This window comes from Haliaeetus leucocephalus, unplaced genomic scaffold (assembly GCF_000737465.1).
Source record: "Haliaeetus leucocephalus isolate CR32 unplaced genomic scaffold, Haliaeetus_leucocephalus-4.0 Scaffold174, whole genome shotgun sequence".
Classification (NCBI taxonomy): Eukaryota; Metazoa; Chordata; class Aves; order Accipitriformes; family Accipitridae; genus Haliaeetus; species Haliaeetus leucocephalus.
This window is the reverse complement of record NW_010972610.1, coordinates 1,246,194-1,317,679: the sequence shown is the minus strand read 5'-3', so window position 1 is coordinate 1,317,679 and position 71,486 is coordinate 1,246,194. Positions and strand designations below refer to the sequence as shown.

The window sequence follows — 71,486 nt, the reverse complement described above, 5'->3', positions numbered from 1 at the left end:
AGAGGTAATGCCAAATAGTATTTGGTTATGACCAGCACTAGTATCTATTTTATGATAACATAGCAGGTTAGCTAATAATGTCGTTCAGGATTTCAGTGCATTGGGTAAAAAAACATGTGGTCTAGTTTGCTGGATTCATGCCTTCTCTTACCTACAATCCAGAGTTCTAAGTTTTTGCACATAACTAGGCTGATATGACTTCTTTTCTCTTGGCAGGTGTGTATATAGTTTGCCTTCTTATTTAACATGAATATGAACCACTATCAAGAAAGAGCTGGAGATTTGAATCTCAGTGCAACACTCAACATGAGCATTTCAGGTGGTGCAAAATGCTCGTGCAATTCCAGTCCTCTTGTACTTGTCTCTGCTTCAGGGACTGAAAATGAGCTGAAAGCAGGGCTACTTCTTCTCTCATATTAGGAAAGCTTTAAAGAGTGTGTCTGGTGATTGTAATTTATGTTCTTCCTAACAACTGGGAGAGACAAAACAGCACGAAAGATACAGACAGGTTCTCCAGGAACAGACAGTCCAACAGGCAGAACTCATTTTTCTCATAAAGTATAGACCTTACCCAGAATTAAGGTGAAAAGCACAGTATTGACCAAAACCCCATAAATATGAAGCCTTTCTGCCCATTGGCAAGTCTTAACATTTCCATAACTCTTTGAATATGAAGCATATTTGCTGAGCTGTCAGGTCAGCCTGTGTTCCCATGGTAGCTCCAGCATCAGTGGTTCCAGCTGGAGAGGGCAAGTGTCTGTCCCATCAGAGGCACTGCAGTATTTTGGTGGCATGAAGGGGTTTTCTGTATCCATAAACATAAACTCCCAAGCCTCTTGAAATTGATGAATTTTAGGGATGTAGGTATTGGTAGATTGTAGACTTGGTATTGTTAAAACACAGGCAGAAATCTTTAGTGTTTCAGATGAAGCCAGCTGATGACCTTGGTGACAGGAATACAGCACACCTATATGTTCATTTGGCAGCTTCCATCCCAACCACAGCTAGTTTTCTGCTGTTAAACCAACAGGTCTGCATTAGGCAAGTAATTTGAGGATGATAAAGATGAGTGGAATGAAAGGAAAGGAAAACAAACAGTGGAATGATTAGAGAAAAGTAGTAGTTGGATTGGTGTAACTATCCCCCTCCAGAATTTAAGAACTGCAGGTTTGCACCTCAGGATAATAGCAAAGAATTGTAAGGGAAAAGAAATAAAGAGGGAGAAATAAGAAGGAGGTAGGGAAATAAAATCAAATCCTGGACCTCTACCTCAGCTGACCCATTGGAGGATTTGTGACCACAAGATCAACGCAAAAGCCTAGTTACAAAATCCGGCCAGGATTGAATGAGATGCCATTAGTATAATTACAATAATGTGTGAAAGAATAGCACTGAAGCAAAGATATTATCAAACTACTATTACAGTAGCTGAGCTGTGTATAATAAAGTCATTAGTTTATTTATGCTGCTATATTAGTTTCAGCATATAAACAGGTTTTCATAGTTACATACCCACAACTACAAATAATCAAATGCCCCTAACACCAGGTGGTTTGGTCAGTTCAAATTTTTGTCATGTATCTTGGCACTTTTTTAGGTTCTCCCAAATTTAGTGGCCTGTAAATATGCAAGTCTGGGGCCATGAAGAGGAATATGCTGCACAGACATTTTTTATGTCCAACACAGTTTTATTTATGTTTAGTAGAGGATAGTTAATGGCTGAATGTCAGATGAAGTCCCTTGCATCCTACCACTAGTTGTACATAGGCTTGTTTGTCAACAAAGGTCAGCTGAAATGTGGGATTAGTGCAAAGCAGGATAAGAAGCTAACCGAAATATTCATCTAACTTTCATTACTTGGTATTATTTTACTTTCAAAATCCTCATTATTTGACAGGACAAGTTGTTTTTTTAATATTCATATAGGTCTTAGAACACTCGAAGGGGTATTTCCTTAAATCTTCCAGAAATAACATCTTCAGGGACAACTAGGGGAGATTTCAGCCCAGATAAGAAGTGTTTTGAAAACCTACCAAATATATAAACAGAGAAAATATAATGAAGACCCTGTAACTGACATGCATATGATTGATGCCCTCCATGAATGAGCTATTTAAAGCTTACTTTTGTGCACTTAGCCCCCACAGACCGGACCACAGAATCCAGACTGTAGCTCCTGCTGCCGTGGTGACTTTGGAGTTCGACTCTACCAAGGGCCCCCAGGACCTCCTGGGCCCCCTGGGATGCCAGGTAAAGACAAAGTTTAATTCATTTTTTTATTATTGTAGTTACAGGCTATAAATCACAGGCTCTTCTATGAAACATCAGGGAATGGTCAAAACATCAGTATTTGGGGACAGATTCAGGAATAAGTTTCTCTATAATTTCTGAGACAGCATTTCAATTAGACTCTAAAGTCTTTTCCACTGAAAACGCTTTTGTTATTAAAATTTAGCTCTCACAAATTCATACTGAAAGTAATCTTATTACATTTCTAGAGCAAATTGGTCTCTCTTCTTGAAGCAGCATGAAGCTTCCATTAAAGTTGGAAGAACTTGCTCCCTGGAGTTGATTATTGGGATCACTTTTGAATATCCAGCTATGCTATTGTGTACTGTATTCAGGAGCTTTTTTTCATCTAGCACACTGCTAGCCAGTATTTTACAGACACACATATGCTTTTATTCTCTCATAGAAATGTCTTCTTTTCCTTCTTTCTTCTGTTCTTCTCTAATAAAAATTACTTTTTTTTTCCATTAAAAATGCATACAGAAGAACAGGATACACAGGAAAAGGGTATGCTTTGATCTGATAATTGGTATGGAGAAAGAGGAGCCTAGAGAAGAGAAAAAGATAGTTAGGTGCATGTTGGTATAAGTTTGCTACAGCAGGTACCTTCAAGGATTTGAAAATTACCATTCCTAAAGCAGACGTATAATGTAAATGAACATGTCACTTACCAACAGATTTATCTCATCTTCAAAAGCTTACATCTTCTGTTATCACAATAGAAATGCAACTTCATAATTCTTCTGCCTCACAAATGTATTGACAGTAACAGACCTGACATAACCATACACACAAAAAATTAATGTAGTGATTTTTGGTAGAAACGGTTTACAGTAACATTTAAATCTGACTGTTACGAAGTTAAATCTGAGTGAATGCAGTGTTTCAAGAACTAGCTTCAGTTGGCAAAATACTGAAATAAATTGTTACTTTGCCATATTTTGGGTATTAGGCAAAATAAGGTCACAGGCATATTTGGTATTAGGCTGCTGTGAGCCATTCATGCATCAACCCTTTATAGAAATATCATTGACCATTATACAAGTAAGAAAAATCTAATGGTGAGACCTCTTGGGCAGAAATATTGCATTACGTATTAATAAATTGTTGGCTTCTTAGAAGCAGGACACAACTTTGTATTAGACCCACTCTTTCAAGGCTGCAGTGTACATACTGGGGCACGGCCCAGTTCCAGCTTTGCCCCTTCCTCATGCGAGGATGTATCGCAGTCACACTTTCTTGTCACCACAGAATGCCACAAACGTATAGCTGACAGCAACCTTCTGCACCCTGGAATTTCTCTGTCTCCTTCATCTGCTGCGTTTCATATCGTGCCCATAGGGGGAATGACAACAACTGCTTTTCCCTTGATTGAATCAAATGTCGCTTGCAGACTTCTGTTCTGAACTGGTACAGAAGTAGCTCTGGCTTTACATGAAGGATCATTCTTGTTATTTTTAAGTTATTGATTTCTCTATCCAAACAATGCTTAATTTCTTCCACCATTTAGCTTCCTTTTTTGAAGTAAATTTTTTTCTCAATACAAAAACTCTGAAGAATCACTTAATCACTAGATTTGATCTCAAACACCACCATTCTTCCTGTAAATTCGTAACCAGAGTGACTAAACAGACAACAAGCAGAGTGGCAAAGAATCTAATTTCAATTCAGGTAGAATTAGAACAATGATGACACTAATTAATCCCCTGAGTAATTAGTTGAAAGGTCAGGCTTTTGTTTCAGTTAGGCATAATAATTGCTCAGTTATTCTAGCCAACTTTAAAATTTTGTCAGTCGCATAGACGTTTGCTCAGTAATTTCCTCAGCAAACATCAGGAAGTAAGTAACACTGCAGATGCAGGAACGTGTTTTTATAATGAGCCTTTTTACAAGAAGCCATCATTACAAAAATTTTGTCTTTCTTTAATCTAGGAACATGCAAACAATCAACCCCTTCAAGCTAACCAGCAGCCTGAGAATGCACACTTTCCAGGTTTTGGTACAGATAGGTCATTTAGCTAGTTTAAGGCTACAGCCATTCTTAATTTGTGTAGACATGCTTTAAAGATAGCAAAGCGTTAATAAAAATTGTCTTAGCCTATCCTAATTAGCTTAAATTATGACGAAATAAGTTTTTACACAAAAGGAAAAGCAAGAGTGCTTATGCAGGCTACCTGGTATGTGCCAATAGGCAGGGGCTTTCACTTTCCTCGAGCCTCACAATCTCTGGGGTCTTATCCCTTGCACATTTCCCCAACAATGCAATGACTTGAGACATCAGCAGTTTATATGGCAACACCAAAATAGCATAAGGGTTAACTCTTAAACATCAATCTACGTCCTTCTGGAAACTTGCTCCTCAAAACCTCCACCTTCAGCTTAACCACACAGCTGTTTCTTATCCATCACAGCTCAATCTGGGCTTTATGGTACTGAAAAGTCCATGTGTTGCAAACCGGTGGAAAAGGACCCTGTCACAGTCATCTGTTAAAATATATTACATGAAATTATTTAAGTTAAACATAAAGCTCTGTTTCCTTTAAGGAAATCATGGAAACAATGGAAATAATGGAGCAACTGGCCAGGAAGGAGCCAAAGGTGAGAAAGGAGACAAAGGAGATATGGGACCGAGGGGAGAGCGTGGCCATCATGGACCCAAAGGCGAGAAGGGTTACCCTGGGATTCCCCCAGAACTACAGGTACAAAATCTCTGGCTTGTGTTGGCTGCAGCATTTCTCAAGTTATGGTTTTCTTGTCCGAAAAACAGCACCTAACTACTGTAAGATATTTAAGAAGTAAATCCCCCTGTAAATTAATACAGTGAGAGACATATATAGCTCTTGTCATGACTAACAAATGTGCTCTGCCAAATCTTCCTGGAAAAGAAAGACATCAGGGCTTAGTCTTTCCTTAGAGTAAGAATCCAGCTGAGAAATGGACAGGAAGAAACATAAATGGTTCCCTTTTAGGGCAGAAAGCCAGTATCTGGGTCATTAAAGGAGAATTAGCAGGGACTATAATTTTTCTATCAAGCTGTATCACATACATAACTGTGCTTCATATGGCATATGAAAAGAGTAAAGGAGTCACTCAGGCCCATGCTTCTCAGGTTAGTCAGGCTTTGTGAGATTCTCAGAAGCATATGTATGCAACTTCCTAAAGTACTGGGTCAAAACCTCTGAGTGCAGCCAGAAGTCCTCTGGTTTTGAAAAATACCCCTCAGTAGCTATCTGTGTTTTTATATAAGTACCTTAAATATGTTGAGAAGCATGTAGGTTCTGCCTATGGATGAACTACCCAAAAGCCAGGTAAGCATTAAAACATGGGTTGAAGCCTGAGCTTACAAGTTCTGCTGAGGGATGGGATATATTTGTTTGGGCTCAACACTGTGTTGGCATAGACTTGTAGCTTTTGGATTAGAGCTTCTTCATGTCCCAGGAATCTGGCAGGTGGCGGAGAGCTTATGTATGTATATATATATATACCTGCAGTACAGCAGAGACGTGGTGTAGTCCTGTTCTTAAGGCAACTGAAAGTAAATGGGACTTGGGTAACTAAGAGCCTTGGTTGCTGTTGCAAAGGGGATTTAAGAATTTCCACACTGTATGCTGCAGTGTAGCAATATATGAGCAGTTCATCTGCAATAGCAGGAAGACTTGACTATATGATGTAGTGCAGCTAAGATGCTGAAGGCAAGATTTAGATGCATGGCAAGATGTATCCCTCCTGGTCTCCAGCTGCCACTGTGGAAGGGGCTTCTGTAGGTCATATCAGCCAGCCCCGTGCGGCAGAATCCTAAAGCATGTCAAATGGCACAAGGTGTGTTTGGGCCAGTGATTGCCGTCAGATTCAGCTTCAGAGAACCTACATGTGAGGGAAGCATCTGAGCTCCTATTACAATTACTGAGGATCTAGAAGAGCAACTCAGCTTAATCTGACAGTCACTGCTGCTTTTGGGCAAATGGGACTTCACATACCACAGAGTATATAGATCTCCAGAAGCTGTAAGTGAGTTTGCATCCTCACTCACACAGACACACTTCAATGGAAGTGTCTTAGTCTTCATCTGATTTGTACCCCCCAAACCAAGTTCGCCACTGAAGGGACAAAGTGGGATATAGCAAACATGCACAAAAAGAAATCCCACTTCCAAACACTCTGACTATGGGGAAAACTGAAGTTCTGGTCTATTTACGGATCTACACCTTAACTGAAGGATACTGTTTCCCAACAACAGTCATTCATATATGTTTTATATCCTTGTAAAAGGTATGCAAATTAACAGCAAAATCAACAGTACAACCAACGTGTGCACTGTGGGAAAATGGCTTTGTGGTTCTTGGCATTGTGTATGTTTGAATTCTCCACTCTTAAGTTGTATGAAGACAGGGTAATTGCACAGAATAAAATTCACAATGAAAATAGTTTCTAAAATTACTGGACTTTTGTAATAAAGTAGAATTATTTTAGTATTCTTAAATAATTAACTGGAATTGACACTATAGCTGAATATCTTGAAAATGAATTTGTTGTAATTACATTCAACATAAATCCTTTTGCAATTTTAAAATGAGCTATCAGCATTTTTTTCTTACATAAAGATAGTGGCAGTAATGTAATTAAAAACTGAATATTGAAAGAGGTTGAATAACAAAAGCTCACCTGTTTCTAAGTAAAATTCCATCACTGTTTTTAACACGTGTTTAAAAATTCTTTACACAGTATAGCGTATCATTTCTTGTTAACATCATGCTTAAGAATTTTAGAGCAGGGATAGGTAGAGGAGAAAAAACTTTTGAATCCAATAATGGTTTACGTACAGGATTATTTTGAAAGACTTGGTATGTCCATGTTGATCTGCTATTTCAAAATGAGACCTAGAGAGAAAGGACATCTTTTTCAACTCTTCTGATCAGCCCAAGAGAAGTAGCATGGGGTCAAAGAGAATGTGAAATGGAATCTAGACAAAAAGCAATAAATTCCATCAAGCTGCCATTGCAGCTGCTTTCCTTTAACACATGATGAACTTTGATGTGATCCTGGCTGAGAAGCAAGAAGTTAACAATTTGCCGTCATAGAAAATGCATTCATGCAGGGATAAGGAAAATCAGTCCAAGCTTTCAGCTCACATCTGGAGCTCCTCAAATTTCTAAGCAGATGGCTAATGATTTCCATTGTTGGATCCAGACTTGCATTTGATTTTGCCGGTTTTGGGTTTGTTCACTTTTGGATCTGACATCAAAAGAAGTTTGGGGTGGGTTTTTTTAATACCAGTATAGCTGGAATCTCACGAAAAATGTCATTTTTGTGAGGGGCAGTAACAACTGTAACTAAAGCCTTCTCATCTAAGAAGTTAAGAGAGAGAGATAAAATGTCAAGTCACTATGTGACCTTCTGGCATCCAGGTGCAGCAATTCTGCCTGTAGCCCTTTTACTGACAGTCAGATGGGGGATCGGGATCACAGACTCACGGAAGAGATAACCTCCCTCCCTGCCCATGCAAGCTGGCAGGGTTTTTCCCTGGTATCTTGATGAGGGTAATTTGAATTGTCCAGTGTGGGAGGTTTTGCACTTTTCTATGAAACTTTTTCCACAGCCAATACATCTCATCGCAAGAAGTATACCATGAAGTTGAAGCACAGTTTTCACTTTCTTAGTTTCCTGTTTTGGTCTCCACCACTCTCTGTTGTCATGATTGAGGGTACAGGGCAACTGGTAAGAGAGGAAAAGCACTGAATGTTGAGTCCCAGCAACTGCACTTATAGAGGATCTCTAATAAAAATGTTTAATTTATCTCTGAAGGTAGTTAGTAAGAAACACTAATGTGTATGGATTTTACCGATCATTATTTATTCCACACATTCAGTTAAAAGCAATATCCAGTCCAAATGCATTGGGGAATATATAAAAACTAATTAAATCACTTTTGTTGGAAACACCATCTATTTCAATGCCAGTTTTCTGTTGCATCATTCTAGAGAGACTTAGAAGCAAATAAAATCTCAAATGAAGGTCCTGACCTGCAAACACTTGCCCATACACTTACTTTTACAGTCATGAATAGTCCAATTGAATGTAAGAAACCTAGTCCTCTTCCAGTTTCATTCAATGGGAGTTTGTTACTGGAGTTTAATGGCCTTGGAGCAGGCCCTAGAAGAACATCTCTGGCAGGAAAATAAACAGACCGCAAATACATGAAAAAATTCTGTAGCTAATTCCTCTACACATGTGCATTTCATGAACGACTGCCTGAATAAGAACTGCATTTTTGCAGGTCGCATTCATGGCTTCCATGGCTACTCACTTCAGCAACCAGAACAGTGGGATCATCTTCAGCAGTGTTGAAACCAACGTTGGGAATTTTTTTGATGTCATGACTGGGAGATTTGGTGCTCCAGTTAATGGTGAGTGTTTGCAAAACCAAATAATGCAATTCTGGGAGCTACAGGGAGAAGTGTGGTCAATAATGATGAGAAACTAGTTAACTGGCTGTGCACAAGGCACTGATGAGGCTCAGTCTGCATAGCTCTTGCTACCTACTTTCAGGAAAAAAGAGACTGGAAACTAAGCAAGCCAAGAGAGGGCTTGCCAGCCAGTGAGACTAGTGCTGGGACAAAGGCAGGAGGAAGAGGCATGGCCAGAGCTGGGGAGGGAGCAAGACCATCTGCTTTGAGACCTTTAGCCCCTGTGATGAGATAACCATGGCCTTCATGTTGCAGCATCAGCAGCTTCACAGTTGCCTCGTCCACCTCCTGCCTCCAGTCACTCTCTTCATCCCCATCTTCCCTCATGCCTGTTCAGCCACGAGCTGGCCTGCAACAGATGTGTGGCTGGAAATGAGGCATTACATTTTTTCCTGAGTTATTTCTCCACTGCATCAATTCCCCATCTTACCAGCTGTGGCGCCAGAACAACAACGGGAGGTGGGGGAGGCAGGGCCATAACCAAAACCATGTCTAAGCAAAGCCTGAAACCACCTTCCTTCACTTGGCCTTTCTCACCCCGCCATTAATTTACTCACTGCTATGGGAAATGACATTAGATGAATAAAAGTCAGGCCCTCCAAGTTTGCTGTAGCACATCTTACTGACAGCGGTGTATGTCCTCACAGCTGTTTCCTTTTGAGGTTAATGTAGATGTGGATGTCAAAAAACTTTGACCCACAATGATTTAACAACTTTGATGCAAACGCCAAGCTCCCATTGCAGGGTCAATGCTACAGACATACTGTTCAGAAATGAGGAGCTTGTCTTCCCACCCAGGGGAGTGTTGTAGAGCTCATGACACATAACATGGTTGCACTGACAACATTGTTGGCACTTTTCAGACAGAGAAAGAGTTAGAAAGAAAAAGGGTGATGGTAAGGGTGTGTTGTGCAAGAAGAGAAACCAGTGGCTATGCCTGCATTGTTCAGTATGCGGTACTGTCAAGTGAGCAGCAGTGGGTGATGCAAAAACCACTCATGCCCTGCCTGGCCTGGGCAACATGTTGTCTGTCTGACAGCCTCTAAGGCTGAGCCCTGGCTGGCCTGAAGGCTGCCCTTTTGGGAGAGGGCAGGAGCAAGACGGTAAGGAAAAAGAGGTGAGAGAAGGGCCACTAGACTCAGCCTCTGGGAAATTTACCTTTCAGTAAGAAGGAAGAGATGAGTGGTCCTGCCATGTTCAAACACAGTCATTTCTCTGGAACAGGATGTGGCTGAACCCCTGCCATATGCAGAATAAAAATGAATTAGATTTTCACACACTATAAGCAGATGCAAAATACCCACTGACAACTGGAAGGTAATTTTGGCTTCAGCTGGTTTTTTTTTTCTAAGCAAGAAGCACAAGTTTGTAGCATGATTACCTCCCTCTATGAAGAAAACACACTGTATTTGGTAATCTTTTCAGGGGTGTATTTCTTCACCTTCAATATGATGAAACATGAAGATGTGGAGGAAGTGTACGTGTACCTGATGCATAATGGTAATACAGTTTTCAGCTTATATAGGTAAGTGAAGGGCCAGGAGGTTTTAATGCAAGAGACGTGTTTGCACAGATGCGGTACCTTGCTCACATTTCAAGAAACATGAAATTGTTCATTTTTTTAAGAAATTCTGTAGGGTAAAACAACCAACAAAGAAAAACTATTGTATTTTGCCCTCCTCAACTTGCAAATTTGGATCATACCTCCCACAGATCCTGGACCTAAAATTCATCCTTGATCACAAGTTCCTCAAAGCTCAGGGGAAATGAATTAGCACTGCAAGTCAAGGTTGGAGTCCAGTGGTAACATGCTGTCATTCTGCTAAAATATATCTTCATCCTCATTTTGCCTGTCAGAGAAAGGGCATAACGAAGTGTTCAGCAACTAGTTACAGTCTTGTTAAAGATTAGGGGAGAGCAATTTACTTTAAAGGTGGAAAGCATTTAAACTGCAGTACTAAGGATGAGTAAGAAGCAAAGGTGCTCCATTTACTGGCTTTGTTATCATTAGCACACTTTGAATAAAAAGTTTCTGAATTCTTTATGTTAGCTGGAGGATCATCAAGAATAGGGTCCACTTCCAGCTTATCAAATTCTATAAGGACCAGGTCAAGGAGCTTGTAGCCAAATGGATATCTGAAAAAAATATATATTTGAAAAAAATATTATTTCTTTAGTGCCAGCCAGGGGTGTGATGCCAAAACCAAGCTTGTCTCATGAGTGTGAATAAGCAGACACAAAAGCTTAGATTGATCACACTGGATTTTAGGCAGTTAAGGTGGCAGCAGGTTCATTTAAGCTGTCCAGGTTTCTTCAACAGCTGCACCTGAAGCACCACCAAAGGGTACTTCATCCCCAGTAGATCTTTCCTGCAAAAGAAAAAGTACTCAACTTTTTTTCCCCTGCAGCATTGATGTCAGAAAAGGCAACAGGTGGAAGAAAGGCAACCAACACTCATGCAAAGCCAGCAGGTTAGCCCACATCAAATGTATCTACGTTCCAATGAAAGGCCTCAGGATGGAGTGAGCTGCCTTTCTCTGCCCATCGCCTGTGCCAGGAGCACAGGGGCTCAGCTCACGTGAGACTCCTGACCTGGAGGCATTTAAAATTAGCTGGAATGAATCCAAGGGAAAAAGAGTATCGCAGGAAATCTTGTTGTGATGAACGAGCGGAGTTTTATTTTAAACAACGAATTTGTTCCTATGCCCTGGAAAAAAATATGTTAAGTTAAACTTCCAGAATTTCAAAAAGGAATGAAATGATGCAGTGAAGTAAGGTGCAAAATTTGACCAGGAGATCAAATGCAGAAAGATGCCAAAATTTCCTCGTAAAGCTGAAAAAATGTTGGCAAACCTTTCAAGGAAGTTTTGTGCAGGATAACAATGTTCTTTCTTGGATTCTTTTTTTTTTAAGTTGTTTGTTTAATCATTGTTGAGAAACAAAAAGCTGACTTGTTAAAATATTCATCCCTAGCTATGAATCAAAAGGGAAAGCAGACACTTCAGGAAACAGTGCAGTGCTAAAACTTGCCAAGGGAGATGAAGTTTGGCTGCGAATGGGAAACGGAGCCCTCCATGGGGACCATCAACGCTTCTCCACCTTTGCTGGGTTTCTTCTTTTTGAAACCAAGTAAAAAAAGAAGCAACCCAATAGATGTTTATCTGAGGAAACTTCTTTTTTGGAACTGGTATTTTTCTCTGGCCTGTGGAACAGCATTACAACATTGAAAGATCAAGAAGGCTTGTTCTGATGCAATGTGTTGCTATTTGTGTATGAGATGAGCTGAATACATTGGGTAGCTGACACAGATTCACAGAAGATGTACTATCATCTCAGCTGTATCTAGTGAATCATTAAATGTTGCTATTGGTCTCTTCTCCAAAGTGACAGAAAAACAAAGGAAAAGGAGTTTAAATAATTTAGAGAGCAGTTTGTGCAGTAAAGTCAATTTTGTCTGTAAATATACTTCAGCTAAGTATGTGTCAGGAATGGAACAACTGATTCAAGTTTTTGTGTTCATTTATTCAGTTCTTATTACATGTTCATTTAAGTTTGCATCATGGAAACAGGCCTGAATGAATTATAAGTAGGCTCAGCTGAGACCAGATTTAAAGGAAGAAGTTTTTACTGGACTAGAATGAACTTTACAAATAGAAGAAAAAAATGTGAAAATAAAGATGTCAAGGATTCAGGTTTATTGCATTCCCATCTCAAACCTCTGAAGATGTATCTGGTGTCATTTTTCATAAATTGTTAGTACATATTTATGCTCACTCTCTCTCTTAAAAGAAGAGTGGTAGTAATTCTTGCCTTAGTAGCAGCTTGAAGCTAAGGTAATTTAGCTGCAGTGTGCAGGGGATCAGACAGGGGAACTGTAATGTTTCTTCCTAGCCTTCAAATTGTTAAAACCTGATGTAACTGAATGTAAGGTGTCAAAGCAGAGGCATGTACTCTGGAGAAGTTGGGATATGCCAACAGCACAAACAGAGAAACACACACTTTGTGGAGTTTGGAGCTCTTTTAGAAGGATGTACCTTTTAATATTGCATATTTACTTAACAGTGAAGTTGTTGATACAGTTTTCCTAGCAGCCTTCCAAGTACCAGTATTTCAGGAAAAGACATTTAAGTCTGGCAAAGCAGCAGCTAAGCCAGTTCAGTATTTAACTGGTGAAAGCAAATGCTGGCTGGCTCATGAGTTCTGGTCACAGTAAACTGGGCCATCCTCAGCATTAATATTTGCCACTGGCTTTTCAAAATTTGGGAACCTGAAATCCTGGCTTGCTACTTTCTTTTCATCAGAATCAGCACCAAATATACTGAGACAATACTGAAGTTTGAATGTATCTTCTGCACATTCTGGCTTTCCACACACAAGCTAATATAAATTACATTTTAACCAGACATTACCTGTCATTAATGTGTAACAAGCAAGCAGGGTTAGGAAAACATTTATTTGAAATTCTTTTATACTGTATACAGATATCAGTAGCACAACAATAAAGCAAATTAATAAAAATCTGCCCTATAAATTTGTATGTTCTTGTACACGTTCCTAGTGTATGTAAACCACATCTTACAATGAAAAATGCATGTTGATACTTGATGATTATGACTTGTGATTTTTTAGTTTTAAGCATCAACCACTGAAAATATTAGCTTTAATGAACTGTCGTCCAATGGATTTTCCTGTTTGTTTATGAACTCCAGTCAGGTTTGCACCACATAGGTTTTCATGCTTATTTTAATAAGCATTTTAGTAAAATTCTGGCACACCTTCAAACTAAAACCCACCCACCAGTTAATCAGATAATGTTGTTCTTTTGGAATAAGTGCACAAGCTGTATGAGATATATGGCATCATAAGCTAATGTTCACAGTAGGAAAAATCTTGAAAAAAGTATTTCTTGTTGTGTTAGGAATGTTTGCTTACTTTGTAAAACATACATTTAGCCAATAAAGATTAATAGTCATAAAACTGTACTGGTTTGTTCATACCTGTATTTACTAAGGACCTTACCATTTGGAAGCTATGGAGATACACTCCTAATATGTATTTCCTAAGCATTCATTTTGCTACTGAATGGGAGAAAGCCAGCACTAGGGGTCAAAATTTATTTATTTTACATGTGTGTACATATATACACACATACATAAGATTTAAATCCCTACGGTTTCCTTTGGGTACTTAATTTTCCTTTATGGAATGGCCATTTTAATCCAGTTTGGTCAGAATAAAGCACTTAGAAACTTTGATACATACACTCATTTTAAGATCCTTTACGTTATCTCTTGTAATGGCCATGATATAAAAGAAAGCCAAGTTTTGCCATTCTCATCTTACGTTTTTTTCACAAGTTTTGTGCAATTTGGCCTGCTAAGAGTGGAAAGCAACTAAGAATCACAACAAAAGCTTCTGACAAACAAACAGCAGCATGGTCTCAGTTCCAAGGTTAAAGCTAAGATGTTTTTAACATCAGGGTTGAAACTTCCTAGTTTTTGTATGAACTCTCTACAGTCTTTTCTCTGCAAAGTTATTGCATGCAATCTCTGCTGACTGACTGTTGTAATACTTTACAAATAAATTGTTAACTTACATATTAAGTGTGTGTGCGTTCCTGTTCCTCAAAATAATCAAGTTTAATATTCAGTCACGTGGAATGTATGTTTTTTTTGGCCGGAAAGGTTTTTGAGATTCATCAATCTTTCCATCGCTGCTGATAATTGAAAGACTCTGGCTTAGCAGATGGTCGAGACAAAATGTCTTCTGTCAGAGACTTTTGTCCTCTGTTATAAAATAGGTGGTATCTTGTAATTTGTTTTATGAGTCAGAAACCTGGAAACTCAAAAGCTGCAATTTGGAGTATACTTAATGGTTTCTTGTCTTTGCTAAGCTGAGTCTATCTCTCTCTCCCCCACTCCATGAGCTCTCAGATTTAACCAAAACTTGGCAAGAGCTGCAAGCCCCTGCCTGCCATGAGAGCTGTGGTTTGGTAGGCGATATCCTGCCTCTGGGGTAGCAGGAGAAAACACTGCCCCGCACAGAGACAAGTTGAGCTCTGCTCTGTGAGAAACACCACCCACCACTCTTGGTCCTCTCTGCCCCCTGAGACCCAGGGACTGCTGTCCTTCCCCATGATATTCTTACAAGGTAGCAGCTCTAATCGCCAGCTGCGTTAGGAGCATTAAGAGCTGCATTTTGTAAAACAGGACTATGTGCCACTTGAGAGATGCTGGTTGGACCCCTTGGCAGAGGTAAAACACAACTTCTGTGCAAGAAAGACATGAATTAGAATGAAACCTAACTGAAGGCAAACATCTTAGGTCTGGGTCCCAATTTCACCAGTGATGTTTAAAGAAAGTGGAAAGCAGATCAGTTTAATTAGAATTCCTTGAGAAAAATGTGTCTGTGGGTTTAGTTTCAGAGGCTAGTCCATGGCCCAAGGGTGACTGAGTTGATTCCAAGGAAGCAATTTAGACTGACAACAATGTGCAGCCTCAGTCCCACTGAAAACCTTGTGAGCCAAAGGGAGGGCTTTAAATAAAGTAACAGTTTTCTAAAGGGAAAATAAGGAACTCATCCTTCACTCAGATCTTTCATCTTCCCCATGAAATTTTGCATTGAGTTTCCTACACTACACCCTACTGCTTTCTGAAGCAGTTTTTAATAAAAGTTTTTTTTATTAAAACTGTTTTTTCTCCTACTTAGCTCACATTATTAAAATGATGTTTTGTGCTCAGAATGAAAAAAAGCACAGTGAGGCGCTGAGCGGTGTGTGAAAAGGCCCACAGTTCTTCATTTTGGTGAATCAGCAGCAAAATTTCTCTATTTTGCAGTTAGTTCTGCTTCAGCAACCAAAGGAAATAAAAACTGACAGTGATCAGTTCAGATTTAAAAATCTGAGGCAACAAAACAAATTATGCAAAGCAGTGCTCAGGCTGGGTGTCATACTTGGGTATCAGTGAAGGAAGACACAAACTCTAGATACTATCTTCATAAATTAAAAGAACTCAATACAATGTCCACTTCTTAGTATGACCAGGTTCCCTCTTATACCAAAGGGCGACAGCTTTGGGTGAAGTCTTTGGGTGAAACCACACAGTCCTAGCATGAGTTAGAGCATCTGCAGTGCCCTGTAATTTTCATTATCAAATAGTTTTCTGAGGGAACTATGCAGCACAGGAGTAGCAGCAGAGAACAGCCATACTTCCCAAGCCTCATCCCCCTGCTCTCTGGTTAAATTGATACTGAAAAACAAAACAGTGCCAGAGTCTATTCTCTGGCCCAGAGTTATCATCTGACTATGTTAATGCTAATTAAACTCTCTGAGACCCCATAGCAGGGTGTCTGCTTGCAAAATTGTCTCTTGGGACTGATTCCCAGCTTGCTTTAACTTTCAAGTAGTACTCAAGAGATAGCTCCTTGTCATGGGCTAAAGGCATTCACAAATGGAGTTTTATCCTTCTGCTTTTCTGAAAGCAATCCAGCAGACGTGAGAAATTCCACAAAAATGAGTGTTTTAAAAGAATCACATTGTTACAACACCAAGAATGGAAATACTCATGTTAAAATCATCTTTGACATCTTAGCTCCTGTTCCCTGTGAATGTGTCTCACAGAATGTTCCTCCGATCATCTAGTCACATGCTACTTCTTGGCCTCATCCAGCAACAGTTATATGATGCTTACCGAACAAGGCATGGGCCATATACTGGAATGTGATAGCGAGAGATGAATATAGAAGAGCTTCATTCAGTACCTTATCCAAATATATAGTTAATGAATCACTGATACTATAGAAAATAGAGCATACTAATATGTCAGAAAGAACGGAGGAATTAAATTCACAGCAGCAGCCTTCATTTTAGCATTTTCTAAGTTTCTAAGAGCTTCATTTTTCAATCTTAGCAATTCTTTGAAAGAAAAACACTCCAGGCTGTCACAGCACACTGAAGCTGTTGAGAGTCAAGGAAGTCTGTAAGGACTGGAACTTCAGGCCAGGAGATGCAAATTCAGAGTTTGTGCCATTCTGTCATGTGAAAAGTCCTGGTCTGCAGCTGAAAGCACTGGATGGAATTTAATTTGTCTCTTTTAATTTGTTCATCTTTTAAACTAGAAAAAAGTAGATGTATGATTGTTTTGAAAAAAATCTTTCAGATATTACGTCACTTCAGATCAATGCTTTCTTCCCTCCAAGACTACCTGCTTCTCAGAATGGTCCGTGTTTGCTTTCTCAGATTATCAAAGGCACACAAAATAAAGAACGTGAATTCGGTATGCCATAGCTAAAGTGCAAATAAATGGCTCATGGGCAAGGTGTTGTAAACAGTTTGTAAAAACAAAGGCTTATCAATCCATTGCACTGGCAATGTAGGAGAAATTGTCTTTACTGAATGCAGTGGACAACACTATCCAGCAGGAATGGCTCGCTGGAAATAAGTTTAGGGCAGGATGGCCAAGTGGTAGTACATGTGGTACCCAGCACAGAGCTGAAGCTCAGTATCCAGGCAAACAAAATCTGGGAATAACCCTGGTCTAGAGTTTCCAGTCCCTGTAATAGTGGTTAATAAAAAACTCGTAGGAAAATATTTATTTTCTACTGATTAGCCAATATAAAGATTAGCTGTAAAAAGCTACTTGCAAGTCTCTTCATCTAAATCATTAAAGCACAGTAATACCATCAGCTGTGACTCAAAGGAAATAAAAGATGAGTATTTTGGTTCAGGTACAGGGGTAAATGTCCAAAGTACAGAAATCACCATTACAGGCATCAGCAATTTGTTCTACTTTAACAGAGTATCAGGGGACAAATTTCTGACACTGTGAAAGTTAACTGCAAAGCTTGTACTGCAGAAAGGCCAGATCATCACCCCAGTGGCTGACTGGACTAAACTCACAGACAGTAGTTTATCTAGGATATGTTGATTTTAATGAAGTAGCACAAGGCAACTTATACAACTACTTTCTGTGGTTGAGAGTGAGCTTTCATTACTAAATCTGTAATTCATATTCTCAGACAGACAGAGCCAGATTCTCAGGCAGCGTGAATTCACAGCTACTTTAGAGGGATGTATCGATCTCAGGATAGATTCACTTTGGGCCTTTTTGCTGGTGTGTGGTGGGACATACAGTTACGACAGTGAGCAATAATACGCGAATCCACACTCACACAGAAGCAGAGAAACACAGAAAGGCAAAGAGATGCTCCAAGCTGAAGAACCTATTGAAATTGCAGAGATTATGCAGCTGCATTTGACAAGCATTTTGTACAAGGGACAGTGTGTCACAACAGCCCACAATATGAGGTCAGAAATGTGGAGTATCACCTACACTGTTTGTGTGGTGATTCAGAGAAATTGACTCAATAGTTTGATTAACTATTAAGTAGGTATTCTTTATTGGCAGCGCTGGATGCACGGGGGATCGCTCCACCTATCGTGCACACCGTCAGGTCTAATTGTGCAGGTTAAATACATGTTCTATATACATATTCACTAGATTTCCGAGAAATGTTATGCATATTCATTAGTTTTCCGGGAAACTATTAGCATATGCAAATGTCCTTTACGCAGGCGCATTGAAGGTCTCTGGTGGTCTTCAGGAGTCCTCCGGTGGTCTTCCATAGTCTTCCTCACTTGTCCGCTATTTGACCCTCCTCAAGTGATTCTGCGCAGTGTGGTCTTTTACATGTTTTAATACATCAGCGCTCGTTAGTGCTCTTATTATCTAAGTTCTCATTAGTGATGTAAAAACCATATGGCTAGTTTAAGCTAAATTATCTACAAGGATGAGAACAAAGGCAGGAGTTCTTATCTTTTCTGGCCCTATCTATTCAAGCAAGGCCTCTACTTGAGCCTTCTCGACAAGATCGTAAATTTATCAAACATTTAATTAAGTTTTGTGATTGTTCATGGTTCCTTCTTGCTCATCACTCCCAAGTACCAGTCTCTGACAGGCTTAATCCTTGACGAGCACTAGTCTTTGGTATGTAAAGTTACAGAGAGACAATCATTAAGCAATTAGCAGTTCGTTCTCTATATCAGTGGATATCGAGAAGTGTTACGAATGGAGCACAGCTTCTATTCAGGCATGGCATAAATGCAGGCTTCGGGATAAAGCATCCATGATTGAAAGTTTCAATAAACTTGGGACACAAAAACACCACCATAAATTTCATGAGAATCTTTAAAGTTCTCAATTTCAGATTAATGTATATATGTTTGAATTGACTAGAGAAGTTTCACCCTAAGTAATGACCTATTAATTGCATTTTTAGGCAATTAAAATCATCAAGATTTGAAATATTATAACAGATGTGAGCAATTATTGCTTTTTCATTTAACTAAACCAATATAAACTGTACTGATACTAGTATCTCTTTAACCCTGTATTAAGATGGACTAAATTGTAAACAATATGCAGGTGAAAGGGGAGAATCAAGGTTTTGCGTACAGCTATAACTTCACATCCCTGCCTTGGTACTTTTCCAAAGGACTGAAAAGTGGGAGTAATCGTAAACAAACTGTACAAAGATACAAACTGTGAAAGTCTGGCATGCAGTGTAGCACGTAGCCTGTAGCACCAAAGTGCCTGTACCTCTGCAAGAAATGTTGATATAACACAGAGTATATATAATTTAATTTTTTAAACACTGACTATGGAATACACTAATTTCAGTATAGGAATGATATACATTTCACAGGATCACACAGTTGGCAACTCACTGACATAATTCAGTAAAATCACAAAAGCAGTCTGACAAGGTGTGAAACACAACCTAGCATCCCGCCACCCAGACTGGGGTTTTAACCTCAAAACAATCTCCTTTCCTATACTCGTTGCCTCTGCAGTGCTGAATTCATACAGCCACATACTTGCTGCTGCATATTAATGATGTGTATTAAATGGTAGCACTGCAATGTTTTTACCCCAAGCCCATGCTAGGGGATGGCTCCTTGTTTTTAACACGTTTTCTGCTGTCCAACTTGCTGCTTCCGGAGAGTCTACTGGATTCAGATAATTAGCCTCATCTTTTGGTTAATTAGAATATCTGTTTCTCTCTCATGCCTGTTTATTTCTTAGTTTGTTAAAATCCAATTTTTCAAAGTGGATTTAATGCTTATAAAATGCTGCCCTCAACTCCCTGAAACTGAAATAAAATAATAAGGTCCTGATTTGAACGTTTCAGCCACAGAGTACCCATTGTAATGGTGGATGACAACAAAAAAGCAGGTGCAAAGGGCTGCTCAGTTAAACCACAGCAAAATCCAGACATTATCCAGTGTGTGATTATGGTGTTACTTGGATGTGGTAAACAAAACAGCATCAGGTGAAATGAAAGAAGGCGACACAAGAGGAATTGCCTGTCCTATTCAACACAAACTCCAGGACCCAAAGGTAAGAAGGGACAAAGGAAACTGAAAATTCTCTACAGAAATGCAACGTCCCAGTAACATGATGATGTCTGTGGAAATAAACCTTTATGTGGAACAGTGTCTCTAAGGGAGGTAGGTAATAGACAAACCAAGCCAGCTTCACCTGAATGAAAAGGCCTGTTTTTCCCTCTGCCGTTTCTTGTGGGTGGCAGCACAGCAGTGGGTACAGTCAGGGGGATGGTGAAAGTGTCAGGAAGAGAGGGAACACTTCTGGCTGAAGCTCCACGACACCCCTGGCCGGCAGAAAGCTGCGGGGCCGATGGCCTCCATGGTGACTCGTCTTCCCTTTGTGGCACCGCTGAGCTAACGGCTCTGCACTGGTGAGCTGCGATCATCAAAATACTGGTTAAAATTGGTATTTACTTAAAATCCCGCCACCATCCTTCCCGCAAGCGGCCATGCCAGGCCTGTCCTGACCGGATTCAGCAGGGCCTGCTGAAGCTGCTGCTACCCCAGCTGCCGGCTCTGTCCCTCCCGGAGAGGCTACAGCCGCTGCAGCAGTAGCTGCAGTTTAAAGGCACATCTGGTTTAAAAAAACCCGTTTTTATCAGCTCTGCCGCCAATATCCCCGAGTGTGGCCCAGGGAGGCTGAGGCGCGCGTGGGTTCGGACCATCCACGGCAGCCCCGGGACGGGGCGGACGGCTGGCACGGCCGTTGGCCACCCTGCAACACACGACGGCTCTGGGAGCCCGTTTTCACGTTCTTCGCTGTCCGCCCGCCCGCCGAGCAGCAAGAAAAGGCCCATCTCCTGACTGAACACCCCACGCGGAGGGGTAAGGGGGCGACCCTGGCTGTAGGACGGGGCTCAGGGGGCGCAGCCGCGGTGGCCGGTGAGCACACACGGGCCGTTTCCACAGGGGAGGGGCCACGCGAGCCTCCTCGGGCCCCGGAGAGTGAAGCCACGTTAAAAGGGAGAGGCGTGCGTGGCGCCGCCCGCTCCTCCCAGGACACCCCCGGGAACCTGGGGCGCTAAGCCGGTCCCCGGACCCGACGCGGCTCGGGCGACCGTGAGGGCGGCGGCGGCGGCGAGGATCGATATCTCGGGGCTCGGCAGCCGGCGGCCGCCATGGCGCTGAGCGGGGTGCGGGTGCTGGAGCTGGCGGGCCTGGCGCCGGCGCCGCTCTGCGGCATGATCCTCGCCGACTTCGGGGCCCAGGTGGTGCGGGTGGACCGGACGCCCCGCTCTGCCGTGGCCACCGACGTGCAGGGCCGCGGCAAGCGCTCCTTGGCGCTCGACCTGAAGCGACCGCCGGGCGCGGCGGCGCTGAGGCGGCTGTGCTGCCAGGCGGACGTCCTCATCGAGCCTTTCCGGCACGGTGAGGCAGAGCCGGCCGCGGGAGACGCTGGGGGAGGGCTGAGGGGAGGCCGGGAGGGGGGCGCAGCCTGACGGAGGTGGTGCGGGGGGAGCGGGAGGTCGGGTGGGTGGCACTTGAGGGGCAATGGGATGGCGGTGCTGAGGGGATTCCTGTCAGGCTGTGACCTCTTGAAGTGCCCAGCGGGAAGGGAAGAGCTTCTGGGGGTTTATTTCGTGTGAACGGGTGAAAAATGCTGCGGGACGGACCGGGATTTGTGAAGTGCAAGAGCCGTGCGACACCGCAGGGAAGAAGCTGTGGGAGGTGATCAGTCAGGGCCTTCCCCCCGCTGACTGGGACGCTGAGCAAATAGTTCTGGACGGCACCACGGGCGACTGAGCCGAGGATGCCAATTGTGAGCTTGGGCAGCCGTCCTGCAGTGAGTTTCAGGCCTGCTGGTGTAATTCAACTCACATTTGCAAGGTTAGCCTGTGGGTAAGACGTAGCAGACGGTGGTCTAAGTCTCGGAGCTTATGATTCCTCTGAAGACAACAGGTACAACATGCTCTCCTCGTTCATAAACCATACACAGGCACTCATCTGATGCTCATGCATGGGTTATTTCAGTATCCCTGCTGTTCCTTGAGGATGCTGTTCTGTTACGAAGAGTATCGTTAAGGTCAGGTTGGACAGGGCTCTGAGCAACCTGATCTAGTTGAAGATGTCCCTGCTCATTGCAGGGGGCTTGGACTAGATGACCTTTAGGTCATCTTCCTTCCAACCCAAAGGTCCCTTCCAACCCAAACCATTCTGATTCTATGATTATGCTTCAGTGAGGAGCTAGCTGAAGTGTTTGGGGGTTTCTGCAGTCAGTTTGGAAATAGAGGCCTGTATCAGTTAAACATCACACATCATAAACAGGCTTAGCTATCCTGTGTCAGGGATAATGCTTGTCATTCTGAGAACAGGATTTTATGATTGTGATGTTTTTTACCTTACGAATTTTTTGTTTTGTTCCTCAGAAGCTGTGCAAACAAAATTAAGACATTAAATTCCATTTTTCATTGTAGTTAGTTTCCTATTTTCTAATGGGATTTTTTTTTTCTTACCATGGAAGTTTCTGTTTTCTTTGGTTTTATAGGCACTCGCGCCTTTTTTTTTTTTTTTTTTGACCTGGAAATGCAGGTAATTTTGTAACTAGACGTTAGGTTTTAGGGGCCTGTAACTGAACTAGGCAAGTCTGTGATGGAGCATGAAGCTGGTGTGAACCAATGAGAAGATGAGGGCCCAAGTGGCAGGAGAGTTTCTTTAAACACGCATGTACCATTGACCTTCCAACACTGACTTAGTGACACCAGGGGCTAGTTGGCACCCAGTTCTCACTTGTACTTTTGAAAATCTTGCTCTTTACCAAATTTCACTGCTTTCTCCCTGGCATTAATCACTTGCCACTGCCCAGCAAGTAATACAGTAGAAACAGGTCTTAAGGAATTTGAAGATTTAGTAATATTATGGACTAGTTTGTGAAACAAGTTGCAGTAATAGACTCTGGGGGGGAATAGGCACTGAAGTTATGTTATCCCTTCCCCTTCAAAATATGTCTCCCTGTGTCTCGCCAGTATAGGTTATACAGCGTAGTCTGACCAAACTGCACTAAGCCAATAAAAATCTATCATTTATTTGCTACTTGAATTTGCTTCTTTTAAAGCCACTATTTTAGAACTGCAAGGTCAAAATTTTAGCCTTGATTACTGTAAACCCATGCTGACAAAACCTACATTTCATTGATTTCTCAAAGTTCCTTATTCACTGCATTACAAAAGAACACATTTTCTTTTGTGCAGTTGTTGCAAATCACTATGGAATAGTGGCATGGTCCATTCGCATCAGTCAGTTAAAAGATACAAGAACACATGGGGAACTGAGAGGCTAATACGGTGAGGAAAGTATATTCCAGTGAAAGATGGAAGCATTTCCACGTCATTTTAATGTGGAAAACATAAAAGTTTGCTTTCTCTCTCTCTCTTTTTTTTTTTTACAAGCCTTTGGTAGCTTTCTCTCTCATTTAACACTACATGGATTACAGCAAGCTGTCTGGCAGTCTTTTGGGGAAGTAAAACAGGAAAAACAGCTGAAAAGAAAGAACACTAAAGCTTAATTTCCACTAATTGGCTTGTATTCAAAATGTATGCAGTATGTTGGTAATTTTTAACATTCTGGCTGTTCACATTGTAGTATAGATACTGAATTAGAATGTATTACTTCACAAATTGCAGTTCAGTTCTGTTGTTGTATAATTTAACTTTGAACCATGTATATTTTGAATCTTGTTAAAAAGAAATGTAAATTAGTATTCCATGCCTTTGTCTTTTTAAGGTGTCATGGAAAAACTTGGTCTCGGTCCAGAGGTCCTTCTGCAGGAGAATCCCAGACTCATCTATGCTAGACTTACAGGATTTGGCCAGTCAGGACAATATGCTAAGTCTGCTGGTCATGATATCAATTATTTGGCTTTATCAGGTAGGCTGTAAAATTTCCTGTCAAATAAGAGTTTTTTCCCCCTTAAATAAAGACTCAAGAATTTATTGAAAGCTTATTTGCAGATAGCTCGAATTACCTGAGGTGCAGTCTGGTGAAACAGCTGAGCAGATTGGAAGTGTCTCTGTCAGTGAAAGGAGGGTTTCCTTCTCTTTTTTTGTGTGCTTCTCCCTGCTTCTTTCTCTCCAGTTAGCTCTGGCGCTTGCTTAACCCCTCTCTAAGCTCCCTCACAAGTCAAAAACTGTCCAGGAGAAATAAGGATGTTTTTTCGCCAGGTTATTGAGGTGAAGCCGTTCATTAAGGGATCCAACAAACATAAAAATTCAGCACAAGAAAGGAGGAAACACGGACTGAATGGGCTGTTCATTTTGGCAGCAGCAGTAAGCTGTTAGGCTGGATCAGCATGTCTTCTCGGGCTGTACAGTGTTTTCCTTGCTTTGTGCTATTTTATCTGGATAAAGTTTTCTCTTTGAAAAGAGGACTGAAGTTTTTATGCATTTTTGTCTTTCTTCAGGGCCTCTCTCCTAGAACATCTGTATGCTTATAATTCTGAAAGGGCTGCAGATTATTTTGTGTGTGCTAGTACCTTTTTCTGAGTGAAGAAAAACTAGGCAGCCTAGGCCATTTGAGCTCTTGTGCTTTTCTGCTGTAAATATCTCTCCATTGATACCAACCGAAAGGAAAGTAGGCTTAAAATAAAGTAGCAATGCTATGTTTCCTTAAGGTGTTACAGACAGTATGCTGGTTTTAAGTGTCACGATTCTACAAATATGCAGTAGCAAACAATAACAAAATTACCCAGCTCTGGTGACAGCAGTGTGTCATGCATGGCCTCACCATGTTGTTCACACTGCTTCTGCCTGCTATTTCTCCGAGCTTATGAGGGAGGAGAGAAAGTGCCCCAAAACTTCTTGGCTTCCTACTGGATAAAGCATTTATTTTAGCCACAGCAAAGGGCCAGAGCAGAGGCACTTCAAATGTAGTGATCTGGTATCACCTGCTATGGAGAGTCGTCGTGTTGAGTAATTAAGTTTCTTCAGGGACAGGTTCAGTCTTCTTGCATTATGTAAGATTGTCAGGGAGTAAAAAAGAGTAAGGAAAAGATGCCTTATGTGAAACACTTTTGTCTTGTCCAGATGATTTCAAAGTATTACTGTATTTTTATTTGTTATTAGCGGAGGGAGAGTCAGTACAGAAACAGTGTAGTCCATCACTACCTTAGATTGTAGTGCTTTCTGTCTACAAAAAGAAGTGGTTTTTTCTCTGGAGCTGATTTAATCAGTAGTGCCTTGTTTAGTCCTATCTTCCTAAAATTAAATCACTTTGCTTGAAATTTCACAGGTCAAGTTTTTCTGCCTATTTAAAGGAAATAGGACAAGGTGTTTGGGAGGTATCATTCCTCAAAAATGAGATTTTTTTATTTTCCTGATGAGCTTTGGTTTTCTTTAACTAAAACATGGCTTGCATTAGAAACTCCAGATGTAAGTTAATGTTAATATGTTGGTGCCTGTGACGACCTTTAGGCTGTTTAAAAGTGAGGTTTTAGTCAGCGACAGGGCTTTATGCTTGCACCACAGGCTTTGGAAACGTCTTTATATTGGGCACTCAGTTGCTTGCACTTAGGAAGTGCATTAGACTATTAGCTAACTAAACAGTGTATCAGAATCATGCAGTTCTCAGGAAATTTTGACCATGTATGCTGCAAGGCTCAGACTTTAGGTTACAGGCATAGGAGAGAGAGGATCATACTGCAGAGTTTCTTGCTTGCCCAAAGGGAATCACCATAAGGGAACTAGAAAGAGTAAGGTGACAGTAAAGAGGTGGTTCAGGATGGCAGAGGAATGCTAACAGATTCAAAGCTCTGTCTGAAGTAAACTGGCTTAACCTGTGGTCTGTTCCCATTCATTTCTGCATAACTGCTGGCATAAAGATAGGTTTCCTGTGTCTATGTTGCATGCAATCAGAGGTAACCTTTCTGCATTATTCACCCGTTCCTCTTACGTGCAACCTTTTTTTTTCCAAAGGTAGTTGAAGAGGGAGGATAGGACTGAAGTGCAGTTGGCGGTGTGAGATCCTTTGTTATGATTATTAATTCGTGGGTTATGTGCACAGAAGACTGTACATCTGCATTTTTTCTTTAAAAGATTCAAAGAAGAACAATTTACCAAAGTTGCTTTGAGACATGTTCATAATGCCTATTGAATTCTTATGGGGGATGTTCTATGCGGGTACAAAGTACTTATATAGAATTATTGCACACAGGGTTTTTTGGATGAAATTTTGTCCCTATATAGCCAAATTATTGATGGTTTATCTGTGAGACTTATATTAATCTCTTTAATTAAATGCATCGTCACTAATATGATTTCATATGTTCTATTCTTTTGTGAACTAAAGAGTAACTATCTGCCAAGATGCTGCCGAGTAGAGACAGAAGACTGTTGGTAGAAGCTTGCTTTATCCCTTGTTTACTTGCATAGATTGAAAAGAATGAAACTTTAACTGTTGAAATGTAGAAATGGACATTTATAATTTATACTATGTTTGCTCTACTCTCAGGTGTGCTGTCAAAGCTGGGTAGAAAAGATGAAAATCCTTATGCACCTGCAAATCTTCTGGCTGATTTTGCTGGTGGAGGTGTCCTGTGTGCAATGGGCATTGTTACAGCCCTTTATGAACGTACCAGATCTGGCAAAGGGCAGATCATTGATGCAAGTATGGTAAGTTTGGTCTCAAAAAGGTGAGGTTTCTTAGGTTTGCTTGTTTGGTTTTTTTTCCTGCTCTTAAGTCTGTAAAAGGGAGGAAATTTGAGCTATTCATAAGGTTTAAAACTGAGAACTTGTGAAAGGGAAAGTAAGTAATCTCATGAAATGGCTATTCCTTGATGTGCAAGCATTCTCACCTATCACTGTTGCCATAACAGCCTTACGACATGAGACACATTCAGTGGCTTTCCCCCTGTGCCATTCCCTATCTTTCCTTTTACCAGGCTGCCTTCTTCACATATTGGCTGTGTACATTTGATGAGTAAGTTTTGTGTATGGAAATAGGGTGTATAATAAACAATTAACATAATGCATAACAGCAAAAATGGTGATCCTAATAAAATAAAGGATTGTGTTAGCTTTATCCAATATACATCTGCTTATGAATTTGTGACAGGTCATGTCTTATTAGAAGCACTGTTCCCTTGAATAATTACACTGCCATGGATTATTGCCAAGAAGTCAATTTCAAACAGTTTGTGTTAATGTGCTGTAAAATAAAAGAAAGGCTAAATTAGCTTAATAATGAATTAATACTATGGATTTTTTCACTGGAGGGCCACCCACTTCCACACAGAGGAAAAACACGTATTTACGTTTATCCTTGAAACCTGTATTATCTGCAAGTGTTTTTTCCTCTCTCTGTCTCTTTTTCTGTTTTTAAAGAGTGCTGCAGTTAAAATTTGACCTCCCTTCAAGGTGTTGTGATACAGTAAAGGCTATGATTTGGACTTAACTATAAATTGGAAAAAATGACATTAATTGAAAAAAATCCCTTTGTTGAAGAGGTCTTAAAGATAGGAGAGTGGCAAGAGGTGTTAGCTATCTTGACTTGAGTCAAGTTTTTGACAAATTCATGACATTCTCAGAAGCAGGCCATGGCATTATGGTCTAGGTGAAAATTCTGTGGGATCAGTGCAAAACTGGTCTAATGTTTTTTACCCCAACAATAGTTATTAGTAGTTGATTGTCAAAATGAAAAACTTACCAACTGGAGTTCTACAGATGTCTGTTGGGTTTTTTTTCAGTGTTTTCTCCAGTAAGCTGAATAATGGATGAGTGATTGTGTTTAGTAAATTTTCAAATGATGTGCATGTGGGAAGAACTACAAGTATGTTAGACACTTGGATTAGAATTGAAAAGGACCTTTCCAAATTGGAGAAATGACCTGAAAAAAATTAGCTGAAATTCATGGAGACCACTGCTCTGTAGTTCTCTTAGGCAGAAACAATTAGCTGCACAAATGCAGTATAAGAACAATTAGCTAAAGTACAATCCTGAGGGTTTGTAGTAGTCACAAGCTGAACATGAGTCAACAATATGATGCTGTTGTAAAACACAGACACACTGTATTAGGATGTATAAACGGGAAATAAAGCCAGCAAAGTTTCTGAAGTAATTCTTCTAATCTATTTAATATTTATAAGGCCTCAGGAAAATACTGTTTCTGGCACTGGCTATCATCTTTCCAAAAAAAATGACCAATTTGAGGAAGTCCAAGAAATACAACAAAAAAGATATGAGTCTAAAACATGACCTACAAAGGAAAATTGAAGTAGTCTGTATATTTATGAAGCAAAAAGTGTGGAGAATTGTGACAAGTCTTCAAATATTTAAAAATATATTTCTTGTAGTTTGGAATATTACCTTATTTTCACTATTGATACTTTAAGTCATTAAAATAATTTGTTATGACAAGAATCAGTGTAAGTCTGCTAATGTCCTAATGATATCTGTGGCTTATTGGGAATGGAATGTGTTGGGTTTTTTTGTGTTTTTTTTTTTCTTTTAAGCCCTCAAAACTTCTCTCTCTCAATTTTTTTGTGTCTCATTATAATTGTGGAATTTACAGTTCCCTGCTGATGTTCCTGGTGTCCTGTGAAATGGATGGACTATTGTCCAGTACCACTGGATGTAATTTACCTGGCATTTTGTTATGTTCCTTTCACTTGAACACACTTTCAGGAAGACAGTTGATGAAAAACATACATGCATCATCAACAGCAAAGACAGTTCAATAGACTTCATGGAAGTAGATATTTTTAAAATCACAATACTGCAGCATTTCAGCTGTCATTTGGTTTTAACATTCTTTTTTATTGAATAGGCCTATTGCTTCAGGTTTTTTAGGTTTAGGTAGTCCGAATATGTTAATGGCTCTGACACATGGTGGAATTTTCTACAGTAGAATAGGGAAAATTAATTTCTTTTTTAACAGCTTTGTGTCCTCAGGATTACTTTTATTAAGTCTTCATCTTACTTCATGGATTGTTCTACTGAGCACTTGTTTTTTCCTTTTATTGCAATGTCTATTTTTCTGAAGTAATCTGAAAAAAATAATTATTTCCTGTCTTTGAGGTTAATAATTCTAGACTGAGATCCGAATTTTTGTGACAGAAGGATTCGTTATTTATCTTTACGTCTAATTACTATGCTGAAAGCTGAAAAATGTCTTGGGAGCATTCTTATGATCAGTAGTATACACATGAGGAACTCCTCTAGTTAGTGAAACTAAACTGATACAGAAAGAGGGTAGATAGGATCAGGCCAAGGGCTAGATTTGTATCACCTGTTCACAGTGTCCAGTGTTACTGTTGCACTGCGTAAAAAGTAGACACCTGGTCCTGTGTTTCATCTGTCTACATCAGAAGAATTAAATGCCTGGTCGGAACTGATTCATGTTAGTTGCTGTCTCTTCTCATTGACTCCATAGGTGTCACAGGTATCTTACAGTGAGCCTGATAGTTCCCATGTGCTGAGTAGGATGTGGAGTGGACACCATGATGTGATGCAGTAGGCACAATTGTACGTATGCACTCTAGCACCACCCTGGAATAGAGGCATGTGAGTCAGGGCCACACTTCAGGTTCACTCCAGATTCAGAGACAGAGCCTTCTGCTGATGGTAGGCATCTGACCAAGCATGACTCACTCTTTGTGAAAAGACAGCCACAGTAGAGGGTGGTGGTTATGATCACTTGCATAATAGTGTCATGACAAGAACATTTAGCTGTCCAACAGAAGACTGGGGTTCCATATATTTCTCAGCCTGGAGGTATTCAAAACCAAACCTCCCACAACCTAGAGATGTTCATTAATCATGGGGATAAAGATGAGGTTGGTATGGATTCACTCTCTGTGTTGTTTGAAGTGTTTCACTCTGCGCAGGGGACAGAAGACTTGCTGAGCAGACAGGTCACCCAGCAGGGTGGTGCCTCTGAATTCTTGTCCCTGCTTCAGAGACCTCTGATGCTTTTAGCTTGATGGCGCCATTAAGTGAAACCTGTAGCGGGTACGGTAATCATTCTGCAATTAGGCTTAAGTGGAAGGTCCCAATGTTGTCCTTTTCATGTTTTAAAAGAAAGTAGTCACTTTCTTTTAAAAGAAAGTAGTCGCTTTTTTGAAAGTAGTCACACATTACTGTGTGTGGTGTTACTTGAGCATGCCTTTGGAGGTTTCATGCAGATGTTAGATACCCTTTTACTTGTCTGAATTGCAGTGGGCCTCAGGCAGAAGCTAACTGTCCAGTTGCCCAGCCAGGGATATTTCTAAAGTCTCTGTACCAGTCCAAAACAGATGTGCTATTTTATTTTAAGTGTTTCCAGGGTAAGTGGCATTGTACATAGATACTGTAAGTAGTTCCCAACACCAAAATCTGATTTGCAGTTAGAGCTTATTCTGATATCCCCATCTATTATTATCCTTACTTCCAATGGTTTTTGTGTATTATTTTGTTAATATGAGCAGTGCAAGATCAGATCATTAGTGAAGCAAACACTGTTTTGATATCCTTGTAATCATTTTGCAAACATGTAGATTAAGGTATACAGTATTTTCTCATATGAAAGTACTTTAATTGACTTCAGCATATGACAAGTAGGGCAGAAGTATTCCTGTCCTTGTGGCAGGTACTTGAGAAAGAGGCCAAGTAATACACATTAAATGAAGAAGCCTTCATGACTGCATACTTCAGAGATTTGCAAATCTTTGCAAAGTTTTAAATTCTTCCTTAGAAAGGTGGAGACTAATAGATCTTTCCACATGAAAATTCGGTAGCTTTTTATTTTGGTACAATCTCTGTGCTTTTCTCTATGGATGACATTAGGTTAATTTTACGCAGCTAAAAATGCATGAATAAAAATGATACTTAAAATGATACAGCTCAGGTTTTTCTCTGTTCCTCTAGAATGTTTCTGGCCATATACTATTACTGCCTCATCTTCTTTTACAGTTTTTCTAATGTACTTGGAAGAAAATGCATTCTGCTGGTGAGCAAAACTGTAGGATGTGATTTTGCCTTGAAAGACTGGTACAAGCTTGATAATTCTCGAAAGGCTGAACAAACTGAATTTTCATCTGGTTGTACTCCACATAGGCAAGATTTTAAGGAGCAAGTTGGAACAGGATTAATCATGTTTTCCAGTGCTGTATTCATCAGATACTTGCCCATTTAGAGACTACCTTGCTATGTCTATGTACCTGTCAGTGATGAGAGTGGGAGAATAATTTTTGTTCTAACTTGGTGATGGATATGAGCTTCCCAGTTCCCATGGTATAAGAGAGCTTTAACCTTTGATTTCCTTCCAGTTTTCTTCTAAAAATAGAAGTCTTATTATAATCAGTAAATTCAAAGTAGTTAATGTTGAGATAAAAATTTGATACTTAGAGGACTGGTATAGGCATCTTGATTTCCAGAGGTTTAGAAGGCTTGATGGCTGTCAGATACTTAATGTTCTCTAGAGTCAAGAAACTTGTCCCATTGCCTAAAATTACTTACATTCTCTTTTTGAGCTCCTAATGATTATAAACTTGCTAAACAAGGAAACTTTGTGCGTTGAAAGTGTGTTATCCATCTGAAGCTGCATTATTACATTTATGCTCCTTCTTATTCTCTAATTCTAGATGATTTCACATATGCAAAATAAACAGTAATTGAAAATTTTAGGAAATTAAACTACTTACCATAGATTTTGTTATTAGAATTCTTATCAAAGGATAGAACTGGTGGTAGTTTTTTGCTGTTTTGTTTTATATAGAATTAAGGTAACATGCCAGCTAATTTACTGAAGCTGTTACTTTTTCCTGTAAATCTTCAAGGTAGAAGGAGCAGCATACGTAAGTTCCTTCCTGTGGAAGTCACAGAATTTGGGACTTTGGAACAGACCTCGAGGTGAGAACCTGCTAGATAGTGGTGCACCTTTTTATGAAACCTACAAGACCTCCGATGGAAAATTCATGGCTGTTGGTGCCATTGAGCCTCAGTTCTATGAGCAGTTAATAAAGGGTAAGTAGCTTTGAGCAGCTGTTTCACATCAGCAAAGCATGATTGAATGAATTCTTTAATACTTGATTTTCATTCATGACATTGGTTATGTTGATTTCTTTGCAAAAGCCAAACACTTCTTGAAACTAACTGGGTCATAGTGTAGCAGTTTAGTTCATTTTCTTCTTCTAGCAATTGATAACTATCTTTTTCATCCCTTCTTCACCTTACCCTCAGAAATTACACTTAAAGTACAGATTTTCTTCTGGAGTTACGGTAATGGTATTCTGTGATATGACTGGAGCACTAAACAACTATTTCTGGAAACCACTTTTTTCAAGGGATTGTAATATACTTTAAAAAGGAGAACTAATTGTTTGGTATTGCAAATAAAATTTCAAGCAATTTCAGTTATTTGCATGATATTTTTTTTTTAAAAGAAGCTATTTAAATTGTTTCAGAAATGAATGTTCATTGGAAGTAGTTCATAGTATTTCTTGACAGAAGAGAATTTTTCTAGAAGCAAAGTCAGCCTTATAAATTAATTTCCACCTCACCATTTCAGAGTGCTTTTAGTGTCCAGCTATGGATATAATTTTTACATTTGATGGAAGACTCTTTAAATATGAATATAAAATATGATTTATCTGTTTGAGAAATAAGAATGGGTCATGCAAAATAACTGTGTGAAGTTAAAACAGAAATTTGCAGGCGCCTCTTTACCTTTGAATTGTTTGTGTGCTTCAGGCTTTTAATCAGATGTGTTCTTTGCTTCTAACTGGTTATTTAATTTAAAAATAATTTCATCTGCTGTGCTCCGTTGGTAGATTGCTATGCTTTCTGTACAGAATTTATGAAAATACAAAAAATTCACAAAAGAATTTGGTATTTATTCTTTTTCCATTATTCTGAGTATGAAGGATATAAACAGTTCTCAATCTAATTTTAGTTTTGCTTAATGAGTAGAAGGAATACCAACAAAGGATATACCTAAAGTGGATATACTCACTGTTATGTGAACCACTTTTGTACATGCTTGACTTACATGTGGTAAAAGGGAGGAAACTTGCTTACTTTGCTGAGTGAGGGTGGCAGTGGAGTAGCTCCTTATGCTTGCTCAGTCTCTTCCCACTGATAATTCCTTGAATTGTAGCATGGATGCTTGTACTGGTTTTGGCTGGGATAGAGTTAAATTTCTTCATAGTAGCTGGTATGGGGCTATGTTTTGGATTTGCGCTGAAAATAGTGTTGATAATACACTGCTGTTATAGTTACTGCTGAGCACTGCTTACACACCATCAAGGACTTTTCTGTTCCTCACACTGCTCCACCAGTGAGTAGGTCGGAGGTGCACAAGAAGCTGGGAGGGGACACAAATGGGACAGCTGACTTCAACTGAGCAAAGGGATATTCCATACCACATGACATCATGCTCAGCAATAAAACTGGGGGGGAGGTTGGCAGGGGGTCCACTGCTCAGGGACAGGCTGGGCATCGGTCGGTTGATGGTGTGCAGTTGTTTTCATTTGCATCACTTGTCTTCCTTGGTTTTATTTTCCTCTCGCTTTGTTATTATTTTTTTCCCCTCTTTTCCTTTACGTTTTTTTTTAAATTTTCCTTATTTGTTTGTAATTATTAAACTGTTTTTATCTCAACCCACGAGTTTCTTTCTCACTTTTATGCTTCCAGTTCTCCCTCCATCCAACCGGGGGGTAGGGGGATAAGTGAGCAGCAGTGTGGTGCTTAGTTGCCAGCTGGGGTTAAACTGTGACAATTCCTCTCACAGGCAGTTACTGCCAGCTCAGCCCCAATCAGCTATGTTGTGCTAACAAGAGCGTAGTCAGTGGCAGGGCCTGCACTTCCAGGAGTTCTTGAAATTCAGGAGCATGGTACAATGAAATGAAGGTAGGGGATTGTAAGGTGGGGTATGCCTTTGGTGAGCAGGATCCCAAAGAGAGATCTTGTTCTGTACACTTTGGCTTTGTTCTCTTGCCACCTGTGATGCTCCCAAAGTTCTTGCACATCTGTGGCTGTAAATGGCTGCTTCTCTTTGTAGCTTAAAGAGGACACTGCAATTGCGTAGAATATCCAAACTGGTACATGCTGATACATGAAACACATAAGGCAGGCTCCTGGAGTGACTCAGGGACATGTCCAGCATTCTGTGCTGTCCCCAGATCAGATGTCAACTTTGGAAAAGCCATGTTCTTGGCTGAAGAAGCTGGTACTTTGTCCCTCATTTCCTGAGAATAACTTGTTTGCGAACTCCAGTTCTAAGCTACTTGATCTTGAAAAACAAAGTATAGTTGATTATTCCACACTTTGCAGTTCTTTAAAATGTTATTCTCATCCAATCCCTAAAGATTTTTTTGCTTGCAAGAAATGGATTTGGGGAACAAAAATAAATATAAAACTGTATCAAAGTAAAATGTAAGCCCTTGCTCTGGAAGTTAGGGAATTTGGAATTCCAATACATGTCTTCAGGGAGAATGCTTGTATTGAATATAAAGGAAACAAGAAAAGAATAAAGCTGCTTACTCAAATACCCATATGTTTGGCTTAAAGTGATCAAACACTGGCCTGCAGTATTCATAGCTGCAGTATTTTATTCTTCTCTAGAGATTAAGTTGAATAGCACTTACTTTTAAGCCACAGGAGTGGGATGGATTCTATATTTGTTCAGAAAGAAAACAAATTCTGTAATGGAGTCTGGTCTTGTTTGTCACTCTTCTCGGTGAACCTTTGCTGGACACTCTAGCCTTCTCATATTGATCATTGCTGCAAGGCAAGACTCAGGCTTTTTCTCCCAACCTGCCAGCCAGCTTATTTAGAAAGAAGCCTCCGATGGATGAATCCAGTGGTCAGGCAATATAACATGATCAGTGACTGGTCTCTGTCTTATTTAGATAAATCGTTACTGAGGAAAATGCTAAAATTCTCTGTTTTCCTCTTACTTGTTTCTCAGAAATTTACACCATTAAGTTGGAGCAGCAACTATGAATTCATCTGCCTATATTGGGTCACCCACATTGGACAGCTTTATTTTCACGTTTGAAAGTATTCCTTATGCTTACAATGCACAGAAATGGCTTGATTTTAACAGCTGTTTCAAAAATAGTTATTCCAGCAATAAAGAACTGGTGTATCTGTAAGGAGACAATTACTGCAATCACAGTTGTGCCTGTGCTTCAGTCTGTTTCTGTCATATTTAAAAAATCCAACATACAGACTACAGTCTTCTGAGGAGATTTTGTTTTTTACCTTTAATTGTATCACAGTCTTTCCTTGTTTACAGTCAATAATTTTTCTTTGGTTATTTTGTGAAAGTATGTTGTTGAAAGTATCAGAACAAACTAAAGATTTTTTCACAATATTGCTTTTCAAATAAGTGGTCTTTCTTCACTATATTTTTAGTATTGTATTTCTGGGATATCTATTGCAGAAATTCAGTTCAGAATTTAAGCCTTTGAATGTTATAGGGAAGAAAAAGCTGCTTGTGAGAATTGTATTGCTCTTTCACAAACCAGAGGAGCTTTGACTTAGGCTGAGTCATCTGTTCCAGGCACTAATCCCCTGTTTCGAAGTAGTTTTAAAATGGTATGTTCCAGTTACAATTTCCATAATTTCATTTCATACATTTTTCCCATAATTCTGGCCTGTTCTGCTGATGAACAATATGGTGCTGTTCCAGATAAAATATATTCAAAAGCCATGTTATGTCTCTGTCCATATTCAAAGAGTAGGTTACTTTTGTTACTCCTATATAATGAGAACACAAGGATATGGGTGTTGCAGATGTAAGAGTTGGAGATTTAAAGATTGCAGAATTGAGAAAGGAGCATGATATCTGAACCATTTGTCACTGCTCACACAATTCTGGTTAGCTGAAGTGAAACTAATTTCCTTTTGGTTTTGGTTCTCTTCAGTGTTCCCCTGCAGAATTAGGAACCCAGTGCTGGACCGGAGTGCAGTTAATGCCATGACAAGAAAAGTTCTTAAGGGGTCTGCAGAGGCAAATTAACTCAAGTTTAAGAACATACAGCATTGTAGTCTGAGAAGATTGTTGGCTTTGTAGATAGTGCTTGGCAGGGAAAATTAAATTTCTGCTTACCACAAATTTATGATTTTTTTTTAAAAAAGGTTATATGAGAAACTGAAGCTATATAAAATAGATACGGTAAATAATTGCTGTAGTAGCTGTAGTATTATGAGTTGTATTCTGGACTCACTATAGACTATTTGCTGTTAACAAACATGCTGTAATCCTTTCGCTTATATTAATTTTATTACTATGAAAGTCAGCCAAGAAATAACTAAAATGCCTTTGCATCTTATGAAAAATCTGATTTAAGAAACATGTGCTACTAATATTAAGTCTCAATGTTTTAACAGAAGGAGACAGAGTGTCTTCCAACTGACCTGTAAATTGCTTCTGCAAGTTTCTTTTTATTTTTTAGCAGTATGTGCTTAGTATTGCTGTAGCCAGGCTACAAGAAGCATGCAGAACACATTAAATTTTGTGTATCAGGTGAGAGTAAAGATTTGATTCTGCATTATCATGCGGTGTAAATTCGGTTGTGTAAGGTGAGCTTAGTATCAGCTTACATTGATGTGAAAAGCACTAATAGTCACTGAAGTTCTGAACATGTATTTGATAGTACTCCTTTCATACTACTTTAATAGTCATATTTTGTGACTTGTATTTAAAAAGAAGGGAAAAAAATAGGAAGCACTTGAAAAACATAATTTACATCATTATGAAGGGTTTCCACAAGGCTCTCAATTTTGTGATTGTAAAGTATTGTGTACTGTATTAAAAATCTGCTAATGTACAGAATTGAATACAACGTTGTTATTAAGAAGTGCAAAGTGGACAGTTTCCTCATTGCATTTTAGACACCCTCAGTGACACATAAGGTTAAGTTTTATTTGAATTACTTACCGTGATAAGCCTTAAACATTGTACATACACTGTAGAGGCCAGGTTCTTGCTGCACCAAAACCTTTGTAATTGTGGTAATTAAATATGTAAACTTGGAGTACTGCTATGGATGCACTTGCAGCGATGCTGTGGTAGTACTCTGGGCCTGATCAACCTTTTGCTGAACTGTCACTCTCCAAAAAAATATTTCATTTCAGTAACTTCGAGCAGTTTATGTAGTTACTATAATGAAAATTCACTACTGTCTTGGAATATTCTAAAGTTCAATTCCCTCTCAGAATGAGAATGAATTATATTTAGAGAGAGAGAACGAGCAATGGCATACACCTTATGGCTGTGGTTTGGGCCAAAATTAAGGTTTCCCATGCTAGATGGTTCTGTTCAGTCGTCTTATGGCAACATAATTTCAAAATTACTGTGCTATGAGCATACAATTTTGAAAAGAAAATCGGCAAGTTAAAACAAGAAAATCCTGAACAAAGCTCTGCTAGGGATCCTAAATATTTTTTTTAAATACTATGGCTGAAATGCTGTAAGAAACTGTTCATTTCCAACATACCAAAGCAACTTTGCTGATTTATCTAATGAATCTTCCTGTTTTCTCTCTCTTGAAATAGGTACCTAATATTACTGCAGTTTGTCTTAAGACATTCTGTAGAAATAGAGATTTCAATTTGTTGCATTAATAAATGACATGCAGATATATGTCAATAAAACTATAGCATTTAAAGGAGACTTAAAGCTATATCATTATAAGGAGACTTACTTTTTTGTTTTTCAAAAATTGTTATTTCAAAGCTGTACTAAGGGTAGGTTACTGGGCTTTTCTAAACAAAAATCCCTAGATGAAAATTTGAACAAAAAAACTTGGAAACAAGTTGTGATTGCTTTACCAGATATTCTGTGTACAAGATATTTTGCTTTTGATTATGTTGGGTGAAATCTGTCATCCTGTGGTATCCCAAACAATTCTGTGCTGTGTAATTGTTTCCTTGTTGACTCAGTCGCTCCTGCTGTGATTCTGTTCATCTGCACCACAAATGGTTAGCACAAGCTGGAAAATGAGAAGCTGTAATGCTTAAATGCTGTTGGTTCACGCTATTTAAAGTTGAAGTCTTCAGTGGTCAATGGAAAATGAGCATGTAATATTAAATTCCAGGTTCTGCCTATTGTTCTGTTTTGCTAGAGCGTGTATAGTTAGGTTCAGCCAACTTTCCATCTGGCACAATCTTCAAATATAATTGTGTAATGGGATAATGGTAGAGCTCTGTTCTTGTTGGACTGGCTACTAGAACCCAAACCATCATTAATAAGCAAATAAATACTTATGAAACAATGTTTCCAATGAACAAGATTTCATGCACTGAGACAAAATCTTAGATAGTATGTTGCTACTTAGCTTTACCTATTGTGGCAGGTAAATTTGCCTCACCTCCTAGTTCTTAAGTAAACTATACAGCACTGTTATCTTTAATATTATCCTTTGAAGATTAATAATCAAATTCATTTTGAAAGCATTGTTAGCTTCTATTTAATTATGGATGCTCAACCAGTATGAGTAATCTTCAGCTGATTTTTTTTTTTTTTTTACAATGATATAAACAGTTATGAAGACTAGATTGTAAGTTTAGTGATTTAAGGTGCACATGACTTGGTAACTCAATAAGGACTGAAGTTTACCTTGTAGTAATACTTACCCTGATACTAGGGATTCCTGCGTATAAGATGTGAAAATGCTTATTCTGTCTTTGAATGTATTGATTTTCTTCTAAACATGAACAACTGCAAGGCTATATTTCTGAGTCTGGAGATTGGCAATTTCTCTGTGTTCTCCTTTGCAGTACCAAAGTAAGATTTCAAAGCATATATTCATTTTCAAAGCTACTATTTAGGAATCTTGTGATCAACAGTGAAATTCTTAAATACTATAATAACTTGGGGGAGACTATGAGACCCAAGAAGTGCATGTAGTAGAGATTATGAGCAGAAAGAAAGAACCTAAACAGCAGAAGAATGGACATTATCTTTGTTTCTTCTCTCCTGTATGTTCAGTAGCTATATGTCTAACCCTCTCAGTAATAAGCTGTAGAAACAGAAGATACAGAAAGTTTTTTCTGCCTATCTACAGCCAAAGATTAGAGGAGTTCGGTGTAAATTCTACCTGCAAACAGGCATCTAGTAGCCAAACCTGTTAACAGCTGCAAGTCAAATCATCAGTCTGATGCCAGAAATCCAAATGTATAAGAAAGAATGCTCAAAATTAAATGTTTGCAGAACTCCACATTTTCTCTGCCTTTTACACAGAGCTGTTGTTTTCTAAGCAGCTCCCTTTTTTTGTTTTTTTGTGAAACATTATGATGATAGTTGTTCTGTAGCCTTTCTAATTTCTCAGATTGACTTCTTTCTTATCCCCGCTTTTTCTGAGTTTTTCCTGCTATTTTCATGCTCCTGAATTTCAAGGTGTGACTGTTTGGACAACCTTCAATATACCACTTCTGATTTCTGTTTGGTATCATAGACTCTGTTTGTTCTGTCTCCATTTTGAAAGTGTGGTTTAATTGCCTTTTCTCTTTGTTTCTTACTTCCTTTTTGAGGTAAACACTACAAGAAGTGATAACAATTCTCGCATCTCCTTGAAGTAGGAGAATGGAAGGGTAGGGAGTGCAGAGACCAGGATCCTTGAGAACAGAAACAGAGGTGGGAAACTGGCTGCACAGGAAAGTTGTAAACTCCCCAATGAGAGGGAAAGTGGTGCTTAGTTAAGGGAAGGACCTAGGACTTGACTAGTTCAGGGAATTTTCAGTACAAAGCCTGTGTGTCCACCCTCTGCTCTTGTGTCTCAGAAGGGGTATGTATATTGCATACCTAGGTCGTCCATGTGACTGATCTTCTGGGAAGCAGAGTTCTTAAGCAGTTAGTGAGTGTAAGGGCTATGGGTTTCACTTTTCCAAAAGAGCAGCAGTGGAGAGTTGGAACCTGGGAAGTGTGCTGAAGAGGGGAGAGCAGCAATGCTGCTGGAGTCCATTTGGACTGAGGGAGTCAAGAAGCAGGTCAATTAGCCCACAGGCACCTGCTGCTGAGCTACCTTATGCACATCGAGCCTGGGTATATCCATCCACACCACCTTCTCATCTTTGGCATAGAAATAACCTGATCGTGTTGGACTTCAAACACTGTAGCCTGCTGAATGTCCAGCTCTGGCAGATGTACTGGCTTCTGTGAGATAAGTATATTGCTGTAGTGCAAGACCCATTAGGCAGACTTTTGTGTTGCTACTGCTAGGTAGAGAATACAATACCTATTATAGAAAGTGTTCTCAGGACAAAATGTTATCTCTAGGCAGCTGCTGCTCTTATGAAGTGTTTATACAAATAAGTGTTTATTATATGTACTTAGTTAAAAGGTTGTAGCTGTTGTGGTTTAGACTAATTGCAAGTAATAGAACATTTTATTCTTCTGCTCCCTCCCCCTCACAGATATCCTAATAAAGTTTGAAGTGACTTTTAATATGTTCTGCTGTGTTGGACTGCCTGCAAAATATTAGCTTTTTGAGGAACATACTTAGTTGTGGGCAGCACTTGGTAATTTATCTAAGCTATACTGTAGTTAAACTTTGCTTTTCTCCTTTCAGGTCTCGGGCTAGATTCAGATAAACTTCCCAGTCAGTTGAGTTTCTCTGACTGGCCCAAAATGAAGGAAAAATTTGCATCCGTATTTGCACAGAAGACACAAGCTGAATGGTGCAGCATATTTGATGGTACTGATGCCTGTGTGACCCCTGTTTTGTCTTTTGATGAAGTTGCCTCACATCAGCATAACAAACAAAGAAGTTCTTTTATCAAAAATGATCAGGAAGAGATAAGTCCTAGACCTGCTCCTCTTCTATCAAGGACTCCTGCTGTTCCATCATTTAAAAGAGATCCTTTTATAGGAGAACACACAGAAGAGATACTTCTAGAATATGGATTTACTAAGCAAGAGATAGCCAAACTTTCTTCTGATAAAGTAATAGAATTCAGTGAACCAAAAGCTAATTTATAATCTCTAACTATGCAGGTCAGACAAATTTCAGCAAGTTTTTACGCATTAAAATTGAATTATATGACAAATAAATGTTTGCATGATATTGTTTTTAAATGATTTTTTAAAAATTAGTGAAGTTTTAAATTTAATTGAAAACAGTGGCTGTTACGTACTTGTGTACCTGGATTTTCTGCAGTCTAGAATGATACCAAAATTGTGTTCTGAAGATCTACACAGTTTGCTTGGTAAGCAGCTGTAAATCCTCAAAATTTTTCTTTAAATATAGTATCCTGTGAAATGTTTGTTTCTTTTAATTCTTAGTTACACTGTTGCTTTGTAATATGCATTGTAATTACATGAAGGCAATACTTTTCATAAGATATAGTTATATTCTTCCTAAACAAGTGATTGTGTTGCTTACTCATATATTAGAAAGGATTTTTTTTCTCTCTTATCGTATTAATTCATTTGCTTTATCATGCCAAAACAATGATTGAAATAGTGCTGTTTTCTTATGTGCTGCTGTAGAGTTATTATCATAAAGTAATTCTGTTGTCCTGGTTTCAGCTGGGATAGAGTTAACTGTCTTCCTAGTAGCTGGTACAGTGCTATGTTTTGAGTTCAGTGTGTGAAGAATGTTGATAACACTGATGTTTTCAGTTGTTGCTCAGTAGTGTTTAGACTACAGTCAAGGATTTTTCAGCTTCTCATGCCCAGCCAGGGCACCTGACCCAAACTGGCCAACAGTGTATTCCATACCATGTGACATCCCATCTAGTTTAGGAACTGGGAAGTGGGGGGCAGGGATTCGCCGCTCGGGGACTGGCTGGGTGTCGGTCAGCGGGTGGTGAGCAATTGCCCTGCGCATCATTTGTACATTTCAATCCTTTTATTGCTACTGTTGTCATTTTATTAGTGTTATCATTATCATTATTAGTTTCTTCTTTTCTGTTCTATTAAACCGTTCTTATCTCAACCCAGGAGTTTTACTTCTTTTCCCGATTTTCTCCCCCATCCCACTGGATGGGGGGGGAGTGAGTGAGCGGCTGCGTGGTGCTTAGTCGCTGGCTGGGGTTAAACCACGACACTATTTAATAGCCTGACTACATTTTCTTCATGCAGTCTCTTGATTGTATTACATTTGGAATTTCAGTTTGCCTAGAAAATCACTTCAGAACAGAATTTGTTATTTTAAAATAGCTACCAAGTATTAATCCTTTCTTCTTTTTTTTGAAAAATGGTAGGCAATTTAGCTGCACAGGCTTTAAACAATGGTTATTGCATGGTGGTTTTCATTTCCTTCAAAATTAAACCATCATTTGAAACAGTCTTCTTCAATGCAAAAGAAAATAAGCTTTTAAAAAGAATTAGTTATAGGGCCTTAATACAGTTTTCTTTAGTCTGACATGTCAGGAAGTATGATGTGAGGAGTTGTTTTTGATAATTTTGCCAGTGTTTACCTTTCTGAAAATCAGTTTGTTGCTTACAAAGACTTCCAAAGCTGAGATATACTTTAGCTCATTTTACATGTGTCGTGCCAAAAATTTCAGCATTACTGCTATAAAAAACCCTTTTATATTCTATCACATAAACACCTGCCTGGAAGCAAGAATTATCTAGTAGGTCCTGATAAATTAGTTAAACAATCAGCAAAAGCATCTTAAGTTTCCAGCTGATAATCACTCTGATGTAAATTACTGAATACTGTACACTTTTACAGAAAGATTTGACAGTTTGCTTAGTCCCAGATGCAACTATCTAAACGTGTTGGAGAACAATAAACATCTAATGTAATCTGCAGTGCACAGAAGTTTTTACCCTAAAATGGCTGAAGTCAATTAAAAAACTCATGTTAGCTTCAGCATAGGTTGGTTCAGCTGCCTCACTCAGGTGGCTGACCTGAAAGGTACAGTTTTGGTATGTCACTACAGATTTCTTTTAAGGCCATCTCTTGGCAGGGAGGACTGTTTAAAAAAATCCTAAGTGATCCTGATATCTTTTGTTTTTCAGAAACCAAGAAAATTATCTGTTGCATTGAGGGTGGCACACAGCAGGTACAAAAAAAATAGTCACCAGTTGCTGTTTGACAGGCTTCTGTCAAGCTTTTTATCTGCTACTAACACTAGGGCGATAGGTAGGTTCACTTACTAATCTTCAAGAAGTGCATCAAAATCCTCTTCTGGATACATATTACAGATTCTTTTTCCCCTGTTTGTTCAACAGGAAATCGGCACTCTGGTGCTCACATTGCTTGCAGAATGGAAAGATGAGGGCTCTAGATTCTTGGTGTCACCGCTGTGCTACAGCAGCAAGAGGAATAGCTTGGTGTCAGGCTAATCCTGCACCTTGCCCATGTGATGTATATTCCCATTATATGTGTGTTTCACGCTTAAACAGTAATTCTTTAGTTGTGGATAGTTGGGAGCTTTGCAGACACCCAAGAGCTCAGATCTGCTAATGTTAACACATGCTTCCCCGCCCCCTTCCTGGCATAACTTCTGATCACAGAGCCATGAAAAGTATGTGAGTCCCTCCCCCAGCACAGACGGGTCCCACCGGGCATATGATCTGGGCTTCATGTCAGCCAGGGGAGGAAGCACTGACTTGCCAGAGCGCTGTGCGTAGCCAGAGCGATGACCTTAACAAAGGAGAGTTTCCACAGGGCTCTTCTGCCCTGTTCTGAGGTGGCCAAGGTCGACATGGACAGCAGCAGAGAAGAGGAGGCTCTGCTGCAATCAGTGACGAGGACTGGAGCAGTGGTGCCAAAGAAGCGAGCGGTGGGAAGGCTGGTCATGCACAGCATGGTGATGTTCGGCCGGGAGTTCTGCTATGCCGTGGAGGCTGCCTTTGTCACGCCGGTACTGCTCAGTGTAGGGCTGTCCAAGAACCTCTACAGCCTGGTGTGGCTCATCAGCCCTATCCTGGGCTTTGTGCTGCAGCCCGTGGTAGGTTCAGCCAGTGATCACTGCACCTGCGGCTGGGGCAGGAGGCGACCTTACATTCTGGGTCTGGGCATCATAATGCTGTTAGGCATGGCTTTGTACCTCAATGGGGACGTGATGATCTCAGGTGAGTGAGGGGCGTGTGCTGTGCTGAGGGGTTCCTTTTTTCCCTGCTAAAATGGACTGTTAAAATTGGGCCTTGTGTTACTCAGCTGCATTGAAGGAGCTGGGGAACACCGAAATCTTCATATACATTCAATCCTAATGCTGCATGTTGTGTACCCTAGAGGTAGTGTTCTGTAGTTTCTGCATGTGTTTACAGTATGCTGGTGTGGTTGCCTGATCAGTTCATATGAGTAAAGCACTGCTTAAGCCCAGAGAAGTTTTTACGAACTAAAATCTACCTTGTTAAGTTAAATGGTCAATATTGTTTGTGTGATGTAATGCACATCCAAACTGAATATGTTGATCACTCTTTGAGATAGATGAGCATTCAAAATGCATATCTTTAATTATTGCAGCACTGGCTTGACTCAGGACTGTGTTATCCTGGTGAATAATAGAAATCCCTAACTCCGAGGAAACGGTGTTGCACCTGGAATATGCAAAATCAAACAGGAGTGACATTCCTAGATACCTTTATATTTCAGCTTGAGATGTAACTCCTCAAAGTCTTCATGGAAATTTGTTGCTGTCATTATAACTTGGCAGAAGGGGGAGGTCTGTGTTTTTATGGATTGTTTTATTCCCTCTTCCTGGATATCATTGGTGTATTCATTTGCCCCCAAAGGGATGTTACAGTCAACTCTTTATTATCTAAAACAATGGAAGCGTGGGACAAATAGAATAAACCAAAAAAGTACTACAAAATGCAGGTACATAGCATGCCATGGAGCTGCAAAGGAGTAGATTAAGGCTAGTGATGCTGTTGATCGTGGAGCTTGGAGTACCCTGAGCTTGTGCTGACTCAAGGCAGTAAGTCAACTTAGCACAGCTCAGAGCTACACAGACTCAATTATTCTTCTCTGATGTGATTCTGGTATCGCTGTTGTCTCTTGCATAACTAAGCATTGTTTAGATTTGGAGGTATCAGGAAAGATAAAATGTGATTTTGCAGAACATGGCACTGTTGCTGTCAGAATGAGGATATTTTTCTTTTTGTAGCTTTCATCAGTGAGAGAGACAAGCAGCGGACGTGGGCAATAGCCATTACCATGCTGGGAGTAGTGCTTTTTGATTTTGCAGCTGACTTTATTGATGGCCCCATCAAAGCATATTTATTTGATGTCTGCTCTTATCAGGATAAAGAGAAGGGTCTGCATTACCACGCCCTCTTTACAGGTACTCAGATCCCTTCTTTTCCTTTCTACCTCGGGAAGGAGGGGAAGGTAATTGCGTGGATTTTATCCTCACTGTGTTTCTAATCTTGAATGAACTGATCTCGCCCTTCAGTCACGAGTCTTTTGTTGGTGGGTTTTCACTACTCCAGAGAACAGCAACTTGTGATTGCTTCTACAAGAATTCTGCTGCAGAAGGCTGCAGGCATAAACATTTACAGCAACATAGCCATGATTTAAGTAAGAGCAATTAGTTATTTAAAAAAGTGAAGTAGTGTTTATTCAACTTGTTCTGATTTTTTTCAAGTTTTGGTGAAGCAAATACTAAGCTGTGTAAGTTGTTTCCTTGCCATAGCACATAAAAATAACATTTTTGACTCAGCATGTGACATAGAGCAAGAGCTGCACAAACCAGAATAGTTGATTTCCATTCTTCAGTAGTGCTCCAATATGTTCTATATAGAAATAGGAATTGTGTATACAATTCAGCACTTCACAACTTCCACAAAGTCCAAGTGGTTTAGTCCAGGCTCTTGCAAATTAAGAGCTTCATTTGCCTTTACATGTTTGAAATCTTGCTGAATTACAGAAGGAAACCTTCTGCACTACATGAGCCCTGTGTTGAGAAAATGCACAGGGAAGATACATAAGGCTGTGTACCTGTAATGTGAATCGGGAGGATTGAAAGGACTAGACAAAAAGCAGACTCGATGAGAAGTCATGCAGTCTGTGTGTTGATGCAGATTTTTGTGGTTACTGAGCTGTACCAAGAGCAGAGGCATGTAGGTTCAGTGGCAGTTACTCCAGTCAAGGAGGGAGGTGTAGTAGCTGTTGACAACAGGCTGATTTTGGACATACGAAATAGCTGTGTCCAGGAACACAGATTATAAGGGAACCTTAAAGCCACATGGGAATGAAATCAGTATTATCCATTAGAAACTGACAGATAAAATTTTTAACAATCACTTGTTTGAACAGTGAGGGAAGTGAGTCTCTATGTAAATTCTTGCCTTCAGCCGAACTCTGGTTGCAGTTTTTCCTTGGGTGATACTAAAAAAGTCTTGATTTCCAGATTTGGAGCTATGGATTTAGCTGATTCATATGTGTACTAAGGTGTGAAAAGGGATGTAGGACAAATCACATCAAGTAGGACTGGAACAGATTGCGTTATTTTGTCCAGCACCCTGTGCCCTCTATAGCAAGACCATCAGTAACTTAACCTTTCCTGATGGGTAATCACCTAGTCTTGATAGGTAATTACCTTGACAGGGGTTCTGCAGCACTCCCAAGGCAGTCCATTCCAGCACTTCACTGGCCTTGTTAGACAGTTTTCCCTAAAATCTAAGCTTAATATCCATTCCGTGCAATTTGTATTTATCATTCCTTGTTCTATCCCTATTGGACACACACAGCTATCTTCCCATTTCTTGTCTAGCTTCTGTTTTAGATATCTCCCCCCCCCCCCCCCCCATTTAGTTCCTTCTTTTTATAGTAAATATCTCCAAGATTTTGCTCTCCAGTTTGTCTTCAGTTTAAGGTTTGAACATGAAACTCGATAGCTTTGCAGTTATGAAACTTAGGAACACTGAGACAAGTGGAGGGAAGAGTGCACATATCCAACACACACCACTTAGACTGCATTGCAGTCTCATGATTGCTTTTTCTCAAAACAGTATGCAAAGACAACCTCAAACATCAGACGTTCACTCTGTGCAAACATTTAGTGTAGGTTTTTTTCAAAAAGTTAGTAACAGCTTAATTGTTTTTTATAAGAACATGCAACTGTAAAATGCAGTAGGACACAAAGAAGGAGGGCCATAATCAGACCCAAGAGGGAAAAAAGTACAGAAAGCCCAGAATGAAATCGAAGTCCCATGTTTTGTAGGTGAAGCAAATCTAGGTCCTCTTACCTCTGTTACTTCTTGTTAGGCAGAATGGTTCTGCCACACATCGTCTTCAGTTCTCCTAAGCAGAAGAGTAGAAATCTTCCAAGTCTTTCAAATGCTTCTATCCTGCTTAACCCCCATGTCCTGCAGAGCCACCTGGTTAACAAGGTGTCAAGACTCTACAAAGCAGCTTCCCCTACCAGAGCTCTGTACTGTATGTAACAGTGTGCGCTTTCTTGCGCTTCTGAAACTGTGTGCGCTAATAACAAAAAGAAGAAATTGTAAAAAAATTGGACTGACCACTGGTTTTATTAAATTCAAGACAACAAGGTAGCATTCTCATTTTACCTTTTATTCTAACTTTTCTGAGAAAATCAGTAAGCGGAATTACACATTTGTATTTGATCCTTTTTGTTTTCTTTTCTGAGTGGTGAGGTACTTGGATTTTGATAACTACAAAACAATGCTTTTGCTTTTATCTCCTTTTTTTTAAAGTTCACATGGAGACAGTATTTCTATTTAGATTCAGCTATATAAACTACATTTTACAAAGTCTAAACTATAGATAGTATCAATATAATTTAAAAAATATTTGTTCTGTGAAGTTTTAAAAAACCCATAAATTTCAGTAGCATTTTGTTTTGTATTACTCACTGTTTCAAAGAAAAGAAAGCTTCAGAGTCAAGAAAAGAGTTTGAGGCCCATGTTGCTATATGTTGAGTCATTTTTTGGAGAGCTCTTTCCACCAGAGCTGAGGATATTTTTCAAGAGATGTTTTGGTAACTGCTCATGTATGTGATTAGCTCAGTATTCCTATTTCTTGTGATTAATATCTGAATAGTGATTATTCAGTCATTTCTAGAGGGGATCACATGTTGAGGGTATTGTGTACTGTTTGTTTATTTTATCAATGCCAGTAGATCTTTTTCTCCTTTTTTGCCACCCCCATAGGTTTGGGAGGAGCCCTAGGTTACCTGACAGGTGCTATGGATTGGAGTCAGACTGTACTAGGATATTCCTTGGCATCGGAATTCCAGGTGATTTTCTTCTTTGCAGCCTTGGTTTTCCTAATCTGCCTTTCCGTACATCTGCACAGTATTCCTGAAGTCCCACTCAGATACGAACATGAAGAAACACAGTTCTTGTTGGACGTGACTGGATCCTATAAATATAGGTCCATAGAAGAGGAAATAAAAAATTGTTACTTAAAATCAACATGTACTGAAATAAAAGCTGCAGCTAGACCCGGGAAATGCGCTGTTACATCACATACAGAGGTAAGTGCAGAGATGATTTTGTAAAACATATCGTTGCATCCCTGGAGGCCCTTTAATTATTTAATGCTGACTATTTGGAATGGAACCCTTTCACACACACAGAAGAAGAATCATGCACCAGGATACAGAGTCAGGAGAAAGCCTGCTTTCTTTTCTCTTTTTCTATTTCTAAAGTATTTCCAGCAAGAGGAATGAGACTGACTAGTCCTGGTGCTTTGAACAGTTGGCAGGGATGAGGGAGAACCAGGTTCAGGTTTCTGCTCTGTGTCAGTCTCTTGATGTCCTCCTTGTGAACTTTGTCAAGAGGATCTACTTTGTCCTTCAGTCCTGATCGAATTAACATTAAATCATGGACAAGCACTACAAACTGTTAATCTTTTATATACATCTGTAACTCCCACTGAAGTCCACACACTTTCATACATAGTATATATGAAGTGTTTGTTCTCTTGTCTAGTAAACATTTGGGTTTGCTGCTGCTCAACATTTCACTCAGGATTTTGTGACAGCACTGATGTGTTTAAAACTGCTACTTCTACAGCAATGCTACCTCGCTTCTGGAGTTTTTAGTTTTATTTTGAAGTAATATTGTAGCCGTGTCTTTGGCAGAACTTTTAGGTAGGGGAGGATAGCAAGTACTTTCAAATCATCACTTACTTTGTTTCTGCTGCCTCTTTACAAGAGATTGCTTCAATCTAAAGCAACTAGGAAAAAGTTAATCTACCTGAAAAATATCTGGAGAGTACGTTTCTAGAATGGTCTTGAGAACAGATAATAGTTTTTACTGTTTTGTTGATGATTTTTAGTGCTAGGAATTCTCACTGCACTCTATGGTACACTAGGTAAGCAAAGGCTAATGTATATATTTGGCTATAGTATAACAATAAGTGATGAAACAATTACTTGTTGTTTTAATTTCACCTCTGATCTCTTGGCGTTACGTATATCTATCCCTGATACAGATCTTGATAAATCAGGTAAAAAATCCTGAAAATGTGCAGGTGGTTATAAGTTAGAACCCTAAACTCATATTTAAGCTACATATAAAAGGGATTTATTACCTTTTACTATTTATCATTTGTATTATAATAACACTTGTTATTCCTAACCTGAAGAAAAATATTATTACAACAGATACAGCACAAAGGTAGAATAGAAGATGAACACTGCCTGATGAGAACGCCAGACAAACACAGAGAGGGGCAGACAGCAAAGCAACAGTTTGTTGGGAGAATATGGCTAGCACACTGCAATTCTGTCCCCGTTTCCCCACTGTAGGCCAACTTGAGCAGCCAGCATCCTTCACCAGCACTGTTTGGACATCCTCCAAATTGTCAGAGATGCTGAGTATCATTGACTGCTTGGCCCATGTGGGCTCTAAAGAAAGGAAGGTAAATGAAGGAGAGCAGATGCAGCGAAAGCAAGGGGAGCAGGCTATGGATTGGGGTAGCCTCTACCTTGGCAAGAACTAATGCCACTGAACGAGTAACATCTGATGCCGGAGCTGAAGCTCTGGCGTCCACTGTGGGCAAGCTTGTGCCATTGCCCTCCTCTGTATATTTTTAGCTGGACAGCCTGTCAGAGGCTCACAGTGCTTTGATCTGTCTGTCGTGGTTTAACCCCAGCCAGCGACTAAGCACCACGCAGCCGCTCACTCACTCCCCCCCCACCCAGTGGGATGGGGGAGAAAATCAGGAAAAGAAGTAAAACTCCTGGGTTGAGATAAGAACGATTTAATAGAACAGAAAAGAAGAAACTAATAATGATAATGATAACACTAATAAAATGACAACAGTAGTAATAAAAGGATTGAAATGTACAAATGATGCGCAGGGCAATTGCTCACCACCCGCTGACCGACACCCAGCCAGTCCCCGAGTGGCAATTCCCTGCCCCCACTTCCCAGTTCCTAAATTAGATGGGACGTCACATGGTATGGAATACACTGTTGGCCAGTTTGGGTCAGGTGCCCTGGCTGGGCATGAGAAGCTGAAAAATCCTTGACTGTAGTCTAAACACTACTGAGCAACAACTGAAAACATCAGTGTTATCAACATTCTTCGCATACTGAACTCAAAACATAGCACTGTACCAGCTACTAGGAAGACAGTTAACTCTATCCCAGCTGAAACCAGGACACTGTCCCATGTTTCTTTGATGTGCCTGGGCATGTATAAATTCTGGACACTTACTGCCTTAATGGTCTGTCTCTTGTGGCACATGTTTCTGAGTTCATTCATTACTGTAATTGCTTCCTTGAAGAAGTGGTTTGGCTTCCTGTTTTTCTGTGTCTATTTTTGTGCTGCAAGCATCGTGGTCCTATATCTTCTAAATTAAGGACTGTGCTCTTACATGCTAATAGCTACTGTGATTATTGATGAGATTTGAACTATTACAGTATGAACAGACATCCAAAGTAATTCGTCTTTTGTTCTTTAGTTTAGTGCCAAATTACTCAGGATATACTGCCATAAAACCCAAGTGATATTGATTCCTCTGTATCCTTATGAATCATCTCAGGCCTTGAATTGTAGTGATTTTATAGAGAAAATGATTGGGTATTGGGAGCTTTTGAAGGGTGAGGAACTTAAGTGGAGCCAAACTTCAGCACATCATTTAAATTAGCACGGGGTTTGTGTGTTAGTGTGTATTGAATGTGTGCATTAAACTTTTCAGTTTCCATTTCCACTCTCTAAAATATCTAAATAGAAAGCAAGCATTTCTATCTAGCTGTCTGATTATTGTTTGTAATTACAGCAGTGTCCTTTGTAGTTCCCTGACCTTATGTTAACACTTTGATTGGAAAGGCTGTTTTAAAGAACTCTGTGGAAGAGTTGAGCAAATTAAATAGGCCAAGTCAAATGGTAGTAATTATTCTTGAAATAACACTAATGAGACAATGTGGAATTTTTTGTTGTTGTTTTTTTATAATTGTAGAAGAATAGAAAGCTTACCCTGTTTAAAAGAGACAGTGATGCCAAAAGAAATTCCAAGGGATTTGGACAATATGCAGTTCAAGGTGAAAGTTGGCAACTTGAATTTTGGCATTCCTACGAGGATTAAAAACTTCCCACTGTAGCAAAGTTTTTTCCAACTTTATATGTGGTGATTATTCATAGAGTAGCTTGCAGCATAACGTAGTTGAAAGGAAAGCAGAATTGTGGAAAGTAAGTAGAACATTGAAGGAAGGAAAAAATGTCATTATCTTACAGCAAATTGAAGACGAAACTCAGCTTTCCAGTAATGAACATAACTTTTACAGTTCTTCCACATTTCATGACCATACAGCTTCCCTTACCATCTCCCCCAATGCTGTTGCCTCCATACATCACTAGAGAAAATTGGAAGTGTTCCATCATGCACAGATAAAATAATACCTTTTTTCTTTAAAAGCAAAGAACCGTGCAGGAGCTTTAAAGCAGTAAGAATTGTGTGTCACAAATGCCTGACATCAAGCACACTTACAGTGCTAAAAAAAATTAAGGTGATACAAGTGATCTGATGAATGTGACTGGAAAAGAAACAGAGTTTTGGGGCACAGGGCTCAGACAAGTAGGAGGGAGGTAAGGTGGGGCATTGAAGATGGCGAGAAATTTTGTTTTTTTCCCATCAGTGAGATTTGTTAATGAGCACCAAAAAAGTTTTGATTCTGAAATCGTAGCACCCAGAGAAGGTTTTGATTTTGAAATGCGTTATTTCTCCCATGGGATGAGGTATTCAGGTGCTAGGATTTTGAGTGCTGCATCTCCTGTGGTGTATCACAGTCTTTTCCTGCTTCATGGAGGGGAGGACAGTACATAGTGGAAATCTCATGGTAATGATATGCCAGAAGAGGTTCAGTTTTCTAGGGAATTTAGCACAAAGAAGGGAATGGGAATGAGGTCTCAGAAGTGCCGTATTCCACAACTGATACATTTTAATTCTCAGGAAGTATTTTGAGTTTCATTTTGTTCTGTGGCAGCTTTAAATTTTCAGTGGAAAGCAGATTGTCTCCATAAAGAAATTATTCTGGTTTTGGGTTTTTTCTTTTTTTTGAAACTCCACTGAATCTGTTTTGGCAGAAAATTTTCACTTGGATCTACAAGTAAATAATAATCCTACTGATTATAACAGCAAGAAATGTTACATCCTTGCTGATGTAGCCCAGCTCTCCCAGAGTCTCTGTGAATCTTTTGGATGACTTTATTAGGCAATGGCTCTACAAATGACATATGTAGTGAAGGACATTCAGTACCCAAGCAACCTTTCCTAGCAAAAACAAAGTAAAAACTTTGGAGGTTTAGCAATGAAAAGATGCTGAGGTCTTCTTCCTTTGCTGTCAGCTATTTTATTAGCCCAGGGCAATAATACAGTATTATTGTTAAATACTTGCTTTTAGGATGAAAAGCGGATGACCCTTAAATCACTCTTGAAGACACTTTTAAGCATGCCGTCCCACTATCGCTATCTGTGTGTGAGCCACCTCTTTGGATGGATGGCTTTCCTGTCCAACATGCTCTTCTTCACGGATTTCATGGGACAGGTAAAAGCGTAAAATCCTCTCGCTTCTCCTTCCTCTTAGCATCTCCTCCTCCACCAAAAAGAAATGAGGCAGTGTTATAATCCTGAAGAAATGACAGTTGTAGCAGAGCCAGTTGTATCTGGATGGCTGAACAACAGTTTTGTAAAAAGCTAATTGATCTCAGGCCCTTGTTCTGAGCCAGAGCCGGTTGGATCTTAGGGGAAGACCTTTTAGTATTTGTAAGACTATTTGTGTCTATTTAACTGTTTCAAATGAAGCTCTCAGAGCTGTTCCAAACACATCCATTCCCTGCTTTGGCTTCAGAGCTGCTCCGAGGTGGGCCGGTTTCCTAACTGAAGTAGTGCTGGTGTTGCTTGGATGCAGTTGGCCTTACCCTAGTGCGTGGGCACTGTTGGCACAAGGCCGTTCACCTGCACTGCAGCTCTTTGCACACAGTGAGCCACTTGGTAGCCTAAGGCTTTTGTCTCCTCGAATTTGACTGTCCCTGCCATACCTCTTTAAACATTTCCCAGAGTCCCTTCTGCCAACAGTTCTTTGTCTTCGTGATGCCCAGGGTACAAATGTGCTCCTAGCACAAATCCTCTCATTGCCATTTCCTTTTTACTGTGGTTTCCACCCAGTATTCCCATTTCCTTGCCTTTTTTTTGTCTCTGTAGGTGAGAGGGAGGGTTTTTTTCCTGCAGTGTATATGAACAACTGAAAGAAAAAGTTTTGCTTGCCTAAATAAGGAACGGAGTAAGACAGTTAATGGATAGAAGAATGAGTGAGTGCGTTGGGGTAAGCCTGAAAGAGAAAACAAAAAAATCAATTGTAAATAAATTAGGGAAAGAAAGGCTAAGGCAAGAATGCAGAAGTGGAAAGAGAAGGAGAGTGGGAAATAAGACACCCGAAGGAAAAAGAGCAAACTAGTCAGTGTAGGGTGGACAGTCCAGGAAAAGGCAGAGGGTAATAAATGAGGAGGAGCCTGGGATGTGAGAACCTGGGAGAAATGAGTCTCAAACCTGGAGAACAGTGAAGGGATGATTAGGGCACTGTTTAACAGATTTCTTGGGTGCTAATTATTTCCCCTACCAGAGATGAGGTCCTGTCTTGGGTACTCTGTTCCCATAAGAGGAAGGTGTTACATGCAGGCATGTAACTTGCCGTCTGTGATCTTCGTGGTCTCTTTCAGGTTGTGTATGAGGGTAGTCCTTATGCACCTCATAACTCCACACTTTACCTTACCTACAAAACAGGAGTAGAGGTGGGATGCTGGGGGCTGTGCATCAATGCTATTTCTTCATCAGTCTATTCATGTAAGTACCCAGGAATGTACTCCAACACTGTGTTTTGATACAGTGTTTAAACTGTTTGCTGTTTGCCATTGTTTAAAAAAATAAAGTGATGCCAATTTAACTCAGTTTTTTGCACATTAAAACTTTAAGAAATGTTACATTCTCAGCATTAGAAACTCTTACCTTAACTTAAACAGTTCCTGACCACATGATGAGGGATCACTTGGGAAGTAAGGCATTGTTCTGCATGTGAACTGACCCTGAACACTGGAAATAATCCTGAAGTTAAATGCCAGACTAAAATGGATGCCATGGGCATCATTCTGAGATGCTCTTTCACCTAGCAGTGCTGTAGTTGTAGGTTCTCAAAGGTCCCTCTGATGGCCTCTCCCATCTGCATTCTTCATAAAATAACTTTTTCACAGTGCAGTAGAAGCTCTTGCCAGAAGCATGAATGTTGCTTTCCAAAATTGTGTGTAAATATGCTAGCACAGTTCCCCAGATAGATTTCACCATAGGTTTCACCAAGGATTAAAAAAATTACTTGTGATCTCAAAACTCAAATGAGTAGCTTTTGGGGGGCTGAACTGAGCATCTAAAAGAGGCTTGAGGGAAATCTTTTCCCCTTTGGAGCTTAACTAGAGGCATCTCTGTAGTGCTTTTCTCAGTTCAGACAGAGGTTGATGCCAAATGTTCGCATTATAATCAAACAGCGGAAATGTCTGAGGTTGTCAATTAGGGCAGTTCTAACCAGAATGGTTGTTAACTACTTCTTCTCTGGAGTTGGCTGTGCCAGAATAAAACTATCTCCAGAGAGAGCAAGTATCCTTTGGCAAGTTTATACCTACAATAATTTGAGGCAACTTCCAAGATCAGTAAGATTATCTCCTTTATTGCATTTTACAAAATAAACCCCCTTAAAGGAGTTCCCTGATGAAAGCTGATGTGTTTTGTTTTAGTTTTATCAGCATTTTCACTTTCTTTTCACAGACCTGCAGAAAATCCTTCTGCCATACATGGGATTAAAGGGACTTTATTTCATTGGATACCTGCTTTTCGGACTGGGTACTGGATTAATTGGTTTGTTTCCCAATGTCTATTCCACTCTGGCTCTATGTTCCCTCTTTGGCGTCATGTCCAGCACATTGTACACAGTGCCATTCCACCTCATTGCAGAGTATCACAGGGAAGAAGAGGTGAGTTCAATGTCTAAGGAAGTGTAAGTTTGTATCTGTCTGGGTCTGTTTAGTCTATTTTGGGAGAAAACTGGATAGAACTGATGAGCAACTTTTAATTTTAATTTCAAACTATTTATGGTGACACATTATGAATGGAAAGTTTCTGACAGAGAGAGTTAAGGTCCCAGCTCCAAACCCTCCCAACAGTCCTGCAGTGAGACAAATAATTACTTAGCATCACAACTGAAACAAAGCCAATCACAGTATGTGTTCGGGCAGTAAGTTTATAACAGGGCTCCACTTAGGTTGCCTTCAAGTGCTACATTCCTTATATCCTTCCTTCCAGCTATATTAACTGAGGACTTCACTTCTGAATTCCTAAGGTTAATAAACACACTGCAAAAGCTGGCAGAATTTTTAGTTAACTGCAAAGTGTTACAAAAGCTGTTAGCTCATAAAGATATGAAATTCAAGTACAAAGTTTTACGTAGTTCAGGATTAAATTATATACCACGTTCTCATTATCTTTCTAAATGTCTGGGTTTGGTTTTTGGTCCTCCACAGCATGAAATCTTGTTTCCAAGGAAAATCTGGAAAAGCTTGCATTCCTTATATCATGTTACTGGGCACAGCAGGATCTTCATGTCTTGTAAAGTGTTGAGCTCTTTAATGGAAAAGTTCTCTCAAGTCTCTTAAATTAGTGAGAGAGCTGGAAACAAGGATTAAGGAGAGCTGGGAGGACTTAGGAAAAGTTCTCATTATATCTGGAGACATTTGAATAAGTTAATAAAGGAAATATTGAACCACTGAGAAACAACACAGAAACATAGTTGAGATCAGCCCAGGGCTAGATCAAAAGTCCTTGAGAACATGTCCTACTGTTCTGTACAACTTCTAAGCATCACTATCTAAATGATGAGTACAAGGAAACTCTTAATTATTCTATTGAATCCTGGGATGATGTCTCAATGTGGTTAAATACTTCATAGATCTGATTCCTAATTTTTCAGTTAATTTCTCTGTTCCCTCCAACAGAGAACAATCATGATGAAGAGTTTTTGAAAGATATAACAACGGACAGGGAATGAACCCAGTTTAGGGTGAGATCACAATCCTAACATTGGACTGGCCAACTCAGAGAGAGGGAATAAAGGCAAAATTGTAGTCTAGCTCTGATTCAGAGCTGTTCCGAGACAAGTGAAATAACATATGCTGAAATGTGCATGGACTTTATATTTAATAGGCTAATATATTCAAATGTTACTTTTAAGACAACCAATTGTTTCTTGTTTGGTGTATGGTACTTGCTATGCCAGATGTTAAATGATATATAATTCTATGTTACGTCTGGTATTAACAGAATTAGGTTTGGCTCAAGTCTTCTATAATATACAAGATTGAAAAAAATAAAGAGGAAACATCAAGTGCAAGATTGCATTCAGTTACACATTGTAAGGGATGAGCCCCAAGTGATTGTACTCTCAGCCCAGACAACACCGCAAGAGACCCAAGATGGAAGTCATGGGGAGAGGCCTGGTGTCACTCCTCTTGACTGACTGGTGTCTCAACCACTCCTGGAACTGAGGCAAGAGAAGGTTCCAGAAATCCAGGAACTGGGACCAATAAATAGGGGCACGTCTGAGTCTCTGGAGCTCTCTATGCTGAATATGCCCATTGGCAGGTCCAGTGCTGGATCCAGGACTGGTGATCTTTCTCTCTCTCTGTCTCCGTCTCTCCCCTGTCTTCCAAGTAATTTTAAAGCTGCTGAGTAACGATCAAAATTGTTAAGTAACACAAGGCCAGCCTTGATATTGCCCATAAAGCCGCATAGCTCAGGTATGGTTGTCAAAGTGCCAACATTCGCAGAACACGTGTTTCTATAGAAATTTTCCATTAAAGTTGACACTTACGTACGGACCTTGAGTGTTATTTCACCTTAGTCCACACCGAAGGGGATTTACGAATCTGAGTCACCTGCTCCTCCCCACAGGTGGGGCGTGAGACGCACACTTGTATAATTGTTGTCAGAACTACTGGCACGTAGGAACACTGGCCACAGCCCAGCAAAATAGATATAATTAAAAAAAAAATAATTGTGTCTAAAATGGGAAATACTTCAGGTGAAAGGACTGTATCATTCCAGAACAGAGAGCAGATATTTTCCCTCACTGTGCATTCTACCAAAATCACATGCTGGGTTTTAAAATGCTGCCATTTCAACTCCTGTTCTGTGCTGCTATTGCCTAGGATCCAAAATCAATTTTGTCTATTGGATTAGGAAAAGACAGTTTGTCTCCAGTACTTTTGAGCTTTGTGTGGTAACAGCTCAAATGCAATGTACCAGGTCTTGCGAAAAGCAAAAAGCATCTTAATGGGCAAGGGTGTTTGGATACCAGAAGACAGCAGCACAGCTAGCCTACAGCATGGAAACCTCTTGTTTGTTGCAATACAACCTTCTCCATTAAACAGCCTATGCAAGAAGTACAGTAAATATGTAAACTATCACATAATTTCCCAACAGAACAGCATAGTTCCTCCACGGAGGGAATCACAGAACAGCTGAAGTTAGAAGGGACCTCACAGACTGTGTAGTCCAATCCCCCTGCTCAAGCAGGGCCACCTGGAGCAGGTTGACCAGGGTCATGTACAATCTGGTTTGAATATTTCCAAGGATGGAGACTCTGCAACCCCTCTGGTCAACCTGTTCTTGTGATCAACTACCCTCAGAGGGTGCTTATGTATGAGATGCTTGTATATAATAAATGAAGCCTTTGCTCTGCTATGTATATCATAGCAGATATACAGATAACCAGCAGTTAATAATAGTCTTACGTAGTGTAGAAGAGTCCTAGTCTGGACATTTGTTTTCAGATTATTTTTTTTTCACCAGCAATAAAAGCACTACATTTAGATTTTAGTACTGAACTCCTTTATGTGCTTTGAGCCATAACTTCAGAGCACAGTGCTCCATTACAATGAATTATGCTCTGTATGTGCGTGGGACATAGTATGACTCACCTTAACATCTCTTTGAGGCTCTCCCTCAACTGTGAGAGTTGGAGCTAAATTATCCATGACAGGTCGTCCTGTACTGGGAGATGTCAGTTTGCCAGAGCTCAAATAGACCTGAACTGGTTTTTCTGATCAAGTTTAAATTCTTTCCTTGAAAGAATGGATAGAGGAAAAATTGCAGATGGGGGAAATGGGACAATGATGTGGGGGGAACTTGGAAAACTCATTATCACTTGTAACATCCCTGTTTGAGTTCCGTAACCTCTGTGGGACTAGCAGAAAAAATGGAAGGGAAACTGAGAGCTATTGGCCTGTCTTGCTGCACGTGGGGGTCGTGACAGTGCATTGGCTGGGACCTGCAAATTGTCGGCGCTGTCTCATTTCACTGGGTTTTGTTTTGTGCTTATTTGCAGAGCCTGAAGCTGCAGGATGAGGAACAAGCTGGAGAGCATGGGCGAGGGAAGGGCATTGACTGTGCCGCTCTCACCTGCATGGTCCAGCTGGCCCAGATCATTCTAGGTGTGGGCCTGGGGCTCTTGGTTAGTGTTGCCGGCAGTGCGGTCACTGTGATTTCAGCATCTATGGTGGCACTGATCGGCTGCTGCTTTGTTGCTTTTTGTGTTCGATATGTGGAGTAGGACTGCGTGAAGCAATTGGAAGGATCTCACCAGGGGAGCGTTTTCGTTCTGGGTCAGCAGCAGTGGTGCTGTTGCTGTGCTGGTGCTGCTGGCACATCCTCCCCTCTTGCCTCCTCCAAGCAGTTGCAATTCCAGACCTTTATGAAATGGAGACTTGACAAAACTGGTTGCCTAATGCCTCAGATTGAAAGCTTCTGTATTTTGACTGCTTTATTACTTCATTCCTGCTGACCTCAGTGTATTAACACACTATTACACATGACGGTGTGTACGCCCACGGTATCTCAACACCCTACATGAAGAGTCATTACAAAACTCCTCATAACCAATTTATGGAAGTTAATAGATGAAGTACGTGATAAACTGAAGATGTAATAAAAATGGTCAGTTAGGAAGGAAGTTGTTATTTATCTTGTTTTTCAAGTATCTTAACTTTGGGGATATTTCTTCTGGTAGTCAAAAGCTGCAGGAAGATGAAACAAGTGTCAGAGGCCATGCAGGGTGCAGTTGTGTTACGACTAGCAGTAATGTTAAATGGGATCAGTTAATTCCCACCTACTGTCAAAAGCAGATTTGGGTGTGAAAGATAAATGGAAAATAAAAAAGATTGAAGCCTATTGTTTAAAAGCATAACTGTAAAGTAATTATTTTATACTGGATCCTGCTGGTTCTGTATAAATGAAATGAATGAGCTTGTCATGAAAGTCTGCCTAGGGCTGCTCTGCAAATCCATGTATAGGCACCTAAACAATCAATCTATAGGAAACAGCTGCTGTTTCTTCCTTCTTAAAAAAATGGCCTCTTGACTTTGATACTGTAATTGAAAAAATAAACTTGGCCAAAATAAGAATGTTATGAATGGTTGTAAGCCACTTAAATCTTGACATTGGGGATGACAGTATTTAAAGTCGTATCTCTGTTCTATTTTCCTTCATACATCTAGCTTTGAGTGAAATGGTGTTTGCTCTTTACAGAATATTGTAAATAAATTCAGTTCTGCAAAGCACTATCAGGAATTATTGTATAGTAAATACTTAAGTCTAGTTATTTGTATTTCATTGCATATGAAGCTTCATTCTTATTTTTATAATATTGCCAGAGTTTTGAAAATCCTGTGTTTGTGAAAGTGATACACTGTATTTAAGCTGTGCTTCCTCTGTCCTGAAAACTGTCATATCCATTTCCTATGTTATATGATAAGCCACATGAAACCATCTGCTAATGCAATATTGTTAATGAATAGTGACACAGAGGTGCTGTTGCCAGGTATGGTGGTTTTGTTTGTTTGTTTTTTTAAATGTTGTACATGTATAATCAACACTGTTCAAAATGCACTGTTGAGTTGATCAGCTCTTACAAGCTCTGCATGATATGAACTGACACCACCACAATTAAATGGTTAGATTTGAGCATAAAGTGCCTCTGCAGAGATACACCAACTTCATCCTTTTTGTATGTTTTCAAGAGTAGAGTGAGTAATGCATTTTCAGGAAAAACAATTTTCCCTTAGGTTGACTCTTGTCAATTATAAAAAGCCTATGAAGCTTCAGCTGCCTTTTCTTGTTGATGATTATGTCTCCACTGCAGGCCCAAAACAGGGCTCAGTGCATGGCAAACCTTCATAACTCTTTCATCCTGCCTTACGAAGAAGCCACATTTTATGGTTTCTTTCATTTTGTGGCTCTTCATGAATCCCCCTCATGTCACACCTGCGGCAGAGAAAAGCTTGGAAGACTGAGCCCCCAGACTGTGCTTGAAACACTTTGTAGGTGCTGAGATGGCTAGAGCACAAAGGTCTCAACCGGGACAAACAGGACAAGGCCAGAAAATGAAAGATGGTTGTCTTCTCAATTTGCTTTATGCCATTGTTAGCTCACTAACTTCCATTAACTCAGTATCTCCTGGGAGGAGGAATTTTTAAGGGAAGAGGGAGGCTTCTGTGGAGCCATAAAAATAGAGAAAGGACGAGGTGATGTGATTTATAGGACTGCAGGACTTGAAGCACCATGTAAACCTGTGCTCCAGGAGCTGAGATCATAATGCTCTGATTCCAGTGTGAAGCTGGGAAAGGAACTTTGCAGTGTTTACCCTTGTCTTTGTCAATATTTTCTTTGAGGTTTAACTCCATCAGAACATTAAAATTTGAATGGTCAATGCTATCTCTGCTCTGTTACGCAAAGAGAAAGCTGGCATTGATTCAGGCTCACAGACTGACTGTAGCTCTGTAGCAGCATAACAAGAATTGTGAACCTGCAGGGAGAAGAGAGATGTGACCATCACATATATCAATGCTTTTATTTACAAATTTATTCAGAGAAAACTGTTTCTAGAACTCGCATGTCTCCATAAAAACATCCTATACCTGTTTCTAAGAGTTCAAAATAATAACTTAATGGGTCTTTGTTAAAAACAGCAAGCAGAAAAAACTACATACAATTTCAAAAACAGTGTTTAAAACAGAAAAATTATTATGGTGCTCATTCTGAAGTCGAAAATGTATTTCAGGTGTTAACACAATCTAAAATGTTACTAATTCATGAGAAGGGATAGAATAAGTGTTTCAGCAATAGAAGTGCTAAAATATTAAAAATGTTAAAGGCATTGAAGAACTGTACTGTGGTGCTATTAATTTAAGAAGTTCCATCTTTTCTGTCCTTTCACATTAGTTCAGGACTTGAGTTATCAGTATGGTCAGTTATTGTACTTAATATCAGCTTTTATGGCAATGATGAGAGTTTCAAAGTTAGAAGTACCCTCGGTCTGACCTTTCTCATCTGGTTTTATTTCCATATACATAAAATCAAATAAATAAAGATCATCTCTATATCATGTTTACACAAATGATACATTTAGATGAAAATGAGATGTCTTGAGATAACCAACCCCTCTTCCCCCCCGCTTTAACAGAACTAGTCATGGCTGAATGAAACGAGGCAAGAAACAAGTCTGCCATCTTACCTTCATGACACTTTCTTTTTTCTTTCTCTTATGGATGCCTGACACGTACTCCCATTTAAGCAGGCATGTCATGCAAGCAAACCATTCAAGGAAGTTTGGGTTCTCGTTTGGAGGACTTGCAGTAATAGTAACATCACAATTGGGTTTTTTTTCCCAATGTTCATTCTGTCTTTCACAGTGATCTCATTAAGTTTCTTTGACTTCCAGTGAGTCAGGTGGTTTGTGGGACATGCTTTTCTTCCAGATAAACTACACAAGTCAGTATGAATCATAAATGTCTTTGCCTTGGCAGAACTCACAGCTTTAGCATTGGTGCCCAGGAATTGGTACAAGTCCCTGGTGCATGTCAAAAGATAGGGAGAATGGTGTAAGAAGGAGATGTGGCTATGATGACATATGATATTTCTGAATGGTAGAGGGATCACTTCATGGAGGAAAAGGGTGGAAGTGTCTGCTGTAAAATGTCTTCAGATGATTTTTGGTGTGATAAAGCTATAAAAAATGATCTATAAAACAAAACTTTTCCCTCTAAGTTTCCAGCATTCACTTCTTTTTCCCTAACTGCTCCTTCTTTGTTTATTTAAGCAGCAAATGTTTGGGGCCACTTGCCCAAGACTGAACTGTGCAAAGCAATTTGTCATTCTGTTGCCTTCTATAGTGTATTCAGTTTCATGCATTGCTCCTTTAGTTATACAAGGTGTGTTATCAGTTGTATTTTCTGAAGTTTCATCTTGGAACTGAACTATTTACCTCCCCATGTATTAATATTTTACCTGTGTATTAGAGATAATGACTTCACATCATGCAGAGAGACATCAAACCAGAGAGTATTGCCTTGTGTTGCTCCAGGTAAATGTTTGCAGTAGTGGAAAAACAAAATTCAGTGCTTTCCACTCTGGATTGCGCAGTAGACCGAGATAGGCAGATCCTGCCTGTTATTTTCCAGGAGAGGGATCTGTGACCTGCTCTAAAAAACGGACATGCTTTTTGAAAGGATAATTGTCAAAGGCTATGTCTGCTCCAAGGAGGAGGGGGAATGGGGCCGCTGTCGTTGTAAGGATCAAGTACTGTCCTCCCCGAAGGCTCGCTGCTTGGTTGCCCCCCAGTGTACAAGGACATTATAGCAACTTCTCCAGAGCGTAGGAGCTGCTTTTCCTTGCATCGTTTTCTAACCTCAGTCCTGTCCCTCTGGGTTTCATCTTACTCTGAAGTTTCCCTATAGTGATGCAGTGCTGCAGTTCAGTTCTCTTTTTTTGTGCCTAGACAACACAGGAAGGTTGCTTGTTACTTACTAGCTGTAACCCAGCTGTGTAATGCCAGTGAACACACTGCCATATGGACACGTGGTGGTAGGAGCCCACCAAGGATGTGCCTAGCATCAAACTCATGGTAGAATCTGGCCTTCGAAACCTTCAGTGCTAATGCCAAGAGTCAATCCTGTAGCGCAGACAACCCCCATTCGTTTGGCAGATGAATTTTTGTTGCATTGGGTCCCAACAGGGAAGGCGCACCAGGAGGCAGGGACAGTGCTCGCAGCACATAGAGAGGACAACAGGCAGCACCAGGATCTTTGAGACCTCTGTTTTCAGGGCCTCTCTGCTCATTAGGTGCTGAGGAGGAGAGGGGAAAATAGGAGAACTGTGGGGGTCTAACAAGTGTCGTGAGGGAAAGAAAAAGGTTCTGGCAGAGATGCCTTTTGTAAAAGACTGGGAGCATTAGCCTGGAGTTGCATGGCGGGCAGATCACCATATACGTGCAAATGTATCTCAATTGATTTGTTTTGGTTTTCAACATTCAGATCTGGTTCCTTTTTTTTTTTCTTTTTTTATAAAATAAATGCCATCTTGCAATGCAATTTGCAAGTTACCAGATTCCAGGGATTTTGAGTACTTGTTTCATTAATATGTGCTGCAATTCCAACATAATGCCCAATCCCAATAAGTAGACCTTTAGGAAATATATCCCAAATATTGTTAGAGTGCCATAACATTGCAAAACATGGCAATAAAACAGCTGTTAGAACTACGGTTATCTCTCAGAGAGAGATGGCACCTTATCAAAGGGCGTTCTTTTCTGAACAGGAATTTTTTTTTAATATTTTACTTGGCATGACTTTGTATCAAGTGTGCTCAAAATCAAAGATTTCAGTCTGTGTCTCTGAAAATGTAATCCCAAATCTGAAATCCAAACTAGATTCTTCTTTTCACTATATGTGATTGGCTGTACAGGTTGAGCAGTTATTTAATACAGTGCTGTAGGATCCCTGTTACCTTCAGTTCAGGAGTTCATGGGTAGCTGTCTACCTGTATATGCATCACTGGATTTGCCTATGAATAAGGGACTGGATTTCAGCAGGAAATGCCTTTTGATTGGCAAGAGGAAGAATATATCTTCTCTGAGCTCCCTCAGCTGTTTCAACAGAAATAAAAAGCAGTAAAAACATTTTTGAAATCTGTTTATGACCATAAACATATAATAGATTATTTGAAATACACAGTAGGAGATGATTTGAAGGCATAAAATTTTTAGAGGTTTTTCAGAATAAAAGTCAATCAAAACAGACATGCTAATTCGACTGTATTGGAACAAAGATGTATTCATAGCAATTTATTTGCCATCACAGAATCACATAGAAGCACAGAATAGTTGAGGGTGCCTCCAGAGATGACCTAGTTCAAGCCCCTGCTCAGCACAAAGTCACTAAAGCTGTGTCGAGCCAGATTCTGAGCATCTCCAAAGATGGAGACTCCACAACCTCTCTGGGCAACCTGTTCCACTGCTTGATCACACTTATAAAAAAGGGTTTTTTTTTTTCTTATGTTTAAATGAAATTTATTGAATTTCAGTTTGTGCCTATTGCCTCTTGTCCATTCCCTGGGCAACACTGAGAAGAGTCTGGTTCTATCTTCTTTAACCCCCCCCCACTCCCATCAGGTATTTCCACACATTGATAAGATCTCTCTGAGCCTTCTCAGCTCCAGGCTGAACAACCCCGCTCTGTCAGCCTCTCCTTGCATGGCAGATGCTCCAAACGCTCCATCATACTGGAGCCTCTCCAGTAAGTTCACCTCTCTCTTGTACTGGGGAGCCCAGAACTGGACACAGCATCCCAGATGTGGCCTCACCAGGCTAAGCAGAGGGGAAGGATCACCTCCCTTGAGCTGCTAGCAGTGCTCTACCTAATGGAGCCCAGGATGCTGTTGGCTGCCTTTGCTGCAAGGGCACGTTGCTGGCTCATGTTCCGCTTGTCCACCTGGATCCCCAGGTCCTTCTCTGCAAAGCTGCTTTCCAGTCAATCACCCCCCAGGCTGTAGCGGTGCTGGGGGTTATCTGCCCCCAGGTGCAGGACTTTGCATTTCCCTTTGTTGAACTGCCTGGGGTTGCTGTCGGCCCATTTCTCCAGCCTATCGAGGTCCCTCTCAGTGGTGGCACAACCCTCTGGTGTATCAGCCACTCCTCCCCGTGCAAACCTGCTGAGGGTGCACTCTGTGCCATCATCCAGCTCGTTAATGAAGATGTTGAACAGGACTGGCCCCAGTATTGACCTCTGGAGCACACCGCCAGTCACTGTCCTCCAGCTGGACTTTGTGCTGTTAGTCACAATCCTTTAAGCCTGGCAGTTCAGTCAGTTTCAATCCAGCTCATGCCCACTTATCTAGTCCATACTTTATCAGTTTGTCTATGGGGATGTCATGGAAGAGAGCATCAAAAGCCTTATTTAAGTCAAGATAAACAACATCCACTGATCTCCCCACATCCACCAAGCCAGTTGTCTAATCAAAGGTTACCAGCTTAGTCAGATGTGATTTCCCCATCATCTAATCATCATTTCCCCATCCGGGCTAATTGTTGGTAGCTGTGAATTGAGAACAACTTTATTATCTCAGTTTTAGTATTTGGCCTGAAAAGAAAATTGAAGGTATTTGATTTTCAGATTTCTTGTCTAAACTGATCAGAGACTTTTTCACAAAGACAGAGAAGTCATTTTTTCCACAAGGTTCCAGTTTTATCTAGCATGAGATTAGATATGACTTCTGAACAAAAGTGGAAAGGTTCATTGAACAATGATGCCAGAAGTCAGTGTTGAATAGTTAATTTGATCATTGTGCAATGAGTGTACTCATTCAGTTGGTCTGTGCAAGGAAAAACACTGGTCCTTGGAGACTTAGTATCTCATTGTTCCAAGGAATGGATGAGTGAGGGAGAGAGTTGTTATCTGAGTGAGCTACCTTTATTTAGTTATTTCCCACACTGAATATTCTGCCAGTCCTCCCCAAGCAGGTAGGTCAAGGTTTCAAAAAACTTGCACAACTAAATAAATTGTTTCTGTCTCCAGCTGTGTTTTTGGCCTGATTTGCTCAGCCATCCTGTGAGTCTTTATTTTACAGTTAAGATTTTGGGAAGGACTCTGAGGCTATGCACAAACATAGGCTGAGAAACCTGCACATATCTGCAAATGCATATGGATTTGAAAGGGACAGTTCTAAGGAAAACAACTCCCTGCAACTAAGGAATATATCTAAGACATGTTACCAGCTACATCTTAGCAAAGGAATGAGTTAACTGGTTTCCCAGCCTTTTCTTGCAGACTTTGTCTCAACTGCCACTGCACTGACTGATGCTGAGAATCTACCCAGAGGAGAGTCTTATTCCTGCTTAATCATGATAAAAGATATTTTCAATACCCCCCTCTGAACAGATTAATCAGATGTCTCTTTTGAAGCAGGAGAGAAATAACCCTGCCTAGAAACCAGAGATCCAAGCTCCCAATCTCATATCCTTGAGCTGCACTGCACCCATACCTATGCCTGCTCAAGCTCAGGGATACCGATTAGATCAGAGCTTCTGCACAGGCACTCAATTGAATAATCAAGTTTTAAAGCAGACAGTCGTGAATGGGAATGAAGGAGCCTGGATTTTTTTTTACTGCTAAAGCAAGTGCCAGAATAACTCAAAGAGAAAGTGAAGCAATATTTCTACCGAAGAGGCATTTCAAAGGGAAACCTGGAAATGCAATTGGAGTTTGTTATTACATTAAAAGCTTGGTTAGTTATTGGGGGGAGAGATACTTAAAAGTCCTTAGGCAATCAAAGTCAGTGCCTAATGAGAATATCTGGGCTTTAAAGGTTCTTTCAGTTTGTCACTAGATGTCAGCCTGCACCTTCGAGTCCCTATCATTCTGTAGCAATGTGCACCTCTACCAGCAGCCCACCAGGAAACTCTAACAGGAGGAGACCCGTCACAAAAATCTCTTAAAGAACTCTTAAGTATTGTTTTGTATCCTTCAGCTGTGTTTATTTTAGTCCATGAAAAGGTGATTGTTACAAATGAAGACATGAACATTTGGAGAAGACAGGAGTGGTTTTGAAGCGGGCTATACTGATTACTTAGGAAAGTCCCAGATACCCAGTAGGATTTATTGTTGTAAATGTGTACTCTCAATGCTGGAGCTGGAAAGATCTGCTCAAGCTACATGCCTGATGCTGTGTGCACACTCAGAGCAACTGCCCGTTCCTTGCAATGCTCTGGCTGGTGCCCCTGTCCATGCAACACAAAGCCCAGATTTCACACACTGATAGTTGGGTCTCGCAGCACACATGAAGCGAAATTTCTCTCTGCTCATGCACAGCTAGAGCAGCGCTCTTTGGCCATGCTGGACCCACTGATCCACACAGCCTGAACTGCTGGTCTGACCTAAACCAACATTTGGCCAATTGTGGATGGGTTGTGCCTTTTCGAACAGCATATTCATGATCTACACCTGGTGGATCAGTGGCTTAAGAGAGAGCTGCCCTTTAAGCCCATAGTCTAGTCCATACACACCCAAGGTATTTTCCTGCTCAGATGATTTGCCAAATGTATGGGTTTTTTCTGCCTTTAGTGATCAGATACCTGGGGCTTCCTCTGAGCATGGTATCGTGCTAGTATTCTGGGCTAACTATAGGTTGTTCTATATATCATCTATTTTACTGTGGTGTTTTGCTGGCATAAAATTATGTCTACATTGACATCCACAAAAGCACATGGGTTTTGTCATGCTGAGCACCGCAGAGGATGTCATTTAGGCAGTTTGCTATCTACTGAAATTCATATTTATGCTTTAGACACCTGGATAGCTTTTTATGTAATGCATAAGAACATTTAAGCATCAGGATAGGGATTAAAATACCAGCAAGCCAAGCAAGAAACGATGCTGTTCAAAAGCAAACACTAAAAAGAGAGTCTGGCTTTGAGATTCATCCCCTCTTCTTAATTCAGGTACTTTCTCCTGGCCTACAGAGACACGGTTAGATCTCTCTGAATTCTAGAGTTAAGTGTTCATGGTATCCTTTTTTCACACAACAGTGTAGCTTGCTTCATCTGCTAGCATAGGTATTAGGACTTTTTCCCAGAACATGTGAGACCCAAATGCATTTCTTGCAAATCCTTTGACACATTAGGCTGCTAGACTTATGGGTCTAGAAAGCTCTCAGGCTCTTGCATGGCAAACTGAAACTTCAGTTGAACCAGGACCTGGGAACAAGTTAATTATTGTTCTCAGAAAGGGGAGACCTAGAATTCAGACGTGGATCCAATTTCTCTTCTGTATTTACAAGGAAAAAAATCTTGTCACTTCGTCTTTGGGGCTCACACCTTAACCACTATGCTGCAAAGTAGCATTCGAGGGCTTGCTTTCCCTTTATGATTCAGCAATGGTGAGCAACTCATGCAACAGGGAACTGTTTCAAGCCAGAGGATTTGAGCACATTCACGGAGTAGCCCAGAGATTCAGTCATTCCTCAGGGATGTGGAAGGCGGGGGGGGGGGAAGCTGCATCTCCTAGGCTGTGGCAAAAGCTCTGCCCACTTATTTAACACTTCAAAAAGGGAATAGGAAGGAGAATAACCTGCACATGCATTGAAGGTGGGACAGGAGAAGCATATCTAGACATAGATACAAAGGGATGGGGGTAATGAGTTAAGTGTACATCCCCTCCTAACTTAGTGTGGCCTGGCACAGGGTGTTCTGTGTTGGGATGCAGAGCTGCCTCCCTCGCTTAGGGTACACACTGTGGCCAGTCCTGACTGAAAGATCCCCATGAAGCACAGAGGTAAATGCTACAGACTTAGGCAGATTTAGGCATGCTCAGGAGCAGACTTATAGGCACAAAAAATTTTACTAGAAAAAACTTTTAAGTACCTACAGACTTCAACTGGCAGCCATGTCAGGACTTAGGAACTTGTTGTACAGTACTTAGATGCTCAAGTTCTCTGTGGATATATCTGATTTCTTCAGAGTCTTTGCATCTGTATAAGTATGTCCATCAGCTGCCAGCTCACTTCTGCTGTTCTTCTCCAGGCACCTGTTATCTTCCCAGTTAGCAAGCACCCAAGACAGTAGTGGAAGTCCTCTGCCTTGAAAAAATACAACAACAGCTTCTCCTTGCAAGTACCAGAATCAGCTGCTTCCAGACCAAGCCTGAATTTTACAACAGGAGTTACCAATATGTACAGTAAGCCTAACAGAGTCTGCAAAGCATAATTGCCACTAACGGCACTGCAATTTTCTCTGGACAGAAATAGCAAGTTTGATCCACATCAATACTTAGAGGTGCCAAAGAACCCTCTGCAGAAATGCTTTTTTAGCAGAGTTGGGCAGATGTTGGAGTTAGGCTGCAGGGGAAGGGGCTAGAAATAGAGAGGGGTTTTGAATACTGTATGTATATATTAATCCCATATGCAGTATTGGGGATTAATGAACTTTCGTTTTGGCAACAAAATCAGAACTGTTGCATTTTTCCTGTCTTTTAAGAGAAAAAATTTGATCTTTCCATTTTCTTATAATTTAAAAAAATATTTTAAAATGCAAATATATATGCCTTACCATAAAAAGTTTCTCAGTTTAAAATTACGCTTTTTCATGCCCTTAAAAGTTCATTTCAGATCAACATAAATTTATTTCCCAGATGTTTCTCTGGTACACAGGCTGGGACAGGCATTGTCCCTGCCCTTCTCCAGGGTGCGAGAGCACTGAACTGCAGGCTCTAGGGCTGCTCACACCAGAGGAATTGAACTGGAGTTAATTGAAAACACTGGCAAGTATCAGTGCAGACCCTTAACAAACAATTTAGCAGAACAAAAACCTTTGTGCTTGGTTTTAGCTGAACCCAAAAGTATCCCAGAGCAAGCAGCTTGAAGTGTCTATGATTTGTTTCTTTTTCCCTTTTTTATTTGTGGTTGTGCTGATTTCCTGGAGTGACATACAAACAGTCTGAAGCACAGCATGAACAAAGCCTGCAGCCTCAGTCCCCTTGGAGAGATGGCTGCCTTGCCACACACGGTTTGGGGCTGTGAGTTTCCCCCCACAGCAGCCTGGCGAGAGACTGGGGAATAAGATATCAGGGGGCTCACACCCTCCCCTCCAAACCCAGGCAAAAGCATCACCTCTCCATGAAGCTGCAAGTCCTGTCCTTGGGTTTCTCCTTGGCTGTCTGGGTTGTTCTGTATCCTGGCAGCAGCAGAGGGGTTGGGGTGAGCTGGAAAAGCAGATCCTGCACAGGTCGGGAGGAGAGCAACAGTGTTCCTTGTCCCCTCTCCTTCCTGGTTCCCTACAAGAGGAGAAAGGGGCCAAGCCTGAACAAGCAGGAGCCTTGTACCCACTTGTCCTGGCTGTTCCCATCAGGGCAGGTATGAAATAGGACATAGGCTGCCTGATCCCTGCGCCCTCCCTGGAGCCCAGGGAGCAGTGACCACAGCCGGGTTGGCATCCTTTACAATGCCACACAGCAGTGACAAAGCAGCCCAGATCCCTCCTCCTGCCACAAACACACACACAGGGGTGGGAGGCCTGCTGGCCCCTTGCTGCTTGTGCCTCCAGGTTGGGGGGACACAGCTGAGGCCTCCCAGCCTTGCTCCACCCCATCCAGCCCCTCTCCTCCCTATGGGGCCCTGAACATCCTGCATCTTCCCCAGATGGAGTCCCATCACCCTCCCCAGTTCCTCTTCCCCAGAACAGGTACAAGCACTAAAAAGCATCTCCTAGAGACACCCCAATCCCCAAAGCACCACCACTGCCTCCTCCTATTCCTCCAGTCTGGTGGACATTTTCAAGACAACAATTTCAGTCAACAAGCCTCTGAGAGCAGACACAGCCCCAAAAGAGCATCCCTCCTCCCCTTGTCCCTACCAGGCACTCCATATCCCAGGGCCACATCTTGCACAAATCCCACAGTCCCACCCCCCAGAGCCCCCTTCCCATCTCAGCAGCGCTGATCCATGGAGCTAGCAGGCAGCAGGTCATAGCGGCTGCTGTACATCACCACCCCAGGGGGGTAGTAGGCGACCTCCGGCTGGACGGTTGCAGCAGGGGAAGAAGCAGTGACGGGGTGGACAGGCACCAAAGCGTTCAGGGCCTGCTCCTCCTGCTCAGGCTTGGTGGTGTCGGTGAAAGGACGCATGGTGGTGAGGGAAGGT

General features: G+C 40.4%; 4 protein-coding genes across 5 annotated transcripts in view; 3 read left to right on the top strand and 1 right to left on the bottom strand.

Annotated features, from left to right (window-relative positions):
* The window catches only part of C1QTNF3 (C1q and tumor necrosis factor related protein 3), a 15,141-nt gene extending 3,255 nt beyond the window's left edge, over positions 1–11,886 (top strand). For both annotated transcript variants that reach the window (XM_010563982.1, XM_010563981.1), the window contains exons 2-6: positions 2,139–2,250; positions 4,834–4,988; positions 8,564–8,693; positions 10,179–10,278; positions 11,727–11,886. In XM_010563982.1, coding sequence (XP_010562284.1) covers positions 2,139–2,250; positions 4,834–4,988; positions 8,564–8,693; positions 10,179–10,278; positions 11,727–11,886 — 657 coding nt within the window. The remainder of the gene's footprint in view (positions 1–2,138; positions 2,251–4,833; positions 4,989–8,563; positions 8,694–10,178; positions 10,279–11,726) is intronic.
* Positions 11,887–21,224: 9,338 nt separating this feature from the next.
* Positions 21,225–41,197, top strand: AMACR (alpha-methylacyl-CoA racemase). Its single transcript, XM_010563980.1, has 5 exons — positions 21,225–21,504; positions 23,857–24,000; positions 26,578–26,738; positions 31,880–32,066; positions 40,619–41,197. The coding sequence occupies exons 1-5, from the start codon at positions 21,255–21,257 to the stop codon at positions 41,026–41,028; spliced, it is 1,152 nt and encodes a 383-aa protein (XP_010562282.1). The 5' UTR covers positions 21,225–21,254; the 3' UTR covers positions 41,029–41,197.
* A 2,446-nt stretch (positions 41,198–43,643) lies between these two features.
* SLC45A2 (solute carrier family 45, member 2) lies at positions 43,644–59,076 on the top strand. The gene is made up of 7 exons (XM_010563979.1): positions 43,644–44,079; positions 45,117–45,293; positions 48,127–48,452; positions 52,831–52,974; positions 54,146–54,269; positions 55,239–55,444; positions 58,852–59,076. Exons 1-7 carry the CDS (start codon positions 43,644–43,646, stop codon positions 59,074–59,076), a joined length of 1,638 nt encoding a protein of 545 aa, XP_010562281.1.
* Positions 59,077–71,272: 12,196 nt separating this feature from the next.
* RXFP3 (relaxin/insulin-like family peptide receptor 3) overlaps positions 71,273–71,486 on the bottom strand; it is a 1,344-nt gene continuing 1,130 nt past the window's right edge. The window contains exon 1 of the mRNA XM_010563993.1: positions 71,273–71,486. This exon is cut by the window's right edge and continues 1,130 nt beyond it. Within this exon, the coding sequence (XP_010562295.1) occupies positions 71,273–71,486 (214 nt within the window).

Coding starts and splice junctions, on each gene's coding strand:
- AMACR (XM_010563980.1), top strand. CDS start 21,255: ATGGCGCTGAGCGGGGTGCGGGTGCTGGAGCTGGCGGGCCTGGCGCCG. Junction 21,505..23,856: donor CATCGAGCCTTTCCGGCACG/GTGAGGCAGAGC, acceptor TGTCTTTTTAAG/GTGTCATGGAAAAACTTGGT. Junction 26,739..31,879: donor AGATCATTGATGCAAGTATG/GTAAGTTTGGTC, acceptor TAAATCTTCAAG/GTAGAAGGAGCAGCATACGT.
- SLC45A2 (XM_010563979.1), top strand. CDS start 43,644: ATGACCTTAACAAAGGAGAGTTTCCACAGGGCTCTTCTGCCCTGTTCT. Junction 44,080..45,116: donor TGGGGACGTGATGATCTCAG/GTGAGTGAGGGG, acceptor TTCTTTTTGTAG/CTTTCATCAGTGAGAGAGAC. Junction 45,294..48,126: donor TTACCACGCCCTCTTTACAG/GTACTCAGATCC, acceptor CCACCCCCATAG/GTTTGGGAGGAGCCCTAGGT.